At 39.7% G+C, this 72,089-nt stretch overlaps 1 pseudogene; it reads left to right on the top strand.

Annotated features, from left to right (window-relative positions):
- Nucleotides 1-17,712: 17,712 nt before the first annotated feature.
- Nucleotides 17,713-68,549, top strand: LOC138803194 (tubulin beta-2 chain-like; annotated as a pseudogene).
- Nucleotides 68,550-72,089: the final 3,540 nt, after the last annotated feature.

The raw sequence follows: 72,089 nt of genomic DNA, 5'->3' as shown, positions 1-72,089 counted from the left end.
AACAGCTTTTATTTCTATTTCATTTATGCAAATCTTTGTTGCCCATTCCTATTCCTATGATAATTTGTTTTCCATATATCCCATATTCCTCTTCAGAGAACTACAATGAACTACAGTTCGTCTTTATGGCTATATACACTTGTTTATTTCAACTTATTAAATATATTTGCAACAATAGTGGCTGCCTTTAGTTAAATATTTTATCCTCACTGTTAACCCGACCATCTTGCTCCACGAGGCCCATCTGTCTTTCTTTCATCATTTTATTTGATAGGAAATGGCTGTAGCCACTTTTTCACTCATTTGTTTTTATCATATCACGTCATTTTAGTTTGCTTTCTTGGCAGGCGGGTCTTGTCTGGACCAATTCTGTAGTCAGACTTCCAGCTACCATGGCAGTGCTTCATGAGCTGTACCTCTGAATAATGTAAATTGTCACCATCTTTTGTAACCTCACAGCATATAATAATAAAGAATCAAATTACAATATAACCTCCTCCTCTATGTTCTGCAATATATAGCCGCGAAATTGTTTCTAATTCTTTCTTTTCATAAAATTTAAAGACAACATGTCATCAGGCAGAGCTAACTATTGTTCCCATAGCTAAAAATATGTTCTTCAAATTAGATTGAAAATTGAGAAAATGGATTTCCTTTTTCACTTGGATAATTGACTTTTTAAAGACATAACTAGTTCTAAAAGTTGTAGGCTTTAAACCTAAAATGGGAGATTGAAATTCTTTATACAATCATTTTATTATGAGCACCCAACAGCCCAATAGCTTACCTTGCAGTATATGAAAAAGCTGAACCTTCAAAATAAATTATTGTTTTGTAATACCACACTTTCATCATTTGAAATTCTTTACTTCAAAATGGTTCTAGAAAACCAGTTGCCTGTAAATTTAAGATATTCCTGTATACACATCGGCCACTCTAACTAGGATGATAAAGGATGACAAATTTTAAGCCTATTTTATTTGGAAGCATTGTTAATTGAAGGCACTGAGAAACAATGACAATTACCAAGCAACAAATTAGCATAACTCTTTTAGATCTAGATGTTACTTTATAAAGCAAAGGTCATACATTTGTTCAAAACCTGAAAAGAACCAATCATTTTTTTCTCTTTTCTTCCTTTTCCTTTGCTTGAGACATTTAAATCTACAGTGCTATCAAATGAAAATCTTGCTTCTGGCTTCTCCTCAGGAAAACAAAACCAAACGAAACAAAAGAACAACACCCAGAAGATCTGGCAGGTCATATTTCCATGGGCAACAAGCAGCTTGGGATTGAGTAGCTGAGTCTTTCGGGTAAATTATGATCTGTGCCGTACTGCACAACAACCCAAACAAATCCAATCCCTGAAATTACCTTATCATTGGGTTTAGGGTCTACTCTAAATTCACATGTTGTCTCACTAAGATCCTTTATTGACTACATTTGCAAAGAGCCTATGTTTAAATGAGATCATACTCCCAGGTACGCAAAGGTAATAGAAGGGTCAGACTTTGTACCTATTTTTGAAGGTCACAATTTAAACCATTAAATATTTATTTATCTTTTTGACAGATTAAAGTAAATCTGTATCCTATTTGTGTTTTAACTATTTAAGCTTATTTTCTAATTTAAAAGCAAGTACTGAATAAACTCTGGCTGTAACTGTGAAGTTTTACTTTGATTCTGAATCTAGGATCAGTGCTGGATTATCAACAGTTGAAGCCAATAAGCCACCTGTTAACCATAGAGTAAACTGCACTGAAGGAAGTCTTACCATCTAAGCCACATATTTTAGTTCTGAAATGACAGAGTAACTGTTATTTTTCTATCTTGGCCAATGTTTTTGAAGAGGAGTTTCATAGTATAATAGTCAGCTGGAAGGCGAATGCATCTTTGACTTTACAAAAATCCGTGACAAAGTACTTAGAAATATAAAAGGGCTTAACATTTGATTAGCTTAAAATAGCCCATTATGGGACTACTTACAGCACAAAATTTGGCAAATGCTGCAAATCAAGGTCCTTCCTCCCCAGAGTCACCACTAACTTCAGGTTATCAAATAATCTGTTGGTAGTTTGGAAATTTCAGAGAAAAGGTAATTAAAAACTTAATTTTTCTCACATACATTTCATTAATGTAAAATGCAAGAGCAGTTATTATAGTCCCCAAACTAGTACTTCCTATTATTATTCCTTAAGTGATCCTTAAGATCACTGAAGATAGGTACAAATTTAAAAAGATGAATTGATCTCAGAGAATAAATTTTTAAATCATTTGCCAGAGACTGGACTTGTTATCACAATGTTATTGACTACAGAAATAATGACCCAATTTCAGAAATTATTCATACATTTCTGATGAACATTGCAATAGAAATATCACTATTCATCAAACATATAAACAATATTCCAGTGTAAAGTTTGAAATTCAATGTGCATAGGTTTATTTGCAAGCAAAAATAAAACAAACAGAATTAGATTTCCAACGCCTGTAATTCTAGCTACTCAGGAGGATGAGATCTGAGGATCATGGTTTGAAGCCAGCCTGAACAAGAAAGTTGGTGTGATTGTTATTTCCAATTAGTCACCAAAACCCTGGAGTGGAGCTATCAAGTGATAGAGCAGTAGCCTTGAGTACAAAAGTTCAGGGATAGTGTTCAGGCCCTGAGTTCAAGCCCAGAACCAATACATACACACACACACACACACACACACACACACACACACACACACACACACACACACACAAAACCCATAGTCTGGGAATGTGGCTTAGTGGTAGAGTGCTTGCATGAAGTTCTGGGTTCAATTCCTCAATGAAGGCCAGAAGTGTTGCTGTGGCTCAAGTGGTACAGTGTTATCCTTGAGTAGTAGAAGCTCAGGGACATTGCACAGGACTTGAGTTCAAGAGTTAGGAGTTGCAAAAAACAATCCACAATTAGAAATATTTACAAAATAGATTATTGAGCAAGAGATATAGAAAAATCTATCCCTTTGTGTGGGTTTGCTCCTGGAGAGGACCTAGCACCACAAAGCTCTTCCATTTTCAAAAAATGCATATCTGGCAAACTAACTACAGTTTAGCAGAATAAGTTCAAAATAATGATTCTATCATAAAGTTGATTAACTGAATCAATATAAGGATACAGGCCTGCCTGGTATCATTCCCCATTGCACCTTTCACAGGAAAAAATGTAGAGGTTTGGTTGTCACTGAGATGCTTGTTAAATTTGCTACAAAGTTAACAAGTACCATGCTCACAGGGAAACACAAAAATCTCCATTATGTAATGACACTATTAAATGGAATTTATATTACAATCCCATGACAGAGCAATGGCTGTGGCATGTTCACAACGTGTGCTGGGATCAGGGTTGATGTGTGTCTGTATTGAAAGGTGTATCATTAGACATGTAGAGAAATCACACCCAAAGGCCTTCTCTGTGGAAGTGCTGTCAATTATCATCCTGATTTTTTTTATCTTAACTCAGTATTGAAGGAAATGATTGAGATTGAAAAGATGGTTTATATCTTATTATATCTGCCAGGTACTGGATTTAGGGAAGTAAGGATAGGTGACTGATGAAGCAGATAAAATGTCTTGTTTTTATGTTGGACCATGTGGAAGTAAACATAGAAACCAAACAAGAGCTTCTACCCTAAGTGAATCACAATTTCTTATAGTTCAACTTGTTATTTTAGAAGAGAGTAAGTAGTGTGGAGAAAATGAAGACAGTGTGAGCAGAGAGACAGAAATTGGGGTTAGAGAAGTGTCTAGGGACAGGGTAGTAGGAGGTAAGGGAAGATTTCTCTGGGACGATTGCTTAGGTGCTGTGGAGGAAAATTGGTATAGAACAGAGTACTGCTACCTGTTCCAAGGGCAGGTGATCACAGAGGTTTTGAAAAGTTAAAAATATTTGTTATAGGGGGGTGCCAGCGGCTCAGGCCTGTATTCTAAGCTGCTCAGGAAGCTGCGATCTGAGGATCACAGTTCAAAGTGAGCCTAAGTAGGCAAATCCAAGAGACTCTTATCTCCAATTAACCCACAAGAAGTCAGAAGTGGAGCTGTGGTTCAAGTGGGAGATCACCAGATTTGAGAGAAGAATCCAAGCAAGAGTGCAAGGCTCTGAGTTCAAGTCTGAAAGCTAGCAAAAATGTTGTCATAAATTCAAAATGCCAAATAGATGGCTTATGAATATAAGCATCAAAGATACGTCCATTAACTTTGATAGATGAAACCCATTGTTACAGGGTCCAGGAATATACTCCTGGTTCCATAGGTCCACTCTAAGCATATATTTTCTTCTTTTTTATGTTGTTTTATTATAAAAATAGAATACAGAGGGACAGTTACATGAGTAAGGTAATGAATACATTTCCTATCGAACATTGTTTCCTCCTCCTTTGTTTTTCCTCTACCATACCTTCCCTCCCCACCTCCCCAGCTCCTCCCTTCCCCCTCCCAAGTTGAGTACACATTTTCTTTAGCTTTATATAGGAGGAAAAGGCAGTGGCAGGAGAGAACTGCATATTTTTTTTTGTTTTTGTAGTTTGGTTTTTTGTTCTACTCTTAGGTCTTGAACTCAGGGCCTGGATGTACTCCTTTAGCTTTTATAGTCAAGCTAGCACTCTACCACTTGTGCCACAGCTCCACTTTGGGCTTTTCAGGGCTACCTAATTGGAGATACATATCACTGACTTTCCTGCCTTGGCTGGCTTTGAATCAGGATCTTCAGATCTCAGCCTGCTGAGTAGCTAGGATTACAGGTGTGAGACACCAGCATCCAATAACAAATGCATAATTTTAAAATCCCAGTCACACACGTGTTCATGTGGTGAGAGTTGGAAGGCAGTACTCATAGAGAGCCAGGCAGTTCATCATCTCAGGATTTCTCAGCTGGAACCTGGATACAGTAAGTCATTGGTCTGGTAGGTGGATATAAAGTGGAAGCTGAGATGCCAAGCTTTTATACTGCTTTTGGTTAATCTCTGAGCCCAAATGATAGTGCCCCTCAGTCAAAGGGCCTTCGAACCTGTTACAATATTATGCTCAAAATGGCACAAAATATTAAGATTGGGGAACTCCAGGTTTCTTCTTGGTAGACGAAGTGAGACAAGTATTTGACTTGCTAAGGTTTTGGATAATCTACAATGCTTATTAGAGAATCTCAGAAATTGGACTTTATTTTAAGCAAAATGCAAATCCTACAAACAGAATATGGTTTATACTTTCAAAATTGATTATTACATAAAAATAGATTGGAAAGTAATTGGACGTATCTCCCAATTGAAGCTTTCAGAGTTTGCAGTGTGTGCTAAATTATCTAGACCAGTGGAAAATTGCTTTATAATGCTGGCTCCATATATAGTCTAAAAGTCTGAAACAATAGGACAGAGTAAAAAAATAATCACTGCCCTTTCTAAGACCTAAAATTACAACAGAGGAAATAAAAACAAAGCTATGGAACCCATAGCAAATGCTATAGAATTCAAAGTGAAATAGAAATCCAGGTATGGAATTATAAATGCATCCTATCTCACAGAAGTGGCACAGAGAGGAGTACACTGCACTAAGGCACAAACACCAAATTCTGGTTTGAGCCCCCGGTCTGCCATTTAAACCGCCTCATAGAATTGAACAATTTATTTTGCATCAATTTCTTTCTGGAAAATTTGTAGTTACACCAACCTCAAAGCATAATGTAACTATCACACAGGTTAATAATACATGGAAAAAGAACTAGAATAGCAGCTAGTATAAAAAGGGATAAATAAGTAATAAGATTTCACAGTCTTTGTGATAACTTGATAGACTTGAAGTCATTAAAAATACATTAAGATGGACAGGTTCTGGTTCTCACACCTGTATTCCTAGCTATTCAATTTTTTTCAATTGATTCAGACTTATCCTGCTTGATTTCTTCTTGTGTAAGTTTTGACAGATATTTTGGAAGAAATTGGTCTATTACATTTAGATTATCAAATTTGTGGCATAGGTTTGTTCACAATATTCCTTTGTTATCTTTATTATACTTTAACATCATTGAAATTATCAGATATCTCTTTTATTTCTCATATTGTTAATTTATCTAATCCTCATCTTAAGTAGTATCTTACTGATTTTCTTGATCTTTTCAAAGAATTACTTTTGAATTTATCATTGCAGGTTTCGGTGTATGGATTTTCTACAAGTTTCATTTATTTTTTCTGGGTGGTGGTAGTGGTATTAGAGATTGAACTCAGGAATTTTTCTAGTTAACTAAAATAGAAACTTGGTTTAATAACTTGAGGTCTACCTCCTACTGTATGCATTCAGTGCTAGAAGTTTCTTTCAAAGCACTGCTTCTGATGCATTTCACAGTTTGAGATATATTTGTTCGTTTCTTTGTTTAGGTGACACTGGAGTTTGACTCAGGCCCTCACATTTGCTAGTCAGGTGTCATACTGCTGATCCATATCTCCAGTCTTTTTAGCATTGGTTATATACTTCTGAGATGTGTCTCACCTCCTTCCCATATGGATTTTCATCATTGCTGAGATGACTGGTGTATACCATCTTCATTCCATTAAATGAAGTTTTGAAGACTTTTGTTTTCCACCCTGGCTGGCCTGGAACATCAATCTGCCTAGTCTCAGCCTTTCACATAGCTAAGACAACAGATATGTACCCTGGACACCTAGCAGTGTTTAATCTTTAAGTATCTTTCTATTATTAATTTATATTATGGATTTCAAGTTTAATTCTATTTGGTGCAAGAGCAGGTATTATATTATTTCTATTGTTTTCATTTATCTTCTTACCTGGAATTTTCTCTGTCTCAATGAAAGCTCATGTGTGACCTTTTTTTTTTTCATGTGTGAACTTGAATACAATCCCTTCTAATGTAGATGTCAATTATATTTATCTGACTGATGAAGGATAATTTCATGGGTTCAGAATTCCAGGTTGGTGATTTTTGTTTTTAGTAGAGTTTAAGTATTTCACTTCATATTCTTACTTGTTTGGCTTCTAAAAATGAAATTCTTGTCTTTGTTCATCCATAGAAAAATATATTATAATCTCTCTGTACAGTATTTTCACAATAAAAAAGTAAAAAAAGGAAAAACATATTATATAATCTATATCATGATTGGACTCTCTTACATGTATAAATTGATTATATATTTTAAATTATAGCTGTACGTATTATATGCGTATATAATATAAAGTTATAAATCTTGAGCCCCTTCTAATACTCAAAAACTTTCCTTTAGCAGTATTCTTTTTTATTTTTTATATTTTTGATGCTCCCCTCACCCCATAACAGTATTCTTTTAGTTTGTTTTTCTGTGTGCCGGAATTGAGACTTGAACTCGGGGCCTTGGATTCTCTCTCTATTTATTTGAGATTTGAGGCTAGCATGCTACCATTTGAGTCATACCTCTGGCTATTTGCTGGTTAATTGGAGATAAGATTTTCTGGTATTTTTCTGCCCAGTCTGACTTCTTTGACCTGCCATCCTAGGATCTCAGCCTCTTGAGTAGCTATAATTACAGGTATGAACCACTAGCAGTGTTACAATGTAGAAAATAGAAGCAGGTCCAGGGCAGTAGTCAGTAGTCAGCTGACTAACTTTGAGAATTCCATTTTCAGAGTTTAGGAATGCTTCCCATTTTCTTATTCTTATATTGAGCTATCAGTTCTTACTTTCATAAATGCACTTTAAGCAGATTTTGCAGGAGTAAGCTTCATTTTAAGATTCATATAGCTTATAAGTAGTGTAATGACTTTGTCCCCAGGGAAAATAAGGTATTTCAGACTCATTGTCATAGGAACCTCGTAATCCTCTAGAAAGTTCTGCTCTCATGGGGTCAAGGAAGGTTTCCCTCTGATTGTCATAGACATCAGGAAAGTGTCCAGGGACTTGTCATCACCTGTACTACAGTTCTGCAAGATGCTTAGACCTTTTGGCTATTTTTAATTTATAACCATGAACTATTACAGCATGCCACATATACCTGTTTTGTGAGGATTTTTTTCTTCTTTTAGGGTCCTTTATTGTTGTTTGCAGAATTCATTCTGGTAACTTGCTGTTACCAGAGTTTCTCCTGAAAGTGTAGCTCATACCTGACATTAATTTGGGGAAAGTTCTGTCATTATTATTTCAAATACTTTTTCTATTTCTTTTCCTTTACTCCTTATGATATTCCCATCATCCATATGTAACGTCTTTTGCAGTTATCCCATATTCCTTTGGTATCTTTTTTTTCATTCTTTGAAATGAAAAGGTATTTTACTATTTTAGGTTATACTATAAATATTTTGTAAAATGATAATTGTTTATTAATATATTTTATAAAAAATAATTCATACTTTCATACAATATAATTGACTATATTTTCATTCTTCCATATTTTCAGTTTTGAATTGTCTTGTTTGTGAAATCCTCTCTCTGAAGTTTTTTCTAGGTGAGTTCTATATTCTCAGATCCTTTTATTTTTTTCCTGTCCAGAGACTAACCTTAAATCATTTTCAACTTACTTAGACACTCATTAACCTGTGTGTCTAACAATTATGTTGCTTTCATCAATTTTAGGTGTATATATATCAATCAGCAAGAGAACCAAAATATTCTCTCAATCTATGTGATGAATTCCTCTTCATTAACAAATGATTAAACAATTAAACAGCTTTGCTCAATGTTTCTATTAAAAATGTGCTATAAAAATTATTGCTACAGTACAATCACTATCAGTAAATAAATTATTCAATATGTGATTATCAGAGACTTCTGTAAAGTCAAACTAAATGAATTCCAACTCACATTCTCCTTAGTTAATCTCAAAATAGTCCTATCCACTCTAGAAAGTATGACAGACCTGAAGTGGAACAGACTAGAAGGCGAAGAAATGAATACAAGAACCCACAGCTATCTGATAAAATGTATGGTGGAAAAAGACAGCCTCTTCAACAAATGGTGCTGGGAAAACCAAATGTCCATATATATGACCTCTCTCACACCTTAAATTAATATCAATTCAGAGTGGATCAAAAAACCTCAATATAAGATTTAAAACTTTACTACAGGAAAGAGTAAACATTAGAATGTATTGACATAGGCAGAAACTCCCTAAATATAACTCCAGGAACTTAGAAAATAAAAAAGAGACTTGGCAAATAGGATTGTATCAAGCTAAAAAGCTTCTGCACAGCAAAGGACATGGTTATTTACCTAAAAATACAACCTGTAGAAGACCTCTAGCCAAAAAAGAAATGCAAATCAAAACAGAATCAAGATTCCATCTCATTCTAGACATAATGGCCATCATCAAGAATACAAACAGCAACAAATGCTGACAAGAATGGAGTAGGAGGGGAGAAGGAACCTTAATTGGTGGAAATATAAATTAGTACAACTTTGAACAACAGTTTAACAAAAGAATACTAAGGAGCTCAAATATGAGTGAGAGGGATGGGAAATAAGGAGAAGTGAGTAGACAAATTGAGGGATGAATGGTGGGCAAATATAGTCATAATATTCAATTTGCACATGTGGAAATGGAACTCAGACATATTAGAAAATAGGCAAGGAAATGGATAGGTGGAGGGGAGAATGATGCAAGCATTAACTGATCAAAATGCACTGTACATGTAAAGGGACACATTTAGTTGAAACTCCTACAACTATCTAAAAATAATTAAGAAGGGAAGAAAGCATGTCAAATGACACAGGAGATATTGGGTTAGAAAGATATACTAGTTCTATCCATTTGAATTTATATGTCTCAAAATGTATCAAAATTTTTGACTGGGTGACCACAGCTTGTTCCTCTTCCAGGATCTTGAAGGGCTCCCAAGAGTATAAGCTTAAACTTCATTAGCTTCATACAAACCTATCTCTGCAGATTTTTACTTGACCCTCAAAATTATCTATTAGCTTAGTGTTTTCAGAAGCCTGGGCAGCTCTGGGAAAATGTTTAGTGAATTAATGAAAGTGGTCAAATTTTAATCAACACAATGAGCAGGAAGTCCATCAGAGGTGTGGTAAAAATAATGTACAGAGGGGATTTTTAATACACTAAATCAAGCAGTATTATAGTGTCAATAGTGTGTTAAGTCCTGTGGGTTCTAAAACAGAATTCCTGGCTTCCTCTTCTAAAATATCCTCTGATCTTTCCCATGACTCAATTTCCTCATCTGGAAAATAAAGTAGTATATATAATTCTAGTGACTTTTCGTGTGTTAACTATAGGTATTAGTTAACACAATCATTTTTGTGAGAAGTAAAATTATTAATACCTGTAAAGCTTAAAATTTCATGCCAAGTGTTGTAGTGTGTGTGTGTGGGGGGGGGGGTGGGTGGGTGGGTGTGTGTGGGTGCGGTAAAATTGGGCTTGTTCACATGCTTGCTTGGTTTTTACTCAAGAATGGTGCTCTGCCACTTGAGCCATACCTTGCCTTCTAAGAGTTTCAATACAGAGTAAATATTTTAAAGGGTAACTATCTTTATTTTCAAACAGAACATTCCTTCCTTTGCACAAATATTTTAAGGAAAACAAAAATAAACTATAATTCTTAAAATTAAAATGAAATTGATACTTGGAGTGAATTAAGTGATCCATAAACTAAAGATAAAAAACTTGATAAGAGCTGGTGTATGGACAAAGTGGTAGAATGCCACCCTGAGTTCAAACCTCAGTCAAACAAAAAAATGAGTTAATTTTACATTGAACACGGTGGCATATATATAATCCCAGCTATTCTGGAGGTGGAGATAGGGAAGATTGCATTTTTTAATTGTGAAAGTACCATATAGAGAGGTTACAATTACATGAGCAAGGTAATGTACATTTCTTATCAAGCATTGTTGCTTCCTTCTTTGTTCCCATCCCTTCCCCCATATGCGCCCCCCCACCAAAGTTGTAAAGTTCGTTTTTTGACATAACGTCTTGCACATCTCATTGTTGCAATGAATCCACCTGTATCCTTATTTAAACAATTTGTTTATTCCCTTCCCCTCCACAAATTATACCAACATCAACTACAGTGAAAACAGTGGTTATAATGTGGGGGAGGGACATACATAGCAAGAAAGAAATCATCTTATAAATATGTTAGAAATAATCACAAGAAAGGGGCAGGGAAAGTGGCTCAGTGGTAGATCACTTGCTTGCATGCATGAGGCCCTAGGTTCAATTCCCCAGCACCACATAAACAAAAAGAAAAAAAAGCCAGAAATGGTGCTGTGGTTCAAGTGATAGAGCGCTAACCTTGAGCTGAAGAGCTGAGGGACAGTACCAAGACCCAGAGTTCAGGCCCCACAACCAGACCCCCCCCTCAAAAAAAGAAAAAAATCACAAGAAAGAAAAAAAACATGAGTCCTTATCTTAGGGTTCATTTTGCCTAACATCAACTTATCTGACCGTTTCTGCTTGTCTCAGACATATACTAGTTATTGCAAATAAGGGAAACCATGGGACCTATGTTTCTTTGGGCCTGACTTACTTCACTTAATATAATTTGTACCAATCTTTCCATTTCCTAACAAATGGGGCAATGCCATTCTTTCTGATTTCATTCTGTATATATACCACATTTTCTTGATCCATTCATCTATGAAGGGGTATTTGGGTTGGTTCCATATCTTAGCTATGGTAAATAATGCTGCAATAAACGTAGTCGTGCTGGTAGCTTTAGTGTGGCCTTGTTTGTGATCATTTGGGTAAACGCCCAAAAGTGGTATTGCTGGGTCATAGGGGAGCTCTATATGGAGTCTTCTGAGGAACCTCCATACTACTTTTCAAAGTAGCTGATATGAAATAATAAAATACCCCGAATAGCAAACACGATCCTTAACAGAAAAAATAGTGCTGGAGGAATATCAATACCAAATTTCAAACTTTACTACAAAGCCATAGTAATGATACCAGCTTGGTACTGGCACAAGAACAGACTTCAGTACTAATGGGATAGAATTGAGAACCCAGAAATGAACACACAGACCTATAGCCATCTAATCTTCGATAAGGGAGCTAAAAAAAATAGAATGGAAGAAAGAAAGCCTCTTCAGTAAATGGTGCTGGCAAAATTCGTTAATCACTTGTAGAAAACTAAAGCTAGATCCTTATATATCACCCTGTACCAGAATCAACTCCAAATGGATCAAAGACCTGGGTGTCAAAGCAGACACCCTGAAAACATTACAAGATAAAATAGGAGAAACCCTAGGTCTCCTTGGCACAGGCAGAAATTTTTGTAAAAGAGATCCAGAAACACAGCAAATCAAAGAAAGGTTGGACAATTGGGAGTGCATGAAATTGCAGAATTTCTGCAAGACAAAGGTCATAGCTGGCAAGATCAATAGGAAGTCCACTGATTGGGAGAAGATCTTCACTAGCCATACAACGGACAAGTGTCTCATATCTACAATATACCTGGAACTCAATTAAATCCCCCAACAACAAATCCTCAAAGAAACAACTGCCCAATAAATAAGTGGGCTAAAGAATGAAAGAGAAATTTCTCTGAAGAGGAAAGAAGGATGGCCAATGAAGAAATAAATGCTCAACCTCCCTAGCCATAAAAGAAATACAAATCAAAACAACATTGAGATTCCACCTCACCCCAGTTAGATTGGCTATAATTAAGAACTCTATTAACAACAGATGCTGAATGGGATGTGGACAGAAGGGAACCTTACTGCATTGTTGGTCGGAGTATAAACTTGCTCAACCACTTTGGAAAGTAGTATAGAAGATTGCATTTTGAAGCCAGCTTGGGTAAAATGTGAGTTTCCAGATCAACCAACAAGCAGGGATAATGGTACACATTATAATTTGAGCTATGAAGGATGAGTATGTAGAGGATTGTGATCCGAGGGTGGCCCCTGGCAACAACAGAAATGGATACCTAAACCTACATGCTCAACGTTATATTTTGCAAAATGTGGAAGAGAAGCCCTTTAAGGCATATGTGTGTGTGTGTTCTATCTGAATGTCAAGGGTTGAAGTGTTGAAGTAGCATGGAAAATAAAAACATGGACCTCTTCTTGTTGAACTGAGGAGCATAACGTAAATTCTTTTTTTTTTTGTCGGTCGTGGGGCTTGAACTCTGGGCCTGGGCGTTGTCCCTTAGCTCTTCAGCTCAAGGCGAGCGCTCTACCACTTGAGCTACAGCGCCACTTCCTAACATAAATTCTTCTATGAACTCAGGAATACAGCTCGGCTGAATCCCAGCATTGAGATTTTGCAATAACAGACTTTCATCAATTTTTCCTGCTACTGGAAAAAAGATACTAAACGAAATATTAGTGCTTAACTCTCAAACACCTCTCTTTCTCATCCACTTCAGAGTTTACATGATGGAGAATGATCAAGTTTTCCTGGGGGGACAATGCTCACCAATATGGGGCAGGATTTATCAGGCATGTGCTCACTAATATCTGAGAAAGCAAGATTGGAATAAAGGGGATATTTGGGGGTTTTCTCTTGGGTGGTATTTTTTGTTTGGTTTCGTTTGGTATTTGCTAATCCTGGGGCATGAACTCAGGACTAGGGTCCTGTACTTGAACATTTCTGCTCAAGGCTAGTACTTTACCACTTAAGCCACAGCCCTATTTCTGGCTTTCTTTGGTGGTTAATTGGAGATAAATTTCTCAGGAAGTTTTCTTCCTGGCCTTTCAACTGCAATCCTCAGATCTCATCCTCAGCTAAGATAACATGTATGAGCCACCAGCAACCAGCTGAAATACTTGGATTTTCTTGCTTTTTTTGATCCTGTGGGGCAAGCCAGACAAAATATAACATTTTCTTTTACCAAATAAGAAAGAGAAACTTTTAAATCCAACTGTATGTGATCTGTTAGAATGAAGAGTTTTAAATTTTATAAAAACTTCATATTTTCATTGTGCTAATACACAGAATCTTCAAAATCCAGAAAATATTCATTCTGATTATTATTATTATTTTGTTGTCTCAAAAAGAAATTGAGGCATTCCTAAATGGTCGTGTTATTCTTTCCCATATTTTCTTCTAAAAGGTCTTTGATGTGCCTCTAAATGTTACTGGTTTCTGCAAGATAAAAGAAATTCCCTAGTACCACTTGAAATATAATGCTCTCCGTTAGAGTTTATGAGAAATTTCTACCTTCCGCATAAATTATCACTTCATTTAACTCTGTTAGTGTAAATTTTGTCTCTCTTAGGAGCCACAGATTTGCTAAACATTAGTCAAAGAAATAATAGAAGCCATTCTTATAGGAAATGATCAGTTAAAACAATACTTTTGTTTATGAGTATGTGTGTTGTGATTTGGAGTTTTTTCATAGAAGTCGTGGGGATGGAGCACAGGGTCTTGTGCACACTTCGCAAGAACACTACCACTGAGCTGCATCCCTAGCCCCTTGTGTGTGGTTTTGAAATCATGATGTCACAAGCCTGTAATAGAAATCAGTATAGCAATTCTGGGATTTGCCATGCATTTATGGAAACGCTGAGGAAAGATGAATTTTTAAAAGTTCCTGGATGTGGTTTTCATATCCTAACATTAGGGAAACATTGAGAAAGAACAAATATTAGTAGGTTTCTTGAGTGCTGAGAACAACCATTATCATTTGGGTTTTTTTTTGTTCTTTTGTGCTACTACTGGGGCTTGAGCCCAAGTCCCTTAGCCCTTTTCACACAAGGCTGGCTCTCTACCATGTGAGTCACAGCCACAATTCTAGTTTATTTTGTATATAATTGGAGATAAAAGTCCTGACTGGATTAGCTGCAAACTGTAATCCTCAGGTCACAGCCTCCTGAGTAGCTAGGATTACAAGCATGAGCCACTCATGTTGAGCTGTCATTTTGGTTTTTATCAGCCCATGAAACACATCTTTAATACTAATTTTCATGTTTTGACATTTTAAACTGTGGTGAATTATAAATAACCAAATTTCCAATATATAAGTGTTTAAGTTACATTGCTCATATTCATAGTGTTGTGCAACCATCACCAGTATTTAAATTTTTTATTGCTTCAAACAGAAACTGTAGAGCACATGGGCAGCAAAGATGGCGCTGGGAGGGAGTAGAGTGGGCAGAGCCCAATTGACCTTCTGATCAGTTCCTAACCAGTCCGTGAAGGCTTAGGTGCATGATAGGGTATGACCTTGACAGTGATTGGTTCCTCTTCCTCCCTTGCCTTTTTGTCTTTAAAAAGGGCTGCTCTCTTTTAATAAATGAGTTTTCTACCTGCTGGATTTGGCTCCCTCCTGTGTCTGATTGTCTCCCGGGCTGAGGGAGGCTGGGGAACAGGCGAGCGCCGCACTTACCTTTCCTCAGACCCCGTCCGTCTTTCGTGGGACGGACAAAGACCCGACAGAAACTGTATCATCATTAATCAATAAATTGTCACTCATCTCTTCCTCCATCTAACTGTGGACAATCTCTAATCTGCTATCAGTTTCTGTTGTCTATTCTAGATATTTCTTATAAGTACAATCATACATGAGCTATGCTTTTGTGTCTGGTTTGAAATACTTAGTTTTATAATGTTTTTCAAGGTTGGTGCAGTCCATGTTACAGCATGGACAGAGTGTCATTTATTTCTTGTGGCACATTAATTTCCATACTATGAGATGCCATATTTTGTTTATTCATTCATCTATAAATGAACATTTGGAAGGTTTCTCTCCAGTATTTATAAATAAGGCTACAATGAACACTGGCATCCATGTAAGTTCTATTGTCCATTGTTTGTTTGTATCTTTACAAATAGAATTGTTGAGTCATATTGTAATTCTATGTTAGACTCTTTGAAGATTCACCAACTTTTTTTCTATGTGGTTGTAACATTATACATTCTCATTACCTTAGCTGTGCCAAAAGAGTTCAACTCCTCCTCTTTTTTTCCTAGTCCTGGGGCTTGAACTCAGGGTCTGGGCACTCTTCCTGAGCTTCTTTTTCTCTACCACTTGAGCAACACCATCAGTTCCAGCTCTCTCAGTTTATGTGGTACTGAGGAATTGAACCCAGGGCTTCATGCATGCTAGGCAAGCACTCTACAACTAAGCCACATTCCCAGACCATTTTCTGTATTTTTTTTAAGTCACAGTCATTGTAGAAGGCATGAAGCAGTATCTTCCTGTGATTTGATGGCATTTTCCTAGCAACTTTGGGGTTGCTTAGTGGTGCTTTATCTCTCTGCTTTGAAGAAATGTTTGTTGAAGTTCCACAACTATTTTAAAGTGAATTTCCTTTTGTGTTACTTGATTGAAGAGTTCTTCATATATTCTCTGAGGTTAAAATCTATAATATATAGTTATTTTCTCACATTATTTAGGTTTTTTTTTTAACTTTCTTGGTAATGAAACTTGGTCTGTTTAAGAATAGTATCTAATTTTTTTCTTTGGATAAAAAGGGATACAAAAGTTCTTAAAATAATAATAACAGCCATAATTAAAAATGCCATGGGTTTTTCTCTCAGAGGTTCATTGTTCTTAGTGTATAATAGATTAATTAACCTCTTTTCTTGTGTGTGTAAATGAAAGCTGCTTTTAGTTAGGACCTCTAGAATTTTTCAGAGGTTAAAAATGATAAAATTTGATAAAACTAAGTATTTATTTCACTTATAGAACAACTTTCTCTCCTCAACCTGAGTAATTATTTATACTATACTATTGGAGTTAGCTAATATTAATTAGAGGAAGGACTTTTTATCAAAGGAAGGGATTGCATAAGTTGTGGGAATACATGATGTATTGAGGAATACTTACAGGCTTCTGATATATTTTAGAAAAAAATTAAATTTAAGAGAATCTTCATCAGGCTGGGAAGTTGGCTCAGGGGTAGAGTGCTTGCCTGGCATGCCTGAGGCCCTAGGTTCAATTCCTCAGCATCACATAAGCAAAAAGAAAAAAGCCAGAAGTGGCATTGTGGCTCAAGTAGTAGAACGCTAGCCTTGAGCTGAAGAGCTGAGGGACAGTGCCCAGGCCGAGTTCAGGCCCCACAACCAGACCCCCCCCCCACAAAAAAAGAGTATCTTCATCATAGAATCTACAGAAGTTAAATGAGTCGTGAACAAAGTTGAAGTTTGCCCAAACGCACAGAGTACAGAGATGAGACCAAAGTGGGTAAGTACTACCTGGATCTCCTTACTGTGAAATATCCTCCACATATTAATGGGATAAATGGAATTTTTCCCAAGCACACACAATTCATACCCTCAAGATAGAAGCGATTCCATTCAAGTATAGATTATAGTAGACAAAAAGGATTATATTGACCTTTCAGTCTCAAAGCTTTATCCCTATTAGAAAATCTTCAAAAAATGATTTTGTGACTTTGGAGAAAATAATTAACTATATATTAGGAAAATAAGTTCATAAAATGAAGAGTTGATGCGGAGTTATGAAAGACTTCATACTATTTTTCAAAGTCTCTTGGAATCAAAATCTCTTCTCAGTGTATTGAGAAAGTAGAAATGTATCTAGTGTTAGAATCATGGATACCTAAAACATTGAGTCATCCCAAAATTCATTGTATCCCTGAAAAGTACATAGAGTTCTAGTATCTTAATGGCACTCTCATGTGGAACCCAACTATTTGTCTTGGCATTTAAAACTGGGGAAGTGTTTTCCAGGGAATGAACCTTTAAAATATTCTTTTCTAAATAAAACAAAGGAAAAATCTTTCTTAAATAATTCTTTAAAAGGATTATCAGCTGCAGAGATCTGACCTTATGGGTATCCGGGATGTGCAGGTACAGCAATGCCTTTGTGGAAGGGCTCTGGGAATATGGAGCCACACTGAGCTCCTGGCTAGAATATGCTACCAACTACAGGCAGAGCCCTGTGCAGTTAGGTGACCTATTGAAGTCCTCATTTATTTCTTTGTCATTGAAGGCAACTTTTTTTTGGGGGGGGGGCGTCCGGTCGTGGGGCCCTTCTGGGCCTGGGCACTGTCCCTCAGCTCTTCAGCTCAAGGCTAGCGCTCTACCACTTGAGCCACAGCGCCACTTTCGGCTTTTTTCCTTTTGCTTATGTGGTGCTGAGGAATCGAACTCAGGGCCTCAGGCATGCAAGGCAAGCGCTCTACCACCGAACCACCTTCCCAGCCCATTGAAGGCAACTTTGAGATAGTGGTGCAGGCCCTGGAATCAGCAGGTATGGCTGCTCTGCAAATGCACTGCCCCTCATTCAGGGAAGACAGCTTGAGCCCTGGGTAGCTTCTGCAGGTGTTAGGCCTAGCCAGGACAGGTTAGCTGTGCAAGCTGGAAGTTGCCCACAATGTGCGGCTACATGCTGGCATGTGCAGCAGTTGTTAGCCCAGGTGGGATTCCCTCGTCTGACTTCACTCATCCTCCCCATTAAGGCCTTTGACACACCCTTCACTTCTGTCCCAACTTCTAAGCATGAAGACTGCCTCCTTGGCTCCATCTCCTGAGAGCTCAGTCACATGACTTACCTGATAGAGCTGAGTGTGGCCCTCTCCATGCTGACAGGGAAGATCCAGATTCTCCTAGGGTGAATCTCAGATACTGAAAGGAGGAGGGATGGGTCAAGCACTCTGGTCATTGGCTTCACAGGCTGTAGGGGCACTGAGTGATAGGTAGAAGAACAGCTTATTCACAAAGCCCCAAGCTCAATGCTCTCTGGAGCTGCACATAAGAGAGCACAAAAGAGAAATAAAGAAGTTGGAGGACCAGGAGTGATCCAGAATAGTGAGGGACCTCAGGGGACTGCTTCTAGTTAGAAAGAGACAATGTGTAAGGTAGGCATCAAAACCAGGCTTGCAATCCCAACACTCAGAAGCCTGAGGAAGAAGGAAAGTGAGTTCAAGTCCAGCATGGATAACATGGGGAGACTGCCTCAAAAAACAAGGTCTGGAGGTGTAGCTCAAATATTAGAGTACCAGCCAGTGAGCAAAAGCATCAGATACTGAGTTTGAATGGTGTCTTGGTCTTCAAAATAAGAAAAGAAAGAGAGAAAGAGACAGACAAAGAGAGAGAGAGAGAGAGAGAGAGAGAGAGAGAGAGAGAGAGAGAGAGAGAGAGAGAGAGAGAGAGAGAGAGAGAGAGAGAGAGAGAGGAAGAAAGAAAGAAAGAAAGAAAGAAAGAAAGATAGAAAAAAAAGAAAGAAAAAAGAAAGAAAGAAAAAAAAGAAAGAAAAAAGAAAGAAAGAAAAATGAGGGCTAAAATGTGCCTTGATGCTACAGTGTTTGACCAGCACATGAAAAACCCTGGCTGTAATCCCTAGCATAGATAGGAGGAAGAGTGGGGGAAAGCAAGAAGAGCAGGACAGAGAGGGAAAGGGGGAGGGGGAAGGGAGAGGGAGAGGTCTCTGTGAAAAGAACATGCTAACTAATGGGTCTAGAATGTTGCTTTATAAGGCAAAGCTAACTATAGTGACTCCTGTAGCTGTCTATTGTGGTGCAAAAAAGTTCCCAACACTGTGTGACTGGCATTATCTCAGGTCAGGTATAGAAATCTGGCTCAGCTGGGTGACATGAGGTTGTTGTCAGCTGACTGTGGGACTGCAGTGTCACCCTGGCCTTTCTGAGCAGATATTAACCCAAGATCATTCATGGGAATTGGGGGAATGCCTGGCCTCCTCCATAAGCAGGATTATCATAAGGTCTTAGCTAATAGTTTCACCCATTTGCAGTTATGATATCAAGAGGGGCATGCACAGACAGTGAGGGACTCAGTCAGAGACAGGGCCCAGCTGCCCCTTTGCTGATGCTTGCTGCCAACACTATCTAAATCAGAATTATTGGATTGTGGATATGGTGCCTCAGTTGGGGATGTCTGGCTTTCCCTTCCTGGCTCTATAGTAATGGATTCTTCTATTGTTAGAGTAATGGCTCTTTTTTCTTACTAATGCCTCATTTCCTCTGTAGCAAGCTCTCAGAGTGGATGTTCTCTCCAGGATCATGTACATAACTCCTTTCATATGAAAATGGTTGTTGATAAAATCTGCCATTTAGGTGAGATGAAGACAAAGGTTTCGTTGGTTCAGGTTAATTCTGAACCACACAGCAAGCCCAGCAGCTGTAGACTGTCTGAAAGCAAGGGATCCAGCCTGCATCCCAGTGAACCATATTTATGGACACAGACATTTGCATTTCATGTAGCATCATGTGTCACAAACTATTTTCATAGACTGCATGCAGTCAGGTAAGAACAAGACTTGCCCTGCAAGGTGTAGTCTTTGTTCTCTGTGACAGACAAGCAGATGGATTGCTCACATCCATTGTTGCTCACATGGAACTCCCCTGATTAGTGCTGATTATTCCATGTTCTACAGCCCGTTCAGGACATGATTGAGAATGCTGGACCTGGCCAATTGTGCTCTGAACCATGTGGACATGAACTTCTTGGCAGACTGTATCCATGCTGCCCAGCTGGATGTGTTGCACCTCAGTAGACACAATCTGCTTCATTTATATCCCTCTACTTTCCTCAAGCTCCGGCAACAGGTTGCCCAGATAGTGCGGGTGTGGACCCCAGTGGAGTGTGCTATTACCCATAGCTATGTGGTCATGATGATCCTGGGCCTGTGTTCCTGCCTCTATCTCTAGGAGCTCAAGTTCCTTGCTAACCTGCTGTGAGCCTGCACCCTCAAGCGCCTCTTCTCTGCACTGTGTAAACTCCCTGAACTTCATTACATGGAGTTCCTGGTGCCTAAGAAATACTACCTGGAGAGTACCAGGATGAGCTGGCCATGTCCACATATGATCAGTAGAAATATGCTTGATTGCAGAAGAGCTGCATGCCATGCTACTATGGGCCAAGCAGGAAGACATCCCCACCTCCCACCACTTTTCTGGAGTTTTCACCCAATAGTTAATGAGACCAGCCATGAGCTTGGTGCTTTCTTGTTTCAAACTTTCAAAACTGCTTTACAAAACTTTCCCAGGGGCTGGGAAGGTGGCTCAGTGGTAGAGCGCTTGCCTTGCATGCTCGAGGGCCTGGGTTTGATTCCTCAGCACCACATAAACAAAAAGAAAACCCCGGAAGGGGCGCTGTGGCTTAAGTGGTAGAGTGCTAGCCTTGAGCTGAAGAGCTGAGGGACAGTGCCCAGGCCCAGAGTTCAGGCCCCACGACTGGACCCAAAAAAAAAAAAAAAAAAAGAAAACTTTCCCAGAACATTAAAACAAGTAGAGTAGGCCCTTGAATTGTGCTAAGGAAATGTCTTGCATTTCAACCAGCCCTGTTGCCCAGAGATCAATCCCTATATCAGATCCTAAGGCTAAGATGTAAGCAACTGTAGTTTCAATGAAAAACCTTTGTTAGAGAAAGCTGTAGATACACATGACAGACAATGTAGGAAGAAAACATGCCTTCTAAATGTGACATCGGAAGCCCTGGGGTTCAATTCTTTTTCCTTTTTTGTGCCAGTCCTGGGGCTTGAACTCAGGGCCTTTGCACTGCCCCTGAACTTCTTTTACTCAAGGCTAGCACTGTACCACTTGAGCCACAGCACCACTTCTGGTGTTTTCTGCTTATGTGTTGCTGAGGAATCGAACCCATGAATTCATGCATGCTAGGGAAGCATTCTATCACTGAGCCATATTCCCAGCCTCCTGGGATTCAATTATAGGACTAGGTGAAGCTGTTACAGCAGAGGTCCAGGCATTGTGGTAGAGTGTTCAATTGGACCTAGGGCAGCATGTGCTGGAAGCAGTAACAGGGAAAATTCAGATCACTTGTCACAGAATACAAATAAAAGGTAATGGGTACATTTCTTATCAAGCATTGTTGCCTCCCACTTTGTTTCCTCTTACCATCCCTAATAAGAAATGTACTCATTACCTTGCTCATGTACTCATGTAATTGTAACTTCTCTGTAAGGTATTTTCACAAATGCGTGTGTGTGTGTGTGTGTGTGTGTGTGTGTGTGTGTGTGTGTGTGTGTGTGTATAAATACAAATAAAAGAAGATCTCATAGAAAAACAAGCAAGAGAAAAAGACTGAAAATGAAAAGTAAAATGGAAAGGGAACCCGACTTTTGGGCCTAGCAGAAACTCAGCAGATCTGGTAGGAATTGTTCTGCATGGTGTGGCAATATTTCCTGGAGAATGTTTGCAGGGAATAGAAGCAGGGCTGGTTTTTGGTTGTTACCAGTGGCTTTGTGCTTGTTTTGCTCTGCATCCAGCTCAGTGAAAGCCTGATTTGAGGGTATCTCATGAGTAAGAGATGCTCCAGTATTTCTTAGTAAAATTCATATTCCATTTTCTGCTGAGCAGCTAGATTCATTTGACCACCAGCCTCTACCACTCCCAAGCCTCGTCCTTTGGTTCTACTAATCAGAGCCAGCCCTAGCTCTGGGAACAGGCATTAGAACTCTATTCTGTTACAGTAACATTCTTACCTGCCAGTGGCAGTCAACAGAGAGACCCAGTTCTCCTTTAGAGATGCCAGAGACCTTCTGCAGCTAGCTGAATCACAACTAGCTACCAACACTTTTCTGTTCAAGAGTTCCGATGACTCTAACAGAAGTCACATACTGGGGACTCTTTTCATTGCTCTCACTAAAACGCCACAGCACTGTATAACCTGATGTCCCCACATTCTGCTGCAGGAAAGGTAACAGGCTGGAATCTGTGCAATTTGGCTTGAAAAATTTGTTACAGTGAGTGAAAGATTGATTCCTGCCTAATTCCTCCAGCTCAAGCAAGACACCAGGTACAAGAAAACAAGCGTGGCCACATGCCTGTCAGCAGGCAGGTTCCAATCAGTGCCTGGCCAAGGATATAACACTTGGTCCCCAGGGGACAATAGCCCTTCATCCAGTGTAGAACATTCAACTTGTGGGCCTGGTCAAGGAAGTCTCCTTGTGGCCTAAGAGAGCATAAGCCACTTTTTATTTTCTGCTTCTTTGTGAAAACAAGCCCTATATAAGTCCATCCAAAATATAGTCCCTCAAACAACCTCCAAACCTGAAAGGTCTATGCACCTTGCTGGCAATAAACAGTCCCCACCTGTTGATCATTGAGTCTGGCCTATTCCTTTTCTGTTTTCCTCCATTTTCTTAACAGTGAGAATGCTGAAACAGGAATGTGGGTTCAGGAGACAATCATTCCCAGGTTGCCAATGGATGTTCATGGCTACTTCTAGATTTTAGGTCTGATCCTACTCTATTCTTACTTTGAGGTTACCTGAGATATCCTTAAAACAAATTCCCCTCATTAGTGTCTAAGACAACTTAATCACTGTTATTTCAATTCTTACAGGGTCTGAGAATGAGTCCATCAAAGCGGGCTTAGAGATTAAAGAAGTTTGTTAGGTGTTACAGAAGTTGTCCTGCCAGGGACACAGTGTAGACTTGGGAGCTAACACTATGACCCTAAACATGAACACAGCCTAGGCTAATGAAGGCAAAAAACACAAGCAGGTACAAGCTGCAAAGTTCTATTAGTATGATAACATCAACTTTTTTTTCCAAACAAGGGACTTTTACAATGGCAATTTCCTGTTATTTCATTCCTCAGTTTCAAGCAAGAGATTATTGCATTCCTCAGTTCCCCATAAGAGGTTAATATTCTGACTCAGTGTCATTGCTTGGTCTTGGGGTCTTTAATCCTAAGAGATCCTTACATTCCCCTTTCTTTTTGTAACTGAGTCAAATTCTTGACTCTTTTTCCTGACTCAGGAGGCTGTACTGGGCCTGAAGGGCCATCAGCTTGACAGTCCCAATTATTTTTTCTATAAGTGATATCAAAGACTTAACCACACAGGAACCAGTAATAACAAGTAGAAGAAATAGTATAATTGCTGGTGGCTAGGGATACTAGCCACCAGGCCAAAAGGCTTTGAACCCATACTAGATCTAGTTTAGCAGATGGATGCTGGTGGAGTCCTTCACACAGTTTACCTACAACCTTTATGTTTTCTTCTCCAGCCGTGATTCATTTACACAGTATCAGCACTCTTCCCTTAGAAAAACATAGGTTCCCTCTTTGGAAGCTGTGAGAAGGTCTAGTGCCGTATGATTCTGCAAGGCCACCCCCGCTAGAGAGTTCAGTTGTCTTTGTATGCATGCCAGAGACACTGAAGAGGCATGAGTATCCTCATCTACCCTCTCCTCAAATTCTTGAGCAAGTTTTAAACTATGTCTTACAGCACCTCCAGCAAAAGCTGCTCCTCCAACAGAGGTAACCAGACTCACCCCTAACATTATAGGAATAAAATCTGTCCTCTTGGTTAAGAGGTGGCATAACAATCTCTGAAAATTTTCACTTTTGGTATAAAGATTTAATTGGGGAACTGCTGTTATCAAAATCCAAGAGGCCAAGGTTGGATTAATGTATGACCATAGGCTTCCATTGCACCAGAACATAGTAGGAGAAGGGGTGTGACATCAAGATACCTGAAGCAGTTTGTCATATTCCACAAGTTGAGTTGGTTGGTAAAATTAAATTGCTACAATCAGGGACATTACAATAGCAGAAGTAAGAAAACTGTCCCCTTGTCTCTGATTTTAAACTGCCAGTGGTAGTTAACATCATTTAGAGCACAGAAGCATAAATGAAAAATTATGATGAGATAAGTCTTAGCTTGAGAGGCTTTTCAGGGTCCATCCATTTGTCTCTTCTGGTAGCAGGGCCACATTAAGTGGTGAAGCGTGGATCCAGGACCAGATCCCATTCACCTTGACAGTGGTTGGAGCTGTTAGGATAGCAGTATAAGGTCCTTTCCACTGAGGATAGTTAGTTTTTTTTATGTCATATGACCCACACAGTGTCTCATGATCAGTAATTAGGTCCAACTACAGGGGCTGCCTGCAGGAGTGCCTGAAATTGGGAATGGAGTTCCTGTTGAACAGTCTGCAGTGCCTGTAAAGACTGGAGCAGTCATCTATGTCAACATTGCAGTTTTTAAGCGAGGATACAAGAAGGATGGTCTGCCAAACATCATTTCACAGGGCATAAACCCTTTGGAATAGACAATGCAATGGGAGCGCAAAAGGGCAAAGGGAAGGAGTCATTCAGTCATGGTAAATTTAAGAGAATCCCCTCTCACAACGAGTCTACCTGGCTGCTCTAATTAGCTAAACCAGCATCTAGATTGAAGTGGGTATATCCTTCCTCCCTACCATACAGATAAACATAAAGAATAGTTCCACATCAATTCACCCATCATGACTCTATGTATATGAAAGCTAGTTTAATTTCATACCAACTTACTCATAAGCTTCATTTTTAAGACATACTCCTACCATTTGTTACATACTTAAACTTTCTGGGGTTTGTCTTCTTCCCCTTTTCACTGTGACAAACATTTTAAGACAATCCTTATTTTTATATCTTTTTTTTTTAATCCAGATGAGATTTTTTTTCAATTCCTTTCTAAGGCTTTCTTTACTACACTCTTTCTTTCCCTGAGTTTCTTTGTGGCTTTTGGGCCCATTTTGCTTCTTTGGCTTGAGGAACCAGGTTATCAGAAATGCCTCAAGGCATCCCTTGGGTGGAGAATTTTGTTAAATTTTTAATTCTAATAGCAGGGGTGAGTTTCATTCCTCCTACTACCTCCATTGATAAAGATCTCTCCTTTATAGCTATTGTTGGAAGCGGCCTTTTACCACACCCAAACCAAGCAAGGATTTGATTGTAGAGTGGATTTCTAGTTTCCTAATCCTTGAAGTGCCTGAGGCAAGCCAGTGATATCATCCTTGCCCTCAATATCTACTGTGGGAATAGAGAGAGTTACTGGATATCACTGAAATAATATACCACAGACTCAGTTTCAGCAGATCCAAAGCAGCTTTCCACTGGGAAGCAGTCAGAGGTGATGGAGTCAGGCAGGAGTCCAGTCCACTGTCACTATGGTCAACATGGTCAGGATGACAACATAGATTTCCTTCCAGATGACTATAAGGCCGTCCTTGAACTTTATCCAGAAGGGTGGGTAGAAGCAGCAGCAGGGTCCCACACCTACTCAAAAGGGTTATCACACATTTTTCTGGGCTGCAAATTTCTACTAAGACTGGTTAAGGATATGTGGCATAGGCTTGATAGGCGGGTGTCCAGCTGGTTTTTAAGGCAACATTTGAGGCAGTGGCCCAGGACAATTGACCAGGGTGACAACTTTTATTAACTAGATAGTTCTTTTAATAAGGCTTGTAACCATTTCCAAAATGTGCAGTCTCCACACTTACACACTGTTAGAACTATGTCCCATGCCTCTTCCTTTTCAGGTAAGGAAAAAATGATTTCTGACCCCTTTTTGTGGCCATCAGTACTTTAATACAAGAACACATACACAAAGACATTAGAGAGGGATATGATACAATTCAAATAACATCTGGAGCTTGAAAATATTGTGCAAATGTGAATGTCTTAGAATCAGTAAATGAGAGTGGTTATATAAGATGTTAATAGTATGTTCATAATAAAAAAGCAGTGAAGAAGTATGTGGGAACTCTCACTACTCTTTGCAACTCTTCTTTGAGTTTAAAATAATTTCAAAACAAGAAGGCTTTCAAGACAAGATATGCCTTAAGTATATCCATCCCATATTTTTTGGTTTTGTTTTTGAGAAAAGTGTTAAATCTTTGAAGAGGAAGCATTCACCCAAAGGGAGACAAAACATTCAAATCCAACTTTGACTCCCTAACCTGTGGCATATATCTCTGAATTTTTTATTTCCCTATAACTTCTCAAAGTACAAGATAGTTCTCAATTTGACACTTCGAGATTTGACTCATGGAGGTCGTTGGCACCAAAGGTGAGCAAGTAAGAAGCAACATTAGCCAGGCACCAGTGGTTCACACCTGTAAACCTAGCTACTGAGGAGGCTGATCTGAGGATCACGATTCAAAACCAACATGGGCAGGAAACTCCCTGCAATTCTTTTTTATTTTGGCGTGGGGGTCGGGTGGTGGGGCCTGAACTCTGGGCCTGGGTGCTGTCCCTCAGCTCTTCAGCTCAAGGCTAGCACTCTACCACTTGAGCCACAGCGCCACTTCTGGCTTTTTTTTTCTGCTTATGTGGTGCTGAAGAATCGAACCCAGGGCCTCAAGCATGCAAGGAGAGCTCTCTACCACTGAGCCACCTTCCCAGCCCTCCCTGTGATTCTTATCTCCAAATAATCACCAGAAAACCAAATAGAGTTCTCGACCTCAGCTGAAGAGCACAAGGACAACGCCCAATCCCAAAGTTCAAGCCCTACTACCACCAAAAAAAAAAAAAAGAGAAACAACATTAAAGCTGTTTGTTTTTTGGGCTTTGTGTATAAGCTACACATCCCTCAATTGTGAAATCATACAGTTTGGCTTTCCTTACCATGCCTTTTTCTCATAATATTCTGCATAATCTCCACTTATTTATGATGCATTAGGCTGTGCAGCAATAAATAAGCCCCATGATGAAAGTACCTCATTCTGTTCACAGCTTTGTACCCAGTATTCAGGACAACACTTGATATTCACTGAAAAGAAAAGAGACCATTATAATAAGAGATAATGCCTCGATAAAAGACATAAGGTCTGGTGATATCAACTTCCCACCCCCGCCTCTACCTCGAGAGCCCTCAAACAAGCCCAGATGAGCTGGTTTCTAAGATGATGTCCAGGTCCAATAGGCACTTTGGGCAGGTGACGTCTCTCCTGGGGACAGAGCAGCCAAAGCTTTTGCAAAACTATTGCTGGAAACTTATTTTGGAACTCTTGTGACAAAAGAACACTGAGAATTGCTTTGATGTGCTGATGTTTTCATCAATTTCTTGGTACTTCAAAGACAAAATAGTCGAGAAGCCAGCAGCAACAGCTAGCTCTGCTCAAAGCTTCAGGGTAATCCGTTTGTATGACTCTTCTAGCTCCACTAGGATTAAGGTGCACTCCCATCCATAGATGGTGAATTTGCCAACACAATGCTACAAATGACCAGACTTCATTTCTTTAGACAGCCTAAGTAGTTTGTGTGTAAGTAATAGGTAGCTACCTCTTGCTGTCCCCTCCAATGTCCCTGGGAACATCAGCTTTTGATGTTACATTGGCAATATAGGAATTGTATACATGACCAAGGGTGGAGCCACAAAGAGGCACTCCAGCCCAGGAATGCTAGCTAGTAAATGGAGAGGCCTCATGGAGGGAAGACCATATTCCAAGCAATTTCCAATCTATGACTCTTTCTCTAAGCTCTTTTGGGAGGTCTTCTTTTTCACTGTTGTCTTTTTCATTCATTCCATATTAGCTGCAGCTCTGAGTGCCCAGTCAAAATCCTGGCAGATGGGATTGGGCAGAAACCTGAGTTACTGCCCAAAGAGGTATTATGTCTCATTCTCCCTGGAGACAGAATGCATCTTCCAAGAAAGCTTGCTCAGCCTTTTGGAGAGGAGCACACATGAGCTGAATCCTGACAACAGGAGGAAGAAAACTTCAGAGGAGGTTTCAGGAGCCAGGGGGCAGAAAAGTCTTTTTTGTTTGTTTGATTTATTATTAGTAAGTTTTATTGTGAAAACATTGTACAGAGGGGTTACAATTACATGAACAAGGTAATGAGTACATTTCTTATTAAGCATTGTTGCCTCCTTTTTTTCCCCTTACCATCCCTACCAGCCCAACATCCTCCCCCCCCCCCCGCTGAAAAGTCTTTACATTACAAGGGACAGTCACTTCCATAGGAAGTGTCTAAAGACTAGAAGTACCCTGTGGACAGTGTCAGCTGGCAAAGGCAGACTCAACCATCAGTTGATTTCATTCAGGCATAACATCCCAGTACTTGTAATATTCAGTTGTTGAAACTCAGGGGTTTGAGGACAACACAGGACTTACATCCAAGTTCACTGTAGAAAAAGCAACTGAAATGTGCTCTTTCCTAAGGTTGTAAACAAGTAGCCTTATTCAAACACCAAACAATAAAACCAGATTACATTATGTGTTTTCATGCGTATTTGTGTACATGCACAACAGACCTGGGCCTGTACATGGTCCCTGAACTTTATTACTTAATGCTAGCGTGTTCTGTCACTTGAACCACAGCTCAACTTCTAGTAGTTAAGTGAAGGTAAGGTTCTCGTGGGCTTCACTCTTACTAAGCTGACTTTGACCCACAATCCTCAGATCTCAGACTCCTGAGTTGCTAGGAATACAGGCTTGAGCTATTGGAATCCAGGGGTTCTTTAAATGCCAGGAATGGGATGGATAGATGACTAGTTCCAAGGTAATGATGAGATTATGCATGTCTGGGTAGAAGGTGAGAAAAGGGAGAAAGGATATAAAAAGATTGGAGCTAGAACATGGCAGGGAGATGCCTCATGTGGTGAAGGCTTCGGTAGGGTCTAGTGGGATGAAATCACAGGCTTTGAGACTGTCAGTTTTGGCTGCCTCCATCTTGAAACCATGGACAGAATGGGTAAGCTTTCTATGGCTAGAAGCCCTTTGGGTGATGACACAAACCATAGGAGGTGTATGAAGATAAGAAGTCACCCAGGGGTGGCTCACATTTGTAATCCTAGCTACTTGGAAGGATGAGATCTGAGGATTGTGTTTCAAAGCCACCCTGGGCAGGAAAGTCCATAGCCTCTTATATTTAATTAACCAGCAAAAAATTGGAAGCAGAAGTGTGGCTAAAATGGGAGGCTGACAACCTTGAACAAAAACAGCTAAGGAAGAGCATGAGGCTTTCTGTTCAAACTCCAGTACTGGCACACAAAATAGAGCATAGATAGACAGACAGACAGACAGAAAGATAGATAGATAGATAGATAGATAGATAGATAGATAGATAGATAGATAGATAGATAGATAGATAGATAGATAGATAGATAGATAGATAGATAGATAGATAGATAGATAGATAGATAGATAGATAATGGACTAATGGACTAATGGACTTCAGGTACTGTAAGGAATATCCTATCTCAAGTTGGGAGACATGGACTGGAGATTGGGGTGGTCAGTCTTCAGTGTGCAACCATAAAGCTTCCCTATCTGATAGAAACCTGGTGGGAAGAAAAAGCCATGCCAGTGTGTCAGGGTGATGTCAGGGCCAGCTCTAAAGCAAGAAGGCTATCAGAATCTGTGTTCTGCCTATGAAGAAGAGAACTCATTGCTCTAGAAAGTGAGGGAATTGATACCTAAATTACCCATCTTGAATAGAAATGGAAGTGGAGTTGTTTTTACGATAACTTAATATTATGTCTAAGAGCTATTTCTGTACATACTACCTCCTAAATAAAAGCAGGTTTATTGACAAAAATACCAGTTACGTATGATTATACATTTCAATAAAACAATTGTAGTACTTAATACTTTAGGGAATATACTACAGTATTTGTTCTGAAAATGTTTATTCCCTATTTTTACCTGATACATAATGTACTATGTGCTACCACATGTTGTTCAGATGCATGTATAACATGGCATATTTTTTTAAATCAGAGTAATTCTAGTGTGAGTTAGTGCAAAGTAGTCAATCAGAACATGTGGTCTATAGAACTGGCAGATGGCATGATCAGCTGCTAAACCAAAGCTAGCTGACATGGATATGGGCGAAGAGGGCTACAGAAGAATAAAGAGTATGCTCAAAATGTTGAGTACATAAGGATGGGGCAATAAATCTTTGAAGTCATAACATTACAAGAAACAGAAAGGATAGCCACCAATCAGAAAGCCATCTTCAAGGTCTACAATTCTCCCTATTTAACCCAAGACCAATCTCTGTAATGAGGAAAATGGCCAAGATGGCTGACCTGGGCCGAATTGCCCTTTTCTCTGTGGTGTGTCTATAATATGTGCTCTTTGTTATTTTTCTCTTCTACTAAACCCTTCGATCATCTTTACATATGTTTTCTTCTTACCTGAATTCTCCTTATGCTGGATGCAAGGACCCAGGTTGGATAGCTGCCTTATAATTTGTGGTAACATGTAATGGATTCGATTAAGTATGTTTTATTCTGATTTAGGCTCAATGAATGGACACAATTCTATCTGTCTGTCTGATCTGTTCAAATACAACATTTATAGTGAACACAATAAAAATTCTGTCTTCAAGCCTTAAATATTTGTCATTACCTATCTGTCACCCTTGTATGTGAAGGTACACCTGAACCTCTTCTTCCTAAGTGTACTTTATACAAACATTTGGGACTACATAATTTCTTGAGCATGGTCTGGTTAGATGAAGACAGCTATTTGTGTTTAGACAGTATCTCAATATGTTGCTTAGGTGAGCCCTGAACTAGAGTTCAAGTGAGCTTCTGGCTTTAGGTTCCAGAATAGCTAGAACTATAGACATATGAGACAAGCAGAGATGGTCAGAAAAGATGATGCTAGGCGAAATGAACCCCAAGATAACTCTATTATTTTTAACACTTTGTTTTTGTTTTGCTTCCTGTGTCAAGAATACCTTTTCCTTTCAATAGGCATGTAGTATTTTAAGAATTGCTTTCCAGTTAGTTGAATACATGCAGTAATAATTTTATCACCTAGGTTATTTTTCCAGACCTTGCCTAGGACGGACATATGGTGCTGAGGCATGCTTGCCCAGAATATCTTCCTCTCTCTGTGACTTATTTTGAGGAATATTCAGATGTATTTAGCTGGGTCAAAGATGAGGCATATTTCATTACTTAATGTACTTTGTCAAGCTGTCCACAAAACATTTAATTAATTTGCTCTCCCAACAATAGATTCTAATTTCTTGCTTTCTCTGCAAATCTCACAGTATTTAAAAAAAGAAAAAAGAAAAAATTTCTGCCAGGTGCTGGTGGCCCACGACTGTAATACTTGTTACTCAGGAGGCTGAAATCTGAGAATTGTGGTTCAAATCCAGCCCTGGCAGGAAACTCTGTGAGACTCTTATCTCCAATTAACCACCAGAAAACTGGAAGTGGAAATTTGGCTCAATGTGGTAGGGCTCTAGTCTTGAGCAAAAAAGCCCAGGGACAGTGCCTGGACCCTAAGTTCAAACTCTATGATCAACAAAAACAACAATTCTAATAGACACAGAGAACTCTTCTGATATTTGCTAAAAGCATATTTCTTTGTCCCCTTGCTTATATGTTATACCTCAGAAAGTAAGACAACTGAGAATTAAGGAATTTAAAATTAAAAGAGAACTCCACCTTTTAGGATTTCTATCTTGCCCCATTAGCAACACTGCTCCACCAGAGCCTTGCGTTACAAGAGAGATAGTATATACAAAGAAACTTGCATGAAATAAGGAAGGCAGAAGGAGGCTGTCCTCTGCTGCCATACCAGCACCCCAGGCATTGATTCCTGGTAAGCAGAGACACATCAGTGTGGAAGATAGTTGACTTTGAGTATTTTATTCTCTAGATAGAACTGGAGTATAGGGAAGTGGGCACTGAGCATGGAGCTAGTTAGCTGGCAGGCAGGAAAAGAGAATTTTATTTCAAGGTCAGAAAAGACAAATGAAGTGTAGGTTCACAGCTGGAGTCATAGATCCAAGTGCCAGCATTGCTGCTTACCAAGGAACTCAGGCTCATATCCCTGAGCCTCAGTTTATTTAAAGAGTGTTGAGTACAGTGTACTGTATCATCCTTGGCATTTGGGTGAATTGTAAAGGGAAACATGCAGGTAGGCAGAATTCAGGAGGCACATCAACTCAGTGAATGATTTTATTTCACAAATCAAGTGAGGCTTAAATTGAGGGCTTCCACATGTGTGCACCTCCTCTTCTAAGATCCCTAACAAGGGGCTAGGACAACTCTGTGTCTCTGTGGCCCTTTCGATCCCCTATGTTTTTCCTTTCAGTGTCTTTTCCAAGACAAGCTCTAGTGCATTAAGCAGCCTTTAATGTAGGCAAAAGAAACACTGAGAGCTATTCCCAATGCTTAGACAAGAATCTCCCACTGGCATTACTGATGATCTTGTCTAATGTAAAATCTCACCTATCCCCTAGGGTCATTAAGGCCAGCGATGGACACAGCTAAGTCCATCACTTTGTTGCCTGTATTTTCCATGCCACATATTAGTGAGATACCCCTTCTATTGTTCAGCTATCTTGGGGAGGGCAGAGATAGCTATGCCAGCAACAAAGAAAGGTACTTTCTGCTTTATTAAGCTGGCACAGGGAGGAGCTTCTCTGTGGAACAAGTGGCCAAGGATGCTGCTTGCTTCTATGGCAAACCAACATGCAGCCAGCATTCAGGGTTAGCTCTGTCCACCACATTTAACAGAACTGAAAAACGTGGCAGAATTTCTGTTATTTCTGAAAGACCAGGTTACACTTTAATCACTGGTTGTAATAGCTAATCTGAGAGGGTGATCTATCCCACTGCCCAGGGGCCTTGAAAAATTAGCTCAACTTCAAGGGTTACCCACAATGATTTCCATGGTGTCAAGTGAGTACAACATCAGCAGAGTGGGAAACAAATAAAAATAGATGCATTTGGGGCTATTCCAGTTTCCCATCCAGGAAACACGAATTCAAACAATCTTGAAAATACATTCTTAAAATATGGCTGCAGAATTTTAGCTCAAAAACACGAAGGAGAGATGGGAATTCCATTGCTTATTTGTCAGGACTTTTGATTGGGGCTGGCAAAAGGTGAACTGTTTTGTAAGACGTTGGTTGGGGTGAAGCCCCTGTCTCTGAGCAGGTTAGGAGAATGGCTTTACAGCCCAGAAGGATAGCAGAGGTTGGCAAAAATTTTTTCAGGGGACTGTAGTAAGGGCAGGGCTGGTCTACATCCCAGTTCAGCTGCAAATATGTCTGAAATCTGACCTGCTGCTTCCATTTTTAGTGTCTCAAAGCAATGCTTGACATTCTTCCTCGATAAATTGCCAATTTCTTCTGAAGCTCTCATATTCATTCTAATTGCCTATTATTCCCACCATAATATAAATAAGATAAATAAGCCATGTTTGCTGCAATTGCAATTTGTTGAAATTCTTATCTCTTTCTAAAAATTCCTGTATAGTTTTGATGGCTAAATGGTTATCTAGAAATATCTGCACAGTATCAACTTTGATAATTCAGGATTTTTTCTCTTCCTTTTCACTTTTGTTTCCCCTGAAGATTGAATCAAAGCCTGTGCATGCTACGTAGGTGCTATAGTATTTGAGTTATGTCCACAACCCCTTTTGTTTATACTTGGGGGTTATATAGTTCTGCTAATCTAGTAGGGCTGGACTTGAACAAGAAATCTTCCTACTTTGGCCTCCAAAGAAGACAGTATTATACCTATATACCAGAACACATAGCAATTTTTTATTATTGTTTTTTATTGTGAAAATACCACACAGAGGGATTACAATTACATGGGCAAGGAAATGAGTACATTTCTTATCAAGCATTGTTGCTTCTCCTTTGTTTCCCCTTCCCATACCTTCCCATTTCCTCCTCCCTCCCCCCCTCCCCGCTAAAGTGGCAAAGTTTCTTTTTTTTTGCCCCATGACCGACAAAAATAAAAAATAATGAAACACATAGAAAATTTTTCTAGCTAAAATCTCCACAGGATCTATTTGTATATGAAAGAATTTTCCACAATTATTTGAAACTCATTAAAAAAAAGAGAATGTACCAAAAAAACGAAAAAATCACATAGTACATTAAAAGTGCAACAACAGGATGGGATGGTGGCTCAGTAGTAGAGTACTTGCCTCTATTTATTGCAATCATGTGGCCCTGGGTTCAATTCTTCAGCAACATCTAAACAGAAAAAGCCAGATGTGATGCTATGATTCAAGTAGTAGAACATTAGCCTTGAGCTGAAGAGCTGAGGGACAGGCCCCAGCCCAGAGTTCAGGCCTCATGACCACCCGCCCCCTGCAAAAATAAAAAATAAAAACAAGTAAATTTTTTGTATTTTCTTCCCACTATGATATATCCCCTGTTGTCACTGTATTTGATTTTGGTACTCTGGTATTTTATATACATTTATCTGAATAAGGAAAAGGAAGGGGAACAACAGAAAGGTGAGAAAAGATGACAGAGCAGCAATATACACAGAATAATATGTCGGAAATGATTGTACAACTTGGGGGGAAGGTGTAAGAGGGGAGGGAAATTATGAGAAAAATGAGGGAAGTGGTAACATGTTTGAGAAGAAATGCACATTCTACTTTACTTAGGTAAATGTAACCCCTCTGTACATCATCTTGAAAATTAAAAAAAATATGAGTAAACATATGAATGATTAAGTGCTTGCAGCTGCACTAGTTCAAAAGACAGTTACCTTGATGGAATGCCATATGCATTAAATAATTGATGGTGATGTAATTAGCAAAGCAGATCTGTAGAAGGTGCATTTCTCCAATGTTTCAATTAGAGAAGATGGAAAAAGTTTCAAAGTAGATCACTGGACAACATCATTAATGTACTAAATTGCATGTAAATGAACATTTAAAAATATCTAAGTTGGCAATAGTAGATCTACTATGTGATCTTGTCCATATTTATTGCAATCATTAAGAAAGCTGTAGGTCCACCAATGATGAATGGGTAAAAGAATAACACAATCCCTACGTATGTGTGTGTGTGTGTGTGTGTGTGTGTGTGTGAGTATACACATTTTTGGTTATGGGGCTTGTACTCTGGGCCTGGGCGCTGTCAGTTAGCTCTTCAGCTCAAGGCTAACACTGTACTTGAATCACAGTGCCAGTTCTGGTTTATCTTGTGGTTTATTCGAGATAAGAGTCTCATGGAGATGGAATTCCGGGAAGATGGAGGAGCAGAAGCTGGAGTCTAAACAAGCTCTTGCATAGAAAGCAGTTTTAGAGTTCCAGTGAACAGTCCTAAGCCAGAGAATCACACCAAGTGTGCCATCACAGAAAAGAGAGTCAGGCCAGAGAGAGAAAATCCAGGCTAGGAGACAGATCTGAGCTCTTGCTAGCAGCTGCGGCGGCGGCGGCAGCGGCGGCAGCGGTGGTGGCAGCGACTGCAGGGGCCATACCTGAACCACAGAGAGTCTGGGATGAAGGAGCCAGATGCAGCGGGCAAGTGGATTCTACTCAACACCAGCAAGAACCGACAAGGAGCGGACATCTTCATCCTGCAGTTCAGAGAACCAGAGATGACCCAGGAACCAAGACTCGGCGGGAGTAGAAGCCTGACATCCTCACTCTTTCCCAGGGAGCAGAGGAAGGAAGGCCACCCCTCCCACCCCCCCAGTACCGGAGATCTCCATCTTGGATACCGACAAAGCTCGTTGGAGCTGCTAGCCCCAACTCAAGCCTTGGAATAAAACAAGTCATTTAGCAGGTCAAAAGAACTTAACGACGGCATGACCTGCCAGACTCAGCTCCACCCAGGGAAAAGTCACCCAGCTCAGGCGCCAGCCCTAGCAGTGGCTTTCTTCACTGGGTAATCAGAGCCAGAAGCTGCCCCTCCCTTCAGCAGCCTCGACAATCAATTGAAATTCAGTAAACAGAAACCCTGAGAATGGCTCCAGAGTGGGTGCTGTGAATTTCTCACAACCTAGCCAGCGTGAAAAGCTACTGTTTGTTGAAAGGCCTCAACTCTACCCAGAACCTAGCTTCATCACTGCAACTCCCTCTTTTGTGATTCTCAAAGTAGATCTGCCTCCCATTGAACTAGCCTTGGAGGAGGATCGCAAAATCCTGGGTAAAGCAGAGCATGTTTCTGCCTGTTAGAAAAAACTGACTTAAGAAACCAACCAAGACACAGGACCACAAGCAGACCAGAGACTCCAACAAGAGGCTGGTTACATACACAAGGGAGATACTGGATTTTTCCCACCCCTCCCCAAAAAATCAAAGAACTTTCTTCCTCCTCCTCCTCCTCCTCCTCTTCTTCTTCTTCTTCTTCTTCTTCTTCTTCTTCTTCTTCTTCTTCTTCTTCTTCTTCTTCTTCTTCTTCTTCTTCTTCTTCTTCTTCTTCTTCTTCTCCTCCTCCTCCTTCTCCTTCTTCTTCTTCTACTTCTTCTTCTTTTGGTACCTTATATAAATTTTTTTTTCTTTTCTAAAACTTTTTTAATCTTTAATTTTTGCGTTTTTTAAAAAAAATTGTTTTCCAGTAACTTTTTATTCCTCTTATAATTTTTATTTTAGGGATACATGAGTGTGCGTTTTTCTTTCTTTTTTTGTTTTCTTTCTCTTTTTTTCTTTTTTAATTATCTTTTTGTTTTTTGTTTAGCTCTACTGGACTGCTGATCTTTTTTTCTTCCTTTCTTGTCCTTTTCACCATTTCCTCTCTTTTGTTCTTCTTTATGTGACTTAATTGTTGTCCTGCACATCCTCAGATAAACTCTTAGTTGACTATTAGACAATATCCCCCATTGTGTACACACTTAATCCACAAATTTATTACTCAATTCAAAACCTCTGAGGCTTAAATTCCTTAATAGCAGTACTACCTCTTTATACCTATATAATATTTTAAGCATTTTTATTTTTATTTTTATTTTTTTTGTCGGTTGTAGGCCTGAACTCTGGGCTTGGGCGCTGTCCCTTAACTCTTCAGCTCAAAGCAAGTGCTCTACCACTTGATTCACAGCACCATTTCCGGCTTTTTTTTTATATGTGGTGCTGAGGAATCGAAACCAGAGCCTCATGCATGCAAGGCAAGCACTCTACCACTGAGCCACCATCCCAGCCCCTTAAGCATTTTTATTTTTAAGTTTTTCACATCTCCTTTATATCCGTCCCCTTCTCTCAATATATTCACGTTCTTCTCTAAATAGATTGTTTTTGTCTGCATAATATTATTAATTTTTACTTTTATATTTTTTCTATTCTCTTTCTTTTCCCTTTCCATTTCTTCTTTTTTATCTCTCTACTTTCATCCTACACAACCTATTTCCTGCTTTGAGATTAGGACTTAGTTAACTCTCACTGTGCCTTCCCACATCAATCTATTACTTTTTTTAACCACATCTCTCCCTAACCCTAATAATTTCTGGTTGTGAAAATTCTTCTTCGCGGTACGTAGCCCATTAACATATAGTTGTTTGATGTGGAATAGATGTATCTGTTGAACTAGATTGTATCTGTAGACTATTGTGTGTGCAAATTCAGACTTTGGTTGATGCTTGCCTTAAGATAGTGTACTAGCACAACACTGGAGCTCTTTTCATCTCAAACGGGCAGAGTAAGCTGGAAAAACACAAGAAAAATGGCAAACCCGGGTATCTCAATTCCCACTCTTGATAACCAGGGGTAGGAACAAATAATGAATAATCCAGAGGAGAGTTCCCAAATAGCTCTACAAACACTGCTGGCAAAAATGATAAATGAAAAGATTGAAAACATAAAAAGGACTCTGTATGAGCGTGATAGGGAGAGAGAGGAGGCAATCCAAAAGTTTATACAGGAATATCATAAGCGCGAGGAAGCTACTCAAAAATTGATACAGGATTTGAGTGAGCAGCATGAGAATACACAAAGAGAAAGGCAGGAATGGCATGAGCAGGCTGAGAATACTCAAAGAGAACTACAGGAATCCCACAAAAGGGAGGAAGCTAGCAAAGAGTAATACAGGAATTGAGAGAGCAGAATGAGAATACACAAAGATCACTAAAGGAATTCATGGAATACATTAACAAAGAGCTGAAGGAAGTCAGGAAGACCAAAAAGGCAATGATGAATGGAACCTAACAGAAGGAATGGGAGTCCAAGGAAACCATAACTAATCAACTAAGTGATTTGAGAATAAACACTGAACATCAAATTAAGGAAGTAAAGAAGTTCATACAAGATCTAAAACAAAGCTTCAACAAAGAATTTGAAGCCATCAAAGCGACCAATTAGAAGGAAAAGAGATAAAAAACAAAGTAGAAAGTCTGGACAGCAGGTTAGACCATGAAGAAGATCGAATCTCAGGGTTTGAAGACAGCCTAGATATTATAGAGAAAGAACATACTACCATCCAAGACAAGTCCAAGAAATATGATAGATCTGTCCAACACTTGGAAGACACCATCAGAAGACCTAATCTAAGGATAATGGGCGTAGAGGAGCACCTAGAAACAGAAGTTAATGTTCTAGGAAATTTGTTTAACAGGATTCTAGCAGAGAACTTCCCAAACATTCAAAAAGATAGACCTATTCAGATACAAGAAACTTTTAGAACCCCAAATAGACAAGAAGAATATAGAACATCCCACTATCACATTATAATCCAAACAGGATCAACTCAGACCAAGGAAAAGGTCCTTAAAGCTGTCAAGGAGAAAAGAATAATCACCTATAAAGGGCAACCAATTAGAATCACCTCAGATTTCTCAGCAGAGACAAGCACAGCAAGAAGAGCCTGGAATGATGTATGCCATGCCCTAAAAACAAACAACTATCAACCAAGAATACTGTACCCAGCTTAACTCTCATTCATAACTGAAGGCCAAATAAAAACCTTCCATAACAAAGAAAAATTGAAACAATACATCTCCACCAAACCAGCCCTACAAAAGATTCTTAAAGAGGTCCTACACATAGAAAACCAACAAGACCACAACAAAGGCCAAGAAACTGCACCCAAACTGAGAATCCAAGAACCTTAGGAAGAAACTAGTTTTCGCAGCCCCCAAGAAGGTGGATAACATGGCAGGAAATACCAAATACCCCTCAGTTCTATCTACTAATGTTAACGGACTTAAATCTCCAAGTAAGCGACATAGACTGTCTAGTTGGATTAAAAAACAAGATCCTTCTATCTGCTGCCTGCAGGAGTCACATCTTGCCCGTAAAAACGAACACATTTTCAATGTTAAAGACTGGAACAAAATCTACCATGAAAACAGACCCCATAAATAGGCGGGAGTTGCAATCCTAATATCAGATAAAATAGACTTCAAATTAAAATTCATGAGAAAAGATAAAGAAGGTCGCTACATACTAATTAAGGGATCCCTCCTTCAGGAGGATATTACAATTCTAAATATCTATTTACCAAACAATGGAGCACCCAAATGTATCAAAGAAACACTATTCTCCCACAAAACCCACATAGATCCAAAGACATTAATTGTTGGGGATTTTAACACACCACTCTCCCCACTAGTTAGATCAACTCGGCAAACACTCAACAGAGAAACCGCAGATCTAAACAGTTGCGTAGGTCAATTAGATTTAATAGACATCAACCGCACATTTCACCCAGCACCATCAGAATACACGTTTTTCTCAGCAGCCCATGGAACATTTTCTAAAATAGACCACATTTTAGGCCACAAAGCAAACTCAGAAACATTGAAGTTATACCATGCATTCTCTCTGACCACAAGGGAATAAAATTAGAACTCAACACCAAAAGCCACCAAAGAAATTCTGGTAACACATGAGGCTGAAAAACACACTGCTGAATCACGAGTGGAATATGGAAGACATGAGAAAGGAAATTCAAATGTTTATGCTATTCAACAAAAATGAACACACAAATTAACAGCTCCTCTGGGATAAACCAAAGGCAGTACTCAGAGGCAAGTGTATAGCTCTGACCTCCTACATAAACAAATTTGAGAGATCTGAAACCAATAATTTAATGACACATCTAAACCTCCTTGAAAAAGAGCAGCAAGATAAACCCCAATGCAGTAGTGGGAAAGAAATAATTAAAATTATATCAGAATTAAATTAATTAGAATCCAAAAAGTATAGAAAGAATCAACAAAACAAAGAGTTGGTTCTTCGAAACAATTAGCAAAATTGACAGACCCTTAGCAAATCTTATCAGAAAAAGAAGAGAATACACCCAAATTAATAAACTCAGAGATGAGAATGGAAACATCACCATAGAAACAACCAAGATTCAGAACATTATAAGGGAATACTTCTCAAAACTTTATGCTAATAAGTTTGAGAACTTGACAGAAATGGACCTTTTCCTAGCAAATACTGACATGCCAAAACTAAACCAAAATGAGTTAAACCATCTTAACAGGTCCATATCAAGCATGGAAATAGAAACAGCAATAAGAGTCTTCCTGCTAAGAAAAGTCGAGGACCAGATGGTTTTACAGTGGAATTTTACAAGGCCTTCAAAACACACCTCACACCAATACTCTTCCAACTCTTCAATGAAATTGAAATAGGAAAGTTCACTACCGAACACATTCTATGAAGCCATCATAACCCTCATCCCAAAACCAGGCAGGGACTCATCAAAGAAAGAGAACTATAGACCCATTACTTTGATGAACATTGATGCAAAATTTTTCAACAAAATTTTGGACAATCGACCTCAACAATTCATCCAAAAATCATACACCGCGATCAAACAGGATTCATTTCAGGGATGCAAAGCTGGTTCAATATACGCAAATCAATTAATATTATTTATCACATAAATAGGAGCAAGTATAAGAACCACAGGGTTATCTCAATAGATGTAGAAAAAGCATTCGACAAGATCCATCACCACTTTATGATGAACGTTCTGGAAAAATTAGGAATCCATGGAAAATTCCTCAATACAACAAAGGCTGAATATGACAAACTTACAGCCAGCATTATATTTAATGGTGAAAAACTAAAGCCATTTCCTCTTAACTCAGGAACAAGACAAGGATGTCCACTCTCTCCACTTCTCTTCGATCTAGTATTGGAATGCCTAGCTACAGCAATGACACAAAATGCAAACATAAAAGGGATCCAAATAGTGAAAGAAGAAATAAAACTCTCCCTCTTTGCAGATGACATGATCTTGTATTTAAAGAATCCCATAGACTCCACTCCCAAATTACTCAAGCTGATTCAAAACTTTCGCAAGGTAGAAGGGTATAAAATTAACCCCCCAAAATCAATGGCTTTTCTGTATGCCAACAATGAGAAAACTGTGGCTGAAATTAGGAAAGTAACTCCATTTGTAATAGCCCCACAAAAAATAAAATACCTAGGAATTAACTTAACCAAAGAGGTGAAGGACCTCTATGATGAAAACTTTAAAATCTTGAAAAAGGAAATCAAAACAGAACTTCAAAAATAGCAAAACCTCCCATGCTCCTGGATTGGGAAGATTAAGATCGTGAAAATGGCAATACTTCCCAAGGCTATCTATAAATTCAACGTGATACCTATCAAAATTCCAAACTCATTCTTCAAGGAAATAGAAGAGGCAATCCAAAAATTCATGTGAAACAATAAAAGACCCCGAATACCAAAAACGCTCCTCAACGGAAAGAACACTGCTGGAGGAATATCAATACCAAATTTCAAACTACTATAAAGCCATAGTAATCAAAACAGCTTGATATTGGCATAAGAACAGACCTCAGGACTAATGGAATAGAATTGAAAACCCAGAAATGATCCCAGAGACCTATAGCTATCTAATCTTCGATAAGGGAGCTAAAACAATAGAATGGAAGAAAGACAGCCTCTTCAGTAAATGGTGCTGGCAAAATTGGTTAACTACATGTAGAAAACTAAAGCTAGATCCTTATCTATCACCCTCCACCGGAATAAATTCCAAATGGATCAAAGACCTCGAAGTCAAAGCAGACACTCTGAAGACATTAAAGGATGGAATAGGAGAAACCCTAGGTCTCCTTGGCTCAGGCTGAAATTCTCTTAATAGAGACCCGGAAACACAACAAATCAAAGAAAGGTTGGACAAATGGGTTTGCATGACTTGCTGAGCTTCTGCATGGCAAAGGTCATAGCTAGCAAGATCACTACAAAGCCCACGGATTGGGAGAAGATCTTCACTAGCCATACAACAGGTAAGGGTCTCATATCTAAAATATACTTGGAACTCAAAAAATTAAATCCCCCAACAACAAATCCTCAAAGAAACAACTGCTCAATAAATAAGTGGGCTAAAGACTTGAAGAGAAACTTCTCTGAAGAAGAAAGGAGTATGGCCAATAGACACATGAAGAAATGTTCAACCTCCCTAGCCATAAAAGAAATGCAAATCCAAACAACATTGAGATACCACCTCACTCCAGTTAGATTGGCAAAAATCAAGAACTCTAACAACAACAGATGCTGGAGGGGATGTGGACAGAAGGGAACCTTACTTCATTGTTGGTGGGAATGTAAACTTGTTCAACTACTTTGGAAAGCAGTATGGAGGTTCCTCAAAAGACTCCACATAGAGCTCCCCTATGACCCAGCAATCCCACTTTTGGGTATTTACCCAAATGTTTACAAACAAGACAACACTAACACTACCAGCACAACTATGTTTATTTCAGCATTATTTACCACAGCTAAGATATGGCACCAACCCAGATGTCCCTCAGTAGATGAATGGATCAAGAAAATGTGGTATATATACACAATGGAATTCTATGCCTCCATCAGAAAGAATGACATTTCCCCATTTGTTAGGAAATGGAAAGGCTTGGAAAAAATTATATTAAGTGAAGTAAGCCAGGCCCAAAGAAACATAGGTCCCATGGTTTCCCTTATTTGCAATATCTAGTATAGGTATGAGTCAAGCGGAAAAGGTCAGATAATGTGATGTTAGGAAAATGAACCCTTAGATATGTATTTTAATGTTTTTTTCTTCCATGCATTTGTTTCTAATGCATTTATAAGATTATTTCCTTGTTGATTTGTATTTCCCTCCCCCACAGTATAATCCCTGCTTCCACTATATTTGATGTCGGTATAACTTGTGGAGGAATTGGGGAAAATCAAGTCTTTTAAGGATTCAGGTGGACCTGTTGCAACAATGAGAAGCACAAATTGTCATGTAGCAAAGGAGCTTTACAACGTTGGTGCGGGGGGGGGGGGGCGGGAGAGGGGGAGGATTGGGTCGGGTGGCGGGGGGGGGGGGGAGGAGGCTGGGAAGGGATGTGAAGGGTAAACAAAGGAGGAGGCTGCAATGCTTGATTAGAAATGTACGCATTATCCCGCCACTGTAATTGTAACCCCTCTGTACAGTATGTTCACAAAAGAAATGAAAGAAAAATTAAAAAAAAAAAGTCTCATTGACTTTCCTGCCTGGATTGGCTTTGATCCTCAGATATCAGCCTCCTTAGTAGCTAGAATTACAGGCATGAGCCACCAATGCCTAGCATACAAAAATATATTTGTTAATATCTAAAAATTATAGTTCAAATATTTTATCATAAGTATGAACTTAACCATGGTTATTTTTTGATAATGAGGTTCCATTTCGTATTGTCACTACATGTGCAACATGGACTGGTCAGGCAGAGGAGTCTGTGATATTCTTATCTCCAATTAAACACAGAGAAGTTGAAGTGGAACAGTGGTTCAAGGAGCAGAGTACTAGCCTTGTGCAATAAAAACCTCAGGGACAGCACCCAGGCCCTGTCTAAACCACAGAATTGGCACACACAGCAAACTCTCTCCCAATTTTTGTTTCAGCTGAGTTGAATAACTCGTATTGTAATAGCCAAAATTCATCTTTGCCCTTTTAATTTTGTCAGGTGAACTTTTCCATTGACCCTCTAATAAACTGAGTCATCTAAGGAGACCCACAAACACTCACTTGTTGCCTGCTAATTCATTTAAGTACCACCGTTGTGAGTAATCAAATCTCTACAACTTTATACAACTTTGTATTAAAACTTAAAAACACAAACCTTTAGTGTTTCTCAGGCCTTTTGCCTCTGTGCAGCTCCCTTGTCTCCTTTTATGTCTGCTAGTCCTGAGGCTTGAATTCTGAGTCCCTAAACTGCTTTGATAAAAGCCTAATGCCCTACAACTTGAGCCACAGCCCCACTTCTGCCATTTTTCGGCTCTTAATTGCAGATAAAAGTCTCATAGGCTGTCCTGATAGGGCTAGTTTTATCTATGATTCTCAGATTTCACTCTTCTGAGTAGCAAAGATTACAGGTGCGAACCACCAGTACCAAGCTTATATGTCACTTTGATATACAAAATTTAAGTAAATTAAATCCACGAAGTTGTAGGGATTTTTAATGACAGCAACAAAATTAATGCACATGCTATAATTAGAATATGCAATCAAAGCTTTTAAGGAGAATAATGATTTGTTCTAATTCTGCATACAAATGAACATGTTAAGATCTCTATAATAAAAGCTTTCAGGATACTGATGATATATTCATAAATCCCAGCTACTCAGGAGACTAAGATCTGAGAATCATATGTATAGCCAGTCTGGGTAGGAAAGTCTGTAATACTCTTAACTCGAATGAACCATCAACAAACCAGAGGTGGAGCCATGTCTGAAGCAGTAGGGCACAAATCTTGAGCAAAAATGCATGAGGACATTGTCTAGGCCCTGAATTCAAGCCCAGGAAAGGCACAAAAATTAAAGTTAATTAATTACAACTTGAACCCAGATATTTTGTAGACTTTTTTATTGTGAAAATACTATACAGAGGGGGTACAATTAGATGGGCAAGATAATGAGTACAGTTCTTATCAAGCATTGTAGTCTCCCCCTTTGTTTCCCCTTCCCATTCCTTCCCATCCTCTCCACACCCCGCCACCTAATCCTCCTCCCCCATCACAGTTGTAAAGTTCGTTTTCGACATAACGAGTTGTACATCTCATTGTTGCAATGAGTCCAACTGTATCCTTATTTAAATGATTTAAGACACACAAATGCTTGAACTATATGGGCCTACATTGCTGACTGTCTTTCTAATAAAGACTGAAATAATAGTTTATTATTCTACTATTATTCAATTATGCATGTTAACTTAATAATGGATATCTGCTGCCTGCTGGCTCTGTGTGGACAGGATGTTAGCTATGTTTGACAATATGGACATAGTTTTGCCAGCTTTGGATGTCACATGTTTGTGAAGGGACAGATAACAAATTAAAGAGTGATAAACATGTTTTTCCATCACTCATATCTCTTCAAAAATCAGCCTTTATCATCCTTAGAATATTTTTTTAAATTTCTACTAAAGCAGTCCTCAACACAGTTCCTGCAAATCCAATCTACATTTAATCTACATTTCCCCAAAATCATTTGGATAGGCTCACTCTTACCCTTCTTCTCTAATTAGCTTATCTGGGGCAAAGGAAAAGGACAGCCAACAATTTGGGTTTGCATTAGCCAATAATCTCAGCTACTTAGGAAGCAAGGCCAACTCATAAAAAATATTATCAAGATCCTATCTCAGGATCAAACCCACCTGTAAATCCAATAACTCAGAAAGCTAGATGACTCGATAATGGTTTGAGGCTTGCCTTGGGGTTGTAAACATAGAACCTTATAGGAAAAATAACTAAAGTTTAAAAGGCATGGCTCAAATTGCTAGAGTGACTACCTACAATGTGTAAAACCCTTCATTCAAACCTCAGAACTACCAAAAAATATTAAAAGACAAAAAACCGGACAGTTCTGACAATTCCTCAGTGCTGATGATGTAGGTTTGAGCCATACTCTGAGAATCACTGTTCTAATTAAAAGCAATTAACCTCCAAAAATGACAGATTTACCTATTTTTATCATTGTGGTAAACACACTCAAGGGCAGCTTTGTCCTTTGATGAATCTGGGAAGATTCCAGAGAGTCTGCCACATTGTGGTGGAAGCATGTGTTAAGAAAAAGCTACTCAGCTCATGGACCAAATAGGAAGCAAACAGAGCACGAGGATAAATGAGAGGAACAGGCCAGGAAAGGATATCACATTTAAAACCCCAGGTCTTTCAACTAGGTCTTTTAACCTTCAAAGATTCCATCGCTTCCAAAAGTCTATCAAATTAGGAACTTAACAATGGATTTACTTACTGATGAGGACAGAGCACTCAAATGCAATTACTTCACTGAAGCTGCATCTCTGAACATAATCGCTACAATGGATGACTATCCTTTTTGGAGACATTCCAGGTCCGAACCATAATGAATATGATTTTAATGAGTAGCATTAAAAATTGGAAAAATTATGTAAGTATATCCTAATTTCTATTTAAACAATATTAACTAATACACCTTAGAATCCTAACGACCACCTCTCTACTCCTATCCTCACCAAGTTTTTAATCTCCTGTTACCTGGGGAAAAATTTCAAGCCCCAACTTTTTCCTTGTATGTCTATCAAACAATGAGATTTGTCCCACCATCAGAGATCTGGTTACTGATATCACTGAATGCCAAAGGAAATGAGTCAGAAAACCACAGATACTGCCATTGAAAAGAAGAGGGGGGACCATGAATGCACAAAAAAGAAATTTAAGGCTTAAAAATAGTTTAGATGTCATGCACTCATTTCTCCCGCCTGTAACCCTAGGTACTAAGTCTGAGATCTAAAGATAAGAGATTGAAAGCCAGTGTTAGGAAGAAAGTTTATGAGACTCTTATTTCCAAGTAAGCACTGAAAAGGTGAATAAGCTACATCACAGTAAAAGGTCCTGAGTTCAAGACCACATAACAGCAAACACAAAACAAAGTGATTTAATTGGAGGACAGAGGGCTGTGCATATGTGGGACTTGCCAGGGGAAGAGAGGATCTTCTCAGAGAGCCTGTCCTTTGCTCAGGGTTGGGAGAGATCTCCTGAGAAGTAGTTTCTAGCATACCTACAAGTTAATCTCTGGCATACAGTGCTAGCATCCTGCTTACCTGTGTGTGTGTGTGTGTGTGTGTGTGTGTGTGTGTGTGTGTGTGTGTGTGTGTGTGTGTGTGCGTGTGTCCCACTATTAGGTCTTGAAAAATGGATCTCTCATTCTTACTGGGGTTCTTTGTTTTATTTTGTTTTGGCTTGTGGCTGGTGCTATGCCATATAGTTATGCCTCTAGTATCATTATTTTTGCTAATTAATTGGAGATAACAGTCTTGAAAACTTGTCAGCCTATGCTGACTTTGAACGTTGGTCCTCAGATGTCAGCTTCCTGAGTAGCTAGAATTGTATCCATGAGACAATAGTGCCTCGCATAAAATGTATGTTTAAATATGTGCTCATTGTCTTCTGAGGCTGAGTAATATAAAAATGAATATGACATCATCTTTTTCTTCACTAACCTAAGAAACTATTCTTGTTTGACTGTGCTTTCATAAACGTGACGTTTCACTCCCAGTCTGCTATGCTGAAATATTCCTTTTATTTATACATTTTTATTTATTTATTTTTATTGTCAAGATGATGTACAGTTTAGTGTTACATAAGGTAATAAATACATTTCTTGACAAACTTGTTACCCCATCCCTCAATTTTCTCCTGCTTTCTCTACCCCCATCACCCAGCCCCAAGTTGTACAGATCATTTCCAACATATTGTTTTGTTTATATTGTTGTTGTATTGGTTCCCCCCTTGACCTTTGTCTCTTCATTGTGTTACCAAACGTTTCTTTTAAAAATGCTATTTAGAGTAAAAGATCACTAAGCATGGAATTTTCTGCACTTCATCTGGTCATGTGATTGTTCATTACTAATTCCTGTTGGCAGCGAGGGCTGGTGGTGAGGGTGCCTGGGTACACAGGGTCAGAGAAGCTTCAGAAATTCCTGCCTGGATTTGACCAGAGCTAGCGCTACCGGTGGCCACTGTCCAAAGGCAGAAGCCACATTCTCAAGCAGAACTCATGAGGGAAGGAGATCATTAAAAACACTGGCATAGCTGGGTGCCAGTCGTTCATGGCTGCAATCTTAACTACTCAAGAGGCTGAATCTGAGGATCATGGTTCAAAACCAGCCTAGGCAGAAAAGTCCATGAGACTCTTTTTTGTTGTTGTTGTTCCGTCATGGGACTTGAACTCTGGGCCTGGGCGCTATCCCTCAGCTCTTCAGCTCAAGGTGAGCACTCTACTGCTTAAGCCACAGCACCACTTCTGGTTTTCTAGTGGTTTATTGGAGATAAGAGTCTCACGGACTTTCCTGCCTGGGCTGGCTTTGAACCGCGTTCCACAGATCTCAGCATCCTGAGTAGCTAGGATTACAAGCATGAGCCACCGGTGCCCGGTCCGTGAGACGCTTTTTTTTTTTATTTTATTTGTGAACATACTGTACAGAGGGGTTACAATTACATGGGCAGGATAATGCATACATTTCTTACCAAGCATTGCAGCCTCCTCCTTTGTTTACCTTTCACATCCCTTCCCAGCCTCCCCCCTCTCCCCCCACTCAATCCTTCCCCCCCCACGACGTTGTAAAGCTCGTTTTTGACATGACAACTTGCACTTCTCATTGTTGCAACAGGTCCACCTGAATCCTTAAACGACTTTTTTCCCCCATCTCCTCCACAAGTTATACTGACATCAAATATAGTGATAGCGGGGGTTATATTGTGGGGGAGGGACATAGAAAGCAACAAAGAAATAATCTTATAAATGCGTTAGAAACACATGCATGAAAGAAAAAACATTAAAATACATATCTAAGGGTTCATTTTTCTAACATCACATTATCTGACCTTTTCAGCTTGACTCATACATATACTAGATATTGCAAATAAGGGAAACCATGGGTTTACAGGCATGAGCCACTGGTGCCCGGTCCGTGAGAATCTTTTCTCCAATAAACCACCAGAAAACCAGAAGTGGCTCTATGGCTCAAGTGGTAGAGCATTTGCCTTGAGCTGAAGACCTGAGGGACAGTGCCTAGCGTCAGACTTCAAGCCCCATGACCAACAAAAGCAAACAAACAAAACAAAAAACCACTGGCAGAGTCCCAATTGTTCATTTAGTCCACGTAGCTTCTCCCACTCTGTGAGTGTGTGAGTGTGTGTGTGTGCGTGTATATGTGTGTGATGGCCCTAGGGCTTGAATTTTTGGCCTTATACTCTCTCTTCACTTTTGTGCTCAAGGCTAGGGCTCTGTCACATGAGATACACTTGAGGTTTTTTGTTGATTAACTGGAGACAAAAGTGTCAGTTTTTGGCTATGGCTGGCTTCAAACCTCAAACCTCAGATCTTGTCCTCCTGAATAGCTCAGATTTCAGACGAGCCACCCTTTCCAACATCTTTTTATTTTATTTTTTACTTTTTTTACTATGAGAATTCCATACAGAGGAGTTACAATTACATGGGCAAGATAACGAGTACATTCCTTATCAAGCATTGTTGACTCCTCCTTTCCCCTTCCCATCCCTTCCCATACTCCTCCCCTCCCCCCAACCGATCCTCCCCCAAGTTGTTAAGTTCGTTTTTCGACATAACAACTTGTGCATCTCATTGGTGCAATGGGTCCACCTGTATCCCTAGTTAAACGATTTGTTTTTTCACTTCTCCTCCACAAATTATCCCAACATCAAAAACAGTGAAAGTATGGGTTATACTGTGGTGGAGGGACATACAAAGCAACATAGAAATAATCTTGTAAATATGATAGAAACAATTGCATGAAAGGAAAAAAAAACAAAAAAACATCTGAATACGTACCTTGGGGTTCATTCCCCTAACATCAACTTATCTGAACTTTTCTGGTTGACTCAGACATATACTAGTTATTGCAAATAAGGGAAACCATGGGACCTATGATTCTTTGGGCCTGGCTTACTTCACTTAATATATTTTTTTTCCATGTCTTTCCAATTCCTAACAAATGGGGCAATTCCATTCTTTCTGATGGAGGCATAGAATTCTATTGTGTATATATACCACATTTTCTTGATCCATTCATCTACCAAGGGGCATCTGGGTTGGTTCCGTATCTTAGCAATGGTAAATAATGCTGCGGTAAACATAGTTGGGCTGGGAGCTTTAGGGTGTTGTTGATTGTGAACATTTGGGTAAATGCCCAAAAGTGGGATTGCAGCTCTATGTGGAGTATTTTGAGCAACCTCCAGACTGCTTTCCAAAGTTGTTGAACAAGTTTACACTCTCACCAACAATGTAGTAAGGTTCCCTTCTGTCCACATCCCCTCCAGCATCTGTTGTAATTAGACTTCTTGATTATAGACATTCTAACTGGTGTGAGGTGGTATATCAATATTTTTTGGTTTGCATTACTTTTATGGCTAGAGAGGTTGAGCATGTGTCTATTGGCCATTCTTCTTTCCTATTCAGAGAATTTTCCCTTTACGTCTTTAGCCCACTTATTAATTGGGGAGTTGTTTCTTTGAAGATTTGTTGTTGGGGGATTTAATTTATTGAGTTCCAGGTATATTTCAGATATAAGACCCTTGTCTGTTGTAAGGATAGTGAAGATCTTCTCCCAATCCGTGGGCTTTCTATTAATCTTGCGAACTATGTCCTTTGCCATACAGAAGCTATGCACTTTCCTTCAATCCTATTTGTCCAACTTTTCTTTGATTTCTTGTGTTTCTGGGTATCAATTAAGAAAATTTTGGCCTGTGCCAAGGAGACCTACGGTTTCTCCTACTCCATCCTGTAAAGTTTTCAGAGTGTCTGCTTTGACTCTGAGATATTTGATCCATTTGGAGTTGATTCTGGTGCAGGGAGATAGATAACAATCTAGCTTAATTTTCTACAACTAGTTAACCATTTTTGCCAGCACCATTTACTGAAGAGGCTGTCTTTCTTTCATTCTATTTTTTTTAGCTCCCTTATCAAAGATTAGATGGCTATAGGTCTGTAGGTTCATTTCTGGGTTTTCAATTATATTCCATTGGTCCTGAGGTCTGTTCTTGTGCCAATACCAAGCTGTTTTGATTACTATGGCTTTATAGTAGAGTTTGAAATTTGGTATTGATATTCCTCCAGCAGTGTTCTTTCCGTTGAGGAGCGTTTTTGGTATTCGGGGTCTTTTATTGTTCCATATGAATTTTTAGATTGCCTCTTCTATTTCCTTGAAGAATGAGGTTGGAATGTTGATAGATATCGCATTGAATTTGTAGATAGCCTTGGGAAGTATTGCCATTTTCACCATGTTGATCTTTCCAATCCAGGAGCATGGGAGTTTTTTGTCACTTTCTAAGTTCTGTTTCGATTTCCATTTTCAGGTTTTTAAAGTTTTCATCATAGAGGTCCTTCACTTGTTTGGTTAAGTTAATTCCTAGTTATTTTATTTTTTGTAGGGCTATTCTGAATGGAGTTGTTTTCCTGATTTTAGCCTCACTTTTCCCCTTGTTGGCATATAGAAAAGCCATTGATATTGGGGGATTAATTTTATACCTTGCTACTTTGCCAAAGTTTTTAATCACCATGAGTAATTTGGGAGCAGAGTCCATGGAATTCTTAAAATACAAGATCACCTCATCTTCAAAGAGGGAGAGTTTTACTTCATTTTCCCTATTTGGATCCACTTTATGTTTGGGTCTTGTCTTATTGCTGTAACTAACATTCTAATACTAGATTGAAGAGTAGAGGAGAGAGTGAGCATCCTTGTTTCTTTCCTGAGTTTAGAGTAAATGGCTTTAGTTTTTCACAATTGAGTATAATACTGGCTGTAGGTTTGTCATATACAGCCTTTATTGTATTGAGGAATGTTCCATGGATTCCTAATTTTTCCAGAACCTTCAAAAGGGGTGGTGGATCTTGTCAAATGTTTTTTCTGCATCTATTGAGATAATCATGTGGTTCTTGTCCTTACCCTTGTTGATGTGATGAATTATGTTTATTGATTTGCGTATATTGATCCAGCACTGCATCCCTGAAATGAATCCTGTTTGATTGTGCTGTATGATGTTTTTGGATGAATTGTTGAAGCTGATTTGCCAAAATTTTGTTGAGAAGTTTGGCATCAGTGTTCATCAAAGATATGGGTCTATAGTTCTTTCTTTGATGAGTTCCTGCCTGGATTTGGGAAGATGGTTATTATAGCTTCATAGAATGAATTCGGTAGTAAACTTTCTCTTTAATTTCATTGAAGTGTTGAATGAGTACTCGTGTGATTTCTGCTTTGAAGGCCTTGTAGAATTCCGCTGTAAAACAGCAGAAAGGAGGTCTCTGATTGCTATTACTATTTCAATTCTTGATATGGGCCTGTTAAGATGGTTTAACTCATCTTGGTTTAGTCTCTGCATGTCGATATTTGCTAGGAAAAGGTCCATTTTTGGCAAGTTCTCAAACTTATAAGCATAAAGTTTTGAGAAATATTCCCTTATAATATTCTGAATCTTGGTTGTTTCGGTGGTGATGTTACCATTCTCATCTCTGAGTTTATTTATTTAGGTGTGTTCTCTTCTTTTTCTGATAAGATTTGCTAAGGGTCTCTCAATTTTGTTAATGTTTTTGAAGAACCAACTCTTTCTTTTGTTGATTCTTTCTATGATTTTTTTTGGATTCTAATTCATTTATTTCTGATTTAACTTTCTTTATCTCTTTCCATCTACTGGATTGGGTTTTTCTTGCTGCTCTTTTTCAAGGAGGCTCAGCTGTCTCATTAAATTGTTGGTTTCAGCTCTCTCCAATTTGTTGATGTAGGAACTCAGATCTATAAACTTGCCTCTGAGTACTGTCTTTGCTGTGTCCCAGAGAAGCTGGTAGTTTGTGTGCTCATTTTTTTTGAATATCATGAACAATTGAATTTTGTTTCTAATCTCTTCCATGACCCACTGGTGGTTCAACAGTGTGTTGTTCAGCCTCCATATGTTACAGGACTTTCTTTGGTGGCTTTTGGTGTTGAGTTCTAATTTTATTCCTTTGTGGTCTCAGAGAATGCAAGGTATAACTTCAATGTTTCTGAATTTGGACAAATTTGCTTTGTGACCTAAAATGTGGTTTATTTTGGAAAATGTTCCATGTGCTGCTGAGAAAAACGTGTATTCTGATGCTGCTAGGTGAAATATTCAGTAGATGTCTGTTAAATCTAGTTGATCTATGCAGCTGTTTAGGTCTGTGGTTTCTGTGTTGAGTTTTTGCTGAGTTGATCTATCTAGTGGCGATAGTGGTGTGTTAAAGTCCCCAACAATTAATGTTTTTAGATCTATATGAGATTTGAGAGAAAGGAGTGTTTCTCAGATAAATTTGGGTGTTCCGTTGTTTGGCGAATAACTATTTACAATTGTACTATCCTCCTGAAGGAGAGATCCCTTCATTAGTATGTAGCGACCTTCTTTATCTCTTCTAACTAATTTTAATTTGAAGTCTATTTTATCTGATATTAGTATTGCTACTCCTGCCTGTTTATGGGGACCGTTGCTTTGTAGATTTTGTTCCAGCCTTTCAAAGTCAAAATGTGTTTGTTTTTATGGTCCTTGCCCAATTTCTATACAAGACTGCCCAACATCTTGCTACCTTGTTATCATCTCCACTGGGTGAGAAGCACATGTGAAGGCTGTTCTGATCTAATTCACTTAGTAAAGAAAGGCATATGCAACGTGAGTAATTTTCTACATTCTGGAGTTGGAAAGCTAAGGTATAAATGATTCTTGATTTCTAGATCCGTTCCTGTTGGTGAGAAGACAAACATACTCATGAAATATTTTATTTATTATTAGTATGATCAATGAATTAATTCAGATCAGGCCTGAAGAAGCACCAAGCTCTTCTCCATAGCTGGTACAGGGCTGACGCTGGATGTGATGGAAAAAGATGGGGTCAGCTGAAACAAAGAGGCTACCCCTCTTGATCTTTGTCACTGTGTAGTTGGTATGTCTGAAAGAAGACCCCTCTCTCTGCCAGGTGATTGTGACTCATGCTTATAATCCACGTTATTCATGAGGCAAACATCTGAGGAATGAGGTTCAAAGCCAGCCTGTGTAGGGAAGTTCATGAGACTCATCACTAATTAGGAGCCCAAATATCTGGAAGTGAAACTGTTGCCTAAGTTCTACCCTTGACTAAAAATCAAACAAGCAAGAAAAAATACACAAACAGAAAAACTGACTGAGCCAGTCCCTGAGATCAAGCCCAAGACCAGCACAAAAGATGGAGGGGGAAGAGAAGGCCTCTCCCATACTGGAATCCCCACTCCGCACCCCCATAGAGAGTTCTCAGAGGGCTGGAGCTGACTCCTCTAGCTAAGTGTTAAGGAGCAGAAATGGAGAAAATGAGCATTTCTGGTGAAAGGAGCACTGGTGCAACAGCAAGCTGGGGCAAAAGGAAAAGGCTTCAGCCTGGCCTTTCCAATTGCACAGCAGTTATCCCAAGCCTTTTTATGTCTGAGGCCTCTGGACATATCCAAGGCAGAATATTTCTATTTTAGATTATAAAAAATACTGTGCTACTTCATCAGCTGAAAGCTTTAAAATGGAGATATTTGATAACTATTTTCCTATACACAAAGATGAAATCTACTGCTCATTTAAAAACAAATCCAAGGAAAGAAATATAAGTGCAATGGGAAAGTGCTTGCCTTGATGTCCTGGTTTCCATCTAAAGCATTGGAGAAAAAAATGAGAAAACATGGAAAAACCGCCCAGAGTTATCAGAGCATAAAAAGAGCATGTCTGTGCAATGGAGGCAAAGTCTCTCTCCCACAGAAGTTCTCTTTTACTTTGGCCTTGAGCAGTCCTGTGTGCAGGCTCCTTGACATCATATCATGGCCCATCGCCCCTGGAACAATGAACACTGTGATGAGGTGACTATACCCCAGAGGTAGGTACCAAAATTATAACTTACTCAGAAGGACTAAAGAATGCATAAAGATCTTGGGTTGGCTTTGTGGAGCTTCTGACTAGGCCTGGGGAGTGATATGACCTGCAGACTGTCCAATGGTCATGAGAGACATATAGTTCATTCCTAAAGACACCTCATTAATACCTACATAACCCACACCAACTAGTGCCTTCCCTCCCATGGGCCTCTCCTGTCTAGCAAGGGTTCTGATGGTCTTTTCCTTCAATAAAGTTATGCTGTCTTACCTCTTCCTTTTTGTCTGTAGACTCTTTCCTCAAACAAAGGAGACAAAGGACCTGATCCAGGTGTTACATTTTATTTTTCTTGTCAGTCGAAAGGCTTGAACTCAGGACCTAGACACTGTCCCTCAAGGCTAGTGCTTTTGCACTTTGAGCCACAGGACCACTTCTGGTTTTCTGGTGGTTAATTGGAGATAAGTCTCAAACTTTTCTGCCTAGGCTGGATTGAAACTCTGAAGTTCAGACCTCAGCGTCCTAAATAGCTAGGATTACAGGTGTGTGAGCCACCAGTGCTGGACAAATGGTTGTGTGTGTGTGTGTGTGTGTGTGTGTGTGTGTGTGTGTGTGTGTGTGTGTGTGTGTGTGTGTGTGTGTGTGTGTTGGTCCTAAGGCTTAAATTAATGCATAAACATTGATTTGGATTTTTTTTTGCTGAAGATTAGTGCTCTACCACTTCAGTCATAGTTGTACTTTGGGATTTTTGGTGGTTAATTAGGGATAAGAATCTCAATGAATTTTCTTGCCTGGACTGGCCTTGAACTTAGATCCTCAGATCTTAGTCTGCTGAGTATCAAGAAATACCAGCTAAAGCCACCACCACTACAGCTGAGTATTCTATTTTATTCCATTCTCTGCTAACTCATGATAAAGAGGCTCTCTCCTAAATTCCCATAGATTTTAGAGTGCTGTGTGGAATACCAGCTATACACAAGTAATGAAAGCTGAAAATCTCAATGGGAAAATGGTGCCCTTCTATGGATATTCTGCATCATTCACTATAGTACTGAGCAGTCCCATATGCAGACACTATACATCCCATCACCATGGCACTGAGCAGTCTTGTGAACAGAGCCATAGACATTGGATCAATATTGCCCTGAGCAGTCCTGTGTGTAGACCCCAAAGATATCAAATAACCATGACCTTGATAGTTAAGCATGTGACCTCTACATTAGGATAAAAACCCAACAGTGAAGACTTTCATAGGGGAGGCTGGACGTGAGGGAAGTGTTTATTAGAGGAAAGTGGCTGCTAAAAGATCTGAAGTGGGTGGGTGACATGATGGAGTAGGGTCTTGGAAAGCCTCTACTGAGAGGTATGTGGCCATGGTGTCTTCAAGGAGCAGATGTGTCAGTGTTAGGGAAGAAATGACTAAAAGAAGGATTCAGCTTGCTTCCCCTGGGGTCTATGGAATTCATTTGCTAGGAACAACCAGGATATAATCTGTGTATGAGAAACAAAGGTTTCACCTATCATCCACCCAATGCATGGGGATGAGACTCTGGTCCAGGGAAACCTTGTGCTGAGTGGCTGACATCACTAAGTCACACATCTGTGAGTACCCATCATGTTTGCAGACTCAACACCTAGGTATACCATGTGTGATTGGAACAAACGCATTCCCGGTGTGTCCCTTGGGCACTGATGATACTCTAGCACAGGTTTGGTGGCAACACAAAAAGGGCTCAAGATAAAAGCATTCAGGATCCACCAGCTTTGGTGCCCAGGAAGCAGATAAAAGTTCTGTTTTGAAGATGGCGGAGGAGAAGCTGGAATCTGAACAAGCTCTCGCATAGAAAGTAGTTTTAGAATTCCAGTGAACAGTCCTAAGCCAGAGAATCACACCAAGTGTGCCATCACAGGACAGAGAGTTAGACAAGAGAGGGGAAGCCAAGGAAACGCATCAGCTGCCGCTCCGGCGGCGGAGTCGCGGCGGCGACCACCGCCGCGGAGTCATAGCTGAGACACAGAGAGTCGTGGACGAAGGAGCCAGACGCAGCGGATGAGCGGATTCTACTCAACACAAACAAGAACCGACAAGGAGCGAACATCTTCATCCTGCTGTTTGCAGACCAGAGACGACCCAGGATCCAAGACTCGGCGTGAGTACAAGCCCTTGGTCCTCACTCCTCAGGGAGCAGAGGAGGGAAGGCCACCCCTCCCCCCCCAGCACCGGTGATCTCCATCTTGGATACCGACAAAGCTCGGAGGAGCTGCTAGCTCCAGCTCAGGCCTTGGAATAAAATGAGTCATTTAGCAGGTCACAAGAACTTAACGGCGAAGTGACCTGCCAGACTCAGCTCCATCCAGGGAAAAGTCACCCAGCTCAGGCGCCAGCCATCGGAGTGCCTTGCCTCACTGGGTAACCAGAGCCAGAGGCTGTCCCTCCCTCTAGCAGCCACCACAATCAATTGAAAAACAGAAACCCTGAGAATGGCTCCAGGCTGGGCGCTGTGAGCTTTATCACAAAATATCCCCAGGGAAAAGCTACTGTTTGTTGAAAGGCCTCAACTCTACCCAGAACCTAGCCTCATCACCACATCCCCCTCTTTTGTGACTCTCAAAGCAGACCACCCTCCCAGAAAACTAACTTGGGAGGGGGATCTCAAAATCTTGGGTAAAGCAGAGCATTTTTCTGCCTCTTCCAAACAACCGACTTAAGAAACCAATCAAGCCACAGGACCTCAAGCTGACCAGAGACTCCAACAAGAGACTGGTTGCAGACAAAAGGGAGATACAGGATTCTTCCCACTCCTCCCCCCCAAAAAAAAAAAATCAAAAGACTTTTTTTTCTTTCTTTTCTTTTTTTCTTCTTCTTCTTCTTCTTCTTTTCTTTTTTTTGCTTGTTTTTTGTTTTTTGTTTCCTTATATATATATATATATATATATATATATATATATATATATGTAATTTTTTCCCTTCTAAAACTTTTATTAATCTTTAATTTTTGCCTCTTCTGAAAATATAATTGTTTTCCAGTAACTTTTTTTTCTCATCTTATAATTTTTATTTTAGGAATACGTGAATGAGAGTTTTCCTTTCTTTTCTTGTCTTCTTTCTCTTTTTCTTTCTTTCTTAATTATCTTTTTGTTTTTTAACTAGCTCTACTGAACTTCTGATCTTTTCTTCTCCCTTTCCCATCCTTAAAGATTTTCACATCTCCTCTATGTCCCTCCCCTTCTCTGAACATATTCACATTCCTCTCTAAATAGACGGTCTTTTAACCTCTATAATAACATTAATTTTTACGTTTGTATTCTTTTTCTGGTCTCTCTTTATTCCCCTTTCCGTCTCTTCTTTTTCTCTCTCTCTCTACTTGCATCCTACACAACCCATTTCCTGCATTGTGATTAGGACATAGTTAACTCTCCCTGTGCCTCCCCACACCAATCTATTCCCATTTTTTACCCACATCTCTCCCTAATCATAATAATTTGTGGTTTTCCTAAATCTTTTCTGCGGTTCCAAGTCCTTTAACATATAGTCGTTTGATGTTGAATAGATCTATCTGTTGAACTAGATTGTATCTGTAGGCTATTGACGGTACAAATGCAAACTTTGGTTGATGGTTGCCTTAAGATAGTGTTCTAGCACAAAACTGTGGTGCAATCTTCATCTCAATTGGGCCGAGTAAGCCGGAAAAACACAAGAAAAATGGCAAATTCGGGTATCTCAATTCCCAACCTTGATAATCAGGGATTAGAACAGATAAAGAATAATCCAGATGAGAGTTCCCAAACAGCTCTACAAACACTAATAGCAAACATGATAAATGAGAAGTTTGACAATGTACAAAGGACTCTGTATGAGCGTGATAGGGAGAGAGAGGAGGCATCCCAGAAGTTTATACAGGAATATCATAAGCGTGAGGAAGCTTCTCAAAAACTGATACAGGATTTGCGTGAACAACTTGAGAATACTCAAAGAGAAAGGGAGGAATGGCGTGAGCAGGCAGAGAACACTCAAAGAGAACTGCAGGATTCCCACAGAAGGGAGGAAACTAATCAAAGAGTAATTCACGAATTAAGAGACCAGGTAGAGAATACACAAAGATCACTAAAGGCATTCATGGAATCCATTAACAAAGAGCTGAAGGAAGTCAGGGAGACCACAAAGGGAATGCTGAATGGAACCCAACAGAAGGAATGGGAGTCCAAAGAAACCATAACCAATCAACTAAGTGATTTGAGAACAAACACTGAACACCAAATTAAGGAAGTAAAGAAATTCATACAAGACCTAAAACAGAGCTTCAACAAAGAACTTGAAGCCATCAAAGCTGACCAATTAGAAGGAAAAGAGATAAAAAACAAAGTAGAGAGTCTTGACAGCAGGTTAGACCATGCAGAAGATCAAATCTCAGGGATGGAAGACAGCCTAGATATTATAGAGAAAGAACATACAACCATCCAAGACAAGTCCATGAAATATGATAGATCTATCCAACACCTGGAAGACACCATCAGAAGGCCCAATCTAAGGATAATGGGTGTAGAGGAGCACCTAGAAACAGAAGTTAATGGTCTAGGAAATTTGTTTAACAGGATCCTAGCAGAGAACTTCCCAAACATACAAAAAGATAGGCCTATTCAGATACAAGAAGCTTTTAGAACCCCAAATAGACGAGACCAGAATAGGACATCCCACCGTCACATTATCATCCAAACAGGATCAACCCAGACCAAGGAAAAGATCCTTACAGCTGTCAAGGAGAAAAGGTTAATCACCTATAAAGGGAAACCAATTAGAATCACCTCAGATTTCTCAGCAGAGACAATCAAAGCAAGAAGAGCCTGGAATGACATATGCCATGCCCTAAAAACAAACAACTATCAACCAAGAATACTGTACCCAGCTAAACTATCCTTCATAACTGAAGGCCAAATAAAAACCTTCCATAGCAAAGAACAATTGAAACAATACATCTCCACCAAACCAGCCCTACAAAAGATTCTTAAAGACGTCCTACACATAGAAAACCAACAAGAACGCAACAAAGGCCAAAAAACTGCACCTAAACTGAGAATCCAAGAACCTTAGGAAGAACCCAGCTTTCACAGCCCCCAAGAAGGTGGATAACATGGCAGGAACTCCCAAATACCTCTCAGTCCTATCTCTTAACGTTAACGGACTGAACTCTCCAATTAAGCGACATAGTCTGTCTAATTGGATTAAAAAACAAGACCCTTCTATCTGCTGCCTGCAGGAGTCACATCTTGCCCATAAAAACAAACATATTTTCAAGGTTAAAGGCTGGAACAAAATCTACCAAGCAAACCGCCCTCATAAACAGGCGGGAGTTGCAATCCTAATATCAGATAAAATAGACTTCAAATTAAAATTCGTGAGAAGAGATAAAGAAGGTTGCTACATACTAATTAAAGGATCTCTCCTTCAGGAGGATATTACAATTCTAAATATCTATTCGCCAAACAATGGAGCACCCAAATTTATCCAAGAAACACTACTTTCCCTCAAATGCCATATAGATCCAAAGACATTAATTGTTGGGGATTTTAACACACCACTCTCCCCACTAGATAGATCAACTCGGCAAAAACTCAACAGAGAAACCGCAGATCTAAACAGCTGCATAGATCAACTAGACTTAACAGACATTTACCAAACATTTCACCCAGCAGCATCAGAATACACGTTCTTCTCAGCAGCACATGGAACGTTTTCTAAAATAGATCACATTTTAGGCCACAAAGCAAACTTGTCTAAATTCAGAAACATTGAAATTATACCTTGCATTCTCTCTGACCACAAGGGAATAAAATTAGAACTCAACACCAAAAGCCACCAAAGAAAGTCCGGTATCACATGGAGGCTGAACAACACACTGCTGAATCATGAGTGGGTCATGGAAGAGATTAGAAAGGAAATTCAAATGTTCATGCTATTCAACAAAAATGAACACACAAATTACCTGCTCCTCTGGGACACAGCAAAGGCAGTACTCAGAGGTAAGTTTATAGCTCTGAGCTCCTACATCAACAAATTGGAGACATCGGAAACTAGCAATTTAATGACACATCTAAACCTACTTGAAAAAGAGCAGCAAGATAAACCCCAATCCAGTAGACGGAAAGAAATAATCAAAATTAAATCAGAATTAAATGAATTAGAATCCAAAAAAACTATAGAAAGAATCAACAAAACAAAGAGTTGGTTCTTCGAAAAACTTAACAAAATTGACAGACCCTTAGCAAACCTTATCAGAAAAAGGAGAGAACACACCCAAATTAATAAACTCAGAGATGAGAATGGAAACATCACCACAGAAACAACCAAGATTCAGAACATTATAAGGGAATACTTCTCAAAACTTTATGCTAATAAGTTTGAGAACTTGACAGAAATGGAACTTTTCCTAGCAAATATTGACATGCCAAAACTAAACCAAGATGAGTTAAACCAGCTTAACAGGCCCATATCAAGCATTGAAATAGAAACAGCAATAAGAGACCTCCCAGCTAAGAAAAGTCCAGGACCAGATGGTTTTACAGCGGAATTTTACAAGGCCTTCAAAGCAGAGCTCACACCAATACTCCTCCAACTCTTCAATGAAATTGAAAGAGAAAGCTCACTACCGAACACATTCTATGAAGCCATCATAACCCTCATCCCAAAACCAGGCAGGGACTCATCAAAGAAAGAGAACTACAGACCCATTTCTTTGATGAACATTGATGCAAAACTTCTCAACAAAATTTTGGCCAATCGACTTCAACAATTCATCCAAAAAATCATACACCATGATCAAACAGGATTCATTTCAGGGATGCAAAGCTGGTTCAATATTCGCAAATCAATTAATATTATTCATCACATCAATAGGAGCAAGTATAAGAACCACATGGTTATCTCAATAGATGCAGAAAAAGCATTTGACAAGATCCAACACCCCTTTATGATGAAGGTTCTGGAAAAGTTAGGAATCCATGGAACATTCCTCAATACAATAAAGGCTGTATATGACAAACCTACAGCCAGCATTATACTCAATGGTGAAAAACTAAAGCCATTTCCTCTTAACTCAGGAACAAGGCAAGGATGTCCACTCTCTCCACTTCTCTTCAATGTAGTATTAGAATGCCTAGCTACAGCAATAAGACAAGATGCAGACATAAAGGGGATCCAAATAGGGAAAGAAGAAATAAAACTCTCCCTCTTTGCAGATGACATGATCTTGTATTTAAAGAATCCCATAGACTCCACTCCCAAATTACTCAAGCTGATTCAAAACTTTGGCAAAGTAGCAGGTTATAAAATTAACCCCCAAAAATCAATGGCTTTTCTATATGCCAACAATGAGAAAAGTGTGGCTGAAATTAGGAAAGCAACTCCATTTGTAATAGCCCCACAAAAAATAAAATACCTAGGAATTAACTTAACCAAAGAAGTGAAGGACCTCTATGATGAAAACTTTAAAATCTTGAAAAAGGAAATCAACACAGAACTTAAAAAATGGCAAAACCTCCCATGCTCCTGGATTGGCAAGATCAACATCGTGAAAATGGCAATACTTCCCAAGGCTATCTACAAATTCAACGCGATACCTATCAAAATTCCACCCTCATTCTTCAAGGAAATAGAGGAGGCAATCCAAAAATTCATATGGAACAATAAAAGACCCCGAATAGCAAAAACGCTCCTCAATGGAAAGAACACTGCTGGAGGAATATCAATACCAAATTTCAAACTCTACTATAAAGCCATAGTAATCAAAACAGCTTGGTATTGGCATAAGAACAGACCTCAGGACCAATGGAATGGAATTGAAAACCCAGAAATGAACCTACAGACCTATAGCCATCTAATCTTCGATAAGGAAGCTAAAACAATGGAATGGAAGAAAGACACCCTCTTCAGTAAATGGTGCTGGCAAAATTGGTTAACTACATGTAGAAAACTAAAGCTAGATCCTTATATATCACCCTGCACCAGAATCAACTCCAAATGGATCAAAGACCTTGAAGTCAAAGCAGACATTCTGAAAACATTACAGGATGGAATAGGAGAAACCCTAGGTCTCCTTGGCTCAGGCCGAAATTTTCTGAATAGAGACCCGGAAGCACAACAAATCAAAGAAAGGTTGGACAAATGGGATTGCATAAGGTTGCAGAGCTTCTGCAGGGCAAATGACATAGCTGGCAAGATCAATAGAAAGCCCACGGATTGGGAGAAGATCTTTACTAGCCATACAACGGACAAGGGTCTCATATCTAAAATATACTTGGAACTCAAAAAATTAAACCACCCAACAACAAATCCTCAAAGAAACAACTGCCCAATAAATAAGTGGGCGAAAGACTTAAAGAGAAGCTTCTCTGAAGAAGAAAGAAGGATGGCCAATAGACACATGAAGAAATGTTCAACATCCCTAGCCATAAAAGAAATGCAAATCAAAACAACATTGAGATATCACCTCACTCCAGTTAGAACAGCAAAAATCAAGAACTCTAACAACAACAGATGCTGGAGGGGATGTGGACAGAAAGGAACCTTACTTCATTGTTGGTGGGAATGTAAACTTGTTCAACCACTTTGGAAAGCAGTATGGATGTTCCTCAAAAGACTTCACATAGATCTCCCCTATGATCCAGCAATCCCACTTTTGGGCATTTACCCAAATGTTTACAAACAAGACCACACTAAAGCTACCAGCACAACTATGTTTATTGCAGCATTATTTACCATAGCTAAGACATGGAACCAACCCAGATGCCCCTCAGTAGATGAATGGATCAAGAAAATGTGGTATATATACACAATGGAATTCTATGCCTCCATCAGAAAGAATGACATTTCCCCATTTGTTAGGAAATGGAAAGGTTTGGAAAAAATTATATTAAGTGAAGTAAGCCAGGCCCAAAGAAGCATAGGTCCCATGGTTTCCCTTATTTGCAATATCTATTATAGGTATGAGTCAAGCGGAAAAGGTCAGATAATGTGATGTTAGGAAAATGAACCCTTAAATATGTATTTTAATGTTTCGTTTCTTTCATGCATGTGTTTCTAAAGCTTTTATAAGATTATTTCTTTGTTGCTTTGTATGTCCCTCCCCCACAGTGTAACCCCCGCTTTCACTATATTTGATGTCAGTATAACATGTGGAGGAGATGGGGACAAACAAGTCGTTTAAGGATTCAGGTGGACCTGTTGCAACAATGAGAAGCACAAAATGTCATGTCAAAACCAGCTTTACAATGTCGGTGTGGGGGGGGAGGGGGATATAATTGGGTGGGGGGAGGGGGGTAAAATTGGGTGGAGGGAGGGGGGAGGCGGGGAAGGGAAGTGAAGGGTAAACAAAGGAGGAGGCTGCAATGCTTGGTAAGAAATGTATGCATTATCCTGCCCATGTAATTTTAGCCCCTCTGTACAGTATGTTCTCAAATAAAATAAAATACAATTAATTAAAAAAAAAAGTTCTGTTTTGAAGCAGGCCATCATGTTGATACTGAAAACCTAATAACTGAATCACATCTTTTGTCTCTATGATCTCAAAGAATGAGTTCATGGATGCAGAGGGAAGAATAAAACAGCAATGATTTATTGAAGAAGAGAATATCAAATGTCTTGCTAGACAGGAGGGGTCCTAAGGGAAGGTACTTACTGGGTTGCTTTGTACAGGGTTTAATTGTCTGTAGGAGAGAGCTATTTGACTCTCAAGGTCATAGGACAGTCTGTGGCCATATCCATCCCAGACCCAATCAGAGATGTCACACAGCTTGTATGAGATATCTGCATCCTTTAGCCATTTTAATGGATGTCTGGTGCAGCAGACACCTGTGAGGCTCCATCAGGTCACTGTTCACATGGAAGTCTACTAGTGGCTCAATTGATAGAGCTTCTCTTCTAGCTTTGTGTTGTGTTGTGGTGCGTGTGTGTGTGTGTGTGTGTGTGTGTGTGTGTGTGTGTGTGTGTGTGTGTGTGTGTGTGTGTGTGCGTGTGTGTGGTTAATTGGAAATAAGAGTTCCAAGTACATTCCTTCCCTTCTGAGACAACACTGAACCATGATCCTCAGATCTCAGCCTCCTGATTAGCTAGGATTATAGATTTGATCCGTAAACAAAGGGCTGAAAAAATAGTCTTTTAATAATTTCATAAGTTCATTTAAAGAAGTATGAAAACAGCACCATTAGTTAAAATTCAATCACCCCTCAGTATCCTCATGGAATGGGCTCGAGGACCCCCACCAATAACAACATCTTCACACACTCAAGTTCTTTATATAAAATAGTATTTGTATAGAACCTACAAATAATCTGCCACACACATTCAAGTGTCTCTACATGACATCATACTTAATAACAGGTACATGCTATGTAGCCAGTGGATTTACTAGAGAGTACAGTACAAGTATATGAGAAGAAAATAGTGTATAATTATTTCCCTTGACAAGCCACATTTGGTGGAATCTACAGTGTTGGAATGTGCAGAGACAATAGCAGGTGAATTAAAGGTGAACCTGAAGATGAAAACTGGCAGGAATGGAGACGAGAAAAATGTGAGGAGGTGGAGAAGGAATGGGTTAAGGCCTGAGGCATTTGGAACTGGAGAAGAGGAGCCAGTGGCCCAATTAACAGTACTAGGGAAGGAAAAGGGATGAAGAGGAAGGATTAGTTCACATATATTTGTTCTTATCCTATCAAGATTTATTTAGCTTCCTTCAGAATTGAAGTTCTAAGAGAATTATCAGAATTCTCAAGTCCATTCCTTACTAAGTCAGAAATGGATTTCATCTCACAAGATGGTAATCACAAAAATATTCAACATCTCCATGGAAGTTTTAAAGGCTAATATCAATCAATGACTTGAATTACCTTGGCAAGGAAGACACCTGTAAGGATTTATGGGTGAGTAACTTTAAAAAACTCCAACAATGACAACTGGCTCTTAACAGCCCAACACTCATCATGAAGCAATGAGCTTTTCCTTCAATGTTGTCTTTTCCATTTTTCTTTTGTGAAGCAAGATTACCATATTGTTCCTCTGTAATTTGAGAGACAGTGTCAAGAAAGAGAATGGATAAGTTTGAATCACCTCTTGATGACAAGAAAGCTGAAGCAATTTGATTGTCTCATGACTGTCTCATTGGCCAAGGGGCAAAAAGGGTAGTCACAGTTGAGAGGCATTTTCCATCCACCTTCCAAATGCATTTCTACTTTCTTCTGTCTGTTCTGAATCCACATAAGCTAGCTTATATTGACTGCATCAGTAAAGACTGACTAGCCCTGGAGGATTGGCAGGGTTGGGATGGTGTGCAAAAGGCGGAAGTGACCAGGAGGCCTGAAAAGAAGGGAGGGCTGAAGTGAGAGAACCACTGCTAATCTCCTCTTCAAAAAATCCCTCAATGGCTGAACCAATCTTTTCTGTTTCCATGTCTCAAATGCTGTAATTTCTGTAATGAATGCTGAGAGTCACTCAGAATCATAAGCTCTGCCCCTAAGTTTCTTGTCAATTATAGGCCTACGTCAACTCTTGTCTCCACAGGCAAAAAATATGTTCCTCGGGCCATCATGGTGGACCTAGAGCCTGGAACCTTAGACTCAGTGAGATCAGGACCATTTGGCCAGAGCTTCAGGCCAGACAACTTCATATTTGGTATGTCATCATGGTCTATGGGTCCTAACATCCAGGCACTCCAGTGCTGGGCTGAGCCTTTATACACCTAGATATTGTCCTCACCTAACCCACCTATTCCAGTCCACTGGAGTCATGCCCCTGGCCACTCAGACAGCTCAGATCAGTGCAACTCTGCAAGCCCCCCATGACAAAGAAGCCTCTGAAGGGAAAGATCAGCAATCAGGGAAAGCCTCCAACAAGGTTTCAGCACTGCTGGTCATTTCAAAGGCCAGGCAATAACAGAGAACTACTTCAGGACACCAGAAATCAAAGCATAGCTATGTGTGAGCAAGGTGCAGACAAGTGCTTGCAGCTTAGATTTCCTATGATCACAATGTGCTCCTGTCCCTCCTGTGAAACTAATTACATTTCCAGTATTGAGGCAGGCTCTGTTCATTTCTACAAGTAGTTGATTTGGGTTAAAATGTATCTTCCTCCACATTGTCTTTATTTCTTTAGAACCTGGGTGATTTGTAGGGTCCCAGATACAATGAAAACATTTCCTTTATTTCACCAAAGTTATCTAAATTAAAAGCAAAGGTTGGCTCAGAAGAGTCCTGTTGTCTTCAAAATGCAAATGGCACAGTAAATATTCTTGGAGTGTGTGTCCCATCATGGCTTGTGTCTGATAGGCCAGAGTGGGGCAACCAATAACTGGACCAAGGGCTACTACACAGAGGAAGCTGAGCTGGTGGAGCCGGTACTGGATGTGGTGAGGCGGAAGTCAGAAAGGTGTGACTGTCTACAGGGTTTCTAGCTGGCCCACTCTTTGGGAGGTGGCACCGGGTCAAGCATGGGCACCCTGATTCTCAACAATATTCAAGAGGGGTACCCAAACCACACCATGAACACCTTCAGTGTCATGCCCTCCCCGAAGGTGTCAAACACAGTGCTGGAACCCTACAACGCGATCTTCTCTGTCCACCAGCTGGTGGAAAATGCAGATAAAACTTTCTGCATCGACAACAAGGCCCTGTACAACATCTGCTTCTGTAACTTGAAGCTGCCCACGCCCAACTATGGCGACCTGAACCACCTGGTGTCAGGCACCAACAGCGGGGTTACCATCTGCCTGTGCTACCCTGGCCAGCTGAATGCAGACCTGCACAAGCTGGCCTTGAATATGGTGCTCTTTCCCGCCTGCACTTCTTCATGCCTGGCTTTGTGCCCCTGGCCAGCCGTGCCAGCCAGCAGTACCATGCTCTCTCGGTGCGCGAGCTTCACCCAGCAGATATTTGACCCTAAGAACTTGATGGTCACCTGTGATCTCCGCCATGGCTGCTACCTGACAGCGGCTGCCATCTTCCGAGGCTGAATGTCTATGAAGAGGTGGATGAACAGATGCTCAACGTGCAGAACAAGAACAGCAGCTACGTTGGAGACTGGATCCCCAACAATGTGAAGACGGCTGTGTGTGACATCCCCCCTTCCCTTCCCCCCCACCCCACCCCCACATGGACTCACGATGTCGGCCACCTTCATCGGCAAAAACATAGCCATCTAGGATCCCTTCAAGTGCATCTCAGAGCAGTTCAGTGGCATGTTCCAGTGCAATGCATTCTTGCACTGGTACATAGGTGAGGGCATAGATGAGATGGAGTTCACTGAAGCTGAGAGCAATATCAATGACCTGGTGTCCGAGTACCAGCAGTGCCAAGATGACACTGCTGATGAACAGGGGGAATTTGAAGAAGACTTGGTGGAGGAACTAGTTTAAGACTTCCCATTGCTAGCAGTGCAACAGGAGTGTCAGAGCCTGCCTACTTCTCAAATTAATGGTGCTTTCCTGAGCTCCTGTTGTCCTGGAGTGGGATCCTTGCTGTGTATCATTATGCACAGCCTTTCCTGTCAGAAACTCACTGGTGGTGAATGTAAAAATACAGATTTCTTTTAAATATAATTATATGAAAGCCTTATTTATATAAATAAAGAAGTATACATTTTATACTCTTAGTCCTTATTCTTCTTAAGAATCCCTTTTATTCTTTCAATGTATTTGAAATATAAAGGTGGCCAGCAGGATTTAATCTTAGCAATATAGGACTGGTGCTCAAGAGGAGTTTCAAATTCATGGTATTTCTTCTATTTTGAAGAGGAGTATGACAAATGCCAATATTTTTTATTTTCCCTGGCCCAGTTTTAAAGTTAGCAATCTCTCAATAGCATGCCAGTAGCAAAAAAGCAGTTTGAAGAGAAAGAAAACTGAAACTAGATATTACAATTTTCCTAGTACCAATTTGATGTTTGGAGTACTGACAGGATTGACGTTCAAGGCTTGTCTGGGCACTGAGGTAGCAGGGCCTCTTCCTCCTTCATTCTGACACAGGACTGGCTATACCTGCCACCCATTACACATTCCTCTTTGGGAATGGAACCACAAAAGGCAGTTATGAATACTGGCCATTACACATCTACTTCTCCTTCACACAATGATAGGTTCTTGTCTCATGCCCCATCAGAGGGATTGCAGTCACATTCTCCAGAAACTGTAGCAGGAACCCCGATCCCTGTGCTTACAGTGAAGCAGAACTCACAGGATGAGTGCAAGATCTTGGTTGCCAGGGTAGTTTCTCAAGGCATCTGGCAACATTAAGGACAGAAGTGAGTCTAGCTCTTTGAGGGAGTGAAAAGCTGACCAGCCCCATAGTGTATCAAGAACTGCTTGATTCTGTCCTTCCAAGTGAAGGACAGAAGGGGAGACATGGCCCAATGACCCATTCTCATACTCACTTTTCCAGCATTCAAAGCTATCTGAGGCCCAGGGGGAGTTGTAAGGACAAAAGGGATGCATGGAGCTAGCCTATTGGGTATGGTTACTTTACATGAGTAAGATGGAAATCTCAATTGCTTAGAACCTACAATGGCCAGGAAGAGGTCGAACACTTCTGTTTTCACAGGAGGCCACATCAGTCAAGGGTTCTTTTTGCCAGAATCTTTCACTCTTCTTGCAGTGAGGCTTCAGGTAGGTTGTCTGTGCCAGGCATTCCTGCATGGCCACCAATAACCTGTAAGCCCCTTTTTATTCAGAAACAGGACCTATGGGAATTTAGCAACTATTAGAAAGCTCTAAGGAAAAGATACTACTGGGTGAGTTGCAAGTTCCTTGCTGCTAGTAAAGTTGGGAAATAGTAATTTCCCTAAGCTTTCCTCTACCAGGCCTGAGGTTGGTAGGGTGGAGATGAGTGGGGTACAGATCTTTAAGCCAAGCTGATCTCACTCATTAGAAAGTAAACTTCCCCAGGGGGTGATCTGTGACTAGAAGCAAGATGTTTTCTGTCCTTGCCCCAAGGCATATCAAAGTGCAATGAGCTTCTAATGTGGAAGTCCTAGGGAGTAGGTGTTGGCCAGCAAATTGACATTCCTGGGTCTCTAGTACTGGAACTGATCAGGTTGGATGATCCCCAAACCCAATAAGGCTGCTGGGTCAGAACTGAAGGCAGGTCTGGCCAAAGCACTCTCACTCCTCAGTGGGTTAAGGATTGAGGCCAAGCTGTGATGGAGGTCCCACCTAGCATATCTACCAGTATTTGACTAAGAATATTTTTTTTTCTTTTTTTTTTTTTTTGCTGGACGTGGGACCTGAACTCTGGGCCTGGGTGCTGTCCCTCAGCTCTTCAACTCAAGGCTAGCGCTCTACCACTTGAGCCACAGCACCACTTCCGGCTTTTTCTGCTTATGTGGGGTTGAGGAATCGAACCCAGGACCTCATGCGTGCAAGGAAAGCACTCTGCCACTGAGCCACTTTCCCAGCCCGTGACTAAGAATATTTTTTAAATTTTATTTTATTTGTGAACATACTGTACAGAGGGGTTACAATTACATGGGCAAGATAATGAATATATTTCTTACCAAGCATTGCAGCCTCCTCCTTTGTTTACCCTTCACCTCCCTTACCAGCCTCCCCCCTCCCCTCCCACACAATCCTTCCCCATCTCCCCCGCACCGACATTGTAAAGCTCGTTTTTGACATGACAGTTTGTACTTTTCATTGTTGCAACAGGTCCACCTGAATACTTAAAGGACTTGTTTTTCCCCATCTCCTCCACAAGTTATACTGACATCAAATATATTGAAAGCGGGGGTTATACTGTGGGGGAGGGACATACAAAGCAACAAAGAAATAATCTTATAAATGCATTAGAAACACATGCATGAAAGAAAAAAAAACATTAAGATACCTATCTAAGGATTCATTTTCCTAACAACACATTATCTTACTTTTTCCACTTGATTCATACATATACTAGATATTACAAATAAGGGAAACCATGGGACCTGTGTTTCTTTGGGCCTGGCTTAGTTCACTTAATATATTTTTTTCCAAGTTATTCCATTTCCTAACAAAGGGGGCAATGTCATTCTTTTTGATGGAGGCATAGAATTCCATTGTGTATATATACCACATTTTCTTGATCCATTCATCTACTGAAGGGCATCTGGGTTGGTTCCATATCTTAGCTATGGTAAATAATGCTGCAATAAAGACAGTTGTGCTGGAAGCTTTAGTGTGGTCTTGTTTGTGAACATTTGGGTAAATTCCCAAAAGTGGGATTGCTGGGTCATAGGGGAGGTCTATGTGAAGTCTTTTGAGGAACCTCCATACTTCTTTCCAAAGTGGTTGAACAAGTTTACATTCCCACCAACAATGAAGTAAGGTTCCCTTCTGTCGACATCCCCTCCAGCATCTGTTGTTAGAGTTCTTGATTTTTGCCATTCTAACTGTTGTGAGGTGGTATCTCAATGTTGTTTTGATTTGCATTTCTTTTATGGCTAGGGATGTTGAGCATTTCTTCATGTGTCTATTGGCCATCCTTCTTTCTATTTCAGAGAAGTTTGTCTTTAAGTCTTTAGCCCACTTATTTATTGGGCAGTTGTTTCTTTGAGGATTTGATACAATAGAATGGAAGAAAGACAGCCTCTTCAGTAAATGGTGCTGGCAAAATTGGTTAACTACATGTAGAAAACTAAAGCTATATCCTTATATATCACCCTGCACCAGAATCAACTCCAAATGGATCAAAGACCTCGAAGTCAAAGCACACACTCTGAAAACATTACAGGATGGAATACGAGAAACCCTAGGTCTCCTTGGCGCTGCCCGGAATTTTCTGAGTAGAGACCAGGAAACACAACCAATCAAAGAAAGATTGGACAAATGGGATTGCATAAAGTTGCAGAGCTTCTGCATGGCAAACGGCATAGCTAGCAAGATCAATAGAAAGCCCACAGATTGGGAGAAGATCTTTACTAGCCATAA

The sequence above is a fragment of the Dipodomys merriami genome, unplaced genomic scaffold (assembly GCF_024711535.1).
Source record: "Dipodomys merriami isolate MVZ:Mamm:240054 unplaced genomic scaffold, mDipMer1.0.p SCAF_337, whole genome shotgun sequence".
NCBI classification, from domain to species: domain Eukaryota; kingdom Metazoa; phylum Chordata; class Mammalia; order Rodentia; family Heteromyidae; genus Dipodomys; species Dipodomys merriami.
Note: the sequence above shows the minus strand (reverse complement) of the source record. Positions and strands in the feature narration are given on the sequence as shown.